Source organism: Ostrea edulis, chromosome 6, assembly GCF_947568905.1.
Source record: "Ostrea edulis chromosome 6, xbOstEdul1.1, whole genome shotgun sequence".
Classification (NCBI taxonomy): domain Eukaryota; kingdom Metazoa; phylum Mollusca; class Bivalvia; order Ostreida; family Ostreidae; genus Ostrea; species Ostrea edulis.
The window spans coordinates 63,884,446-63,956,534 of record NC_079169.1 but is presented as its reverse complement, the minus strand read 5'-3'; the positions used below and the strand labels follow the sequence as shown (position 1 = coordinate 63,956,534).

The 72,089-nt window shown below is 34.8% G+C and overlaps 3 protein-coding genes and 1 long non-coding RNA gene across 32 annotated transcripts in view; all 4 read right to left on the bottom strand.

The window, feature by feature from the left end:
• LOC125683222 (nck-associated protein 1-like) overlaps positions 1–24,916 on the bottom strand; it is a 38,794-nt gene extending 13,878 nt beyond the window's left edge. For 10 of the 28 annotated variants that reach the window (XM_056140384.1, XM_056140376.1, XM_056140389.1 and 7 more), the window contains exons 1-28: positions 24,518–24,907; positions 21,181–21,291; positions 19,371–19,457; positions 18,944–19,000; positions 18,335–18,477; positions 16,460–16,550; positions 16,080–16,217; positions 15,481–15,529; positions 14,765–14,918; positions 14,525–14,587; positions 13,542–13,638; positions 13,282–13,447; positions 12,593–12,684; positions 12,165–12,182; positions 10,975–11,056; positions 10,610–10,668; positions 10,201–10,346; positions 9,750–9,882; positions 8,765–8,884; positions 8,134–8,276; positions 6,410–6,541; positions 6,194–6,309; positions 5,893–5,998; positions 4,746–4,894; positions 3,816–3,913; positions 2,950–3,043; positions 1,582–1,602; positions 635–655 (exon numbers count right to left, since the gene is read on the bottom strand). In XM_056140384.1, coding sequence (XP_055996359.1) covers positions 635–655; positions 1,582–1,602; positions 2,950–3,043; positions 3,816–3,913; positions 4,746–4,894; positions 5,893–5,998; positions 6,194–6,309; positions 6,410–6,541; positions 8,134–8,276; positions 8,765–8,884; positions 9,750–9,882; positions 10,201–10,346; positions 10,610–10,668; positions 10,975–11,056; positions 12,165–12,182; positions 12,593–12,684; positions 13,282–13,447; positions 13,542–13,638; positions 14,525–14,587; positions 14,765–14,918; positions 15,481–15,529; positions 16,080–16,217; positions 16,460–16,550; positions 18,335–18,477; positions 18,944–19,000; positions 19,371–19,457; positions 21,181–21,291; positions 24,518–24,622 — 2,791 coding nt within the window. In that variant the 5' untranslated portion in view covers positions 24,623–24,907. Of the gene's footprint in view, positions 1–634; positions 656–1,581; positions 1,603–2,949; positions 3,044–3,815; positions 3,914–4,745; positions 4,895–5,892; positions 5,999–6,193; positions 6,310–6,409; positions 6,542–8,133; positions 8,277–8,764; positions 8,885–9,749; positions 9,883–10,200; positions 10,347–10,609; positions 10,669–10,974; positions 11,057–12,164; positions 12,183–12,592; positions 12,685–13,281; positions 13,448–13,541; positions 13,639–14,524; positions 14,588–14,764; positions 14,919–15,480; positions 15,530–16,079; positions 16,218–16,459; positions 16,551–18,334; positions 18,478–18,943; positions 19,001–19,370; positions 19,458–21,180; positions 21,292–21,355; positions 21,467–24,517 lie in introns of all 28 variants that reach the window. The other 18 variants (XM_056140391.1, XM_056140382.1, XM_056140386.1 and 15 more) reach the window with 6 other exon arrangements.
• Positions 24,917–31,744: 6,828 nt separating this feature from the next.
• LOC125646714 (dnaJ homolog subfamily C member 25 homolog) lies at positions 31,745–51,361 on the bottom strand. 2 transcript variants are annotated; one of them, XM_048873222.2, is made up of 12 exons: positions 51,200–51,361; positions 50,106–50,134; positions 49,827–49,898; positions 48,281–48,334; positions 47,429–47,483; positions 46,680–46,783; positions 45,443–45,583; positions 44,801–44,865; positions 43,740–43,935; positions 42,156–42,176; positions 40,350–40,415; positions 31,745–37,078 (listed from the first exon to the last, which is right to left on the bottom strand). In XM_048873222.2, exons 1-12 carry the CDS (start codon positions 51,306–51,308, stop codon positions 36,956–36,958), a joined length of 1,035 nt encoding a protein of 344 aa, XP_048729179.2. In that variant the 5' UTR covers positions 51,309–51,361; the 3' UTR covers positions 31,745–36,955. The 2 variants fall into 2 exon arrangements, with proteins under 2 accessions (XP_048729179.2, XP_048729180.2); XM_048873223.2 differs by lacking the exon at positions 42,156–42,176.
• A 6,203-nt stretch (positions 51,362–57,564) lies between these two features.
• On the bottom strand, positions 57,565–66,515 carry LOC125646601 (uncharacterized). The gene is made up of 4 exons (XM_056140374.1): positions 66,317–66,515; positions 65,762–66,110; positions 60,983–61,214; positions 57,565–58,626 (listed from the first exon to the last, which is right to left on the bottom strand). The coding sequence occupies exons 2-4, from the start codon at positions 66,017–66,019 to the stop codon at positions 58,349–58,351; spliced, it is 768 nt and encodes a 255-aa protein (XP_055996349.1). The 5' UTR covers positions 66,020–66,110; positions 66,317–66,515; the 3' UTR covers positions 57,565–58,348.
• Positions 66,516–67,621: 1,106 nt separating this feature from the next.
• LOC130046893 (uncharacterized) lies at positions 67,622–71,288 on the bottom strand. Its single transcript, XR_008795943.1, has 3 exons — positions 70,918–71,288; positions 70,468–70,647; positions 67,622–67,647 (listed from the first exon to the last, which is right to left on the bottom strand). It is a non-coding gene; the product is annotated as an uncharacterized LOC130046893 (long non-coding RNA).
• Positions 71,289–72,089: the final 801 nt, after the last annotated feature.

The following is a 72,089-nucleotide window of genomic DNA, read 5'->3' as shown; positions in this document are numbered from 1 at the left end:
GATTGTAGTTCTAAAAATAATGCTTTTAATATCCATTCAAATCAAATTCAACTCGCATGTAACCAAAGTATATTTTACTGTGAGATGTCACATTCATAACTACGCGTCTGCTATGAATGGTGCATCACTTTGATGACCTTTTCTCATTTGTTTTATGCTCCATAAAAATGGCAAAATTCCCCTTCTTTACTTAAAAGTTTTGATGATAAGAATAAATACATTTAACTAAGAGAATAGTTCTAATCCTGAAATTTTTTTTTTGCAATTAATAGTTTTTACAAAAACAGTCCGTGCACATTTATGAAGTACAAAATAGTAGAGGATAATCTATAAAAACCAGGATTAAAAAGTTATTAATAAGTAGATTTCTTATGTATTTTGATTTCCATGATCTGATTAAATCTTACAATTTTCTTGATTCAAAGCGATCATATTTTCCAGCAATGTTATAAAGCCACCCCACAGTGTAACAGATAACTCCAAGCTGTTTAGATTTCAATAGCAATTCACTACAGCATATATAGTTATAGCTATGTTTTCAACTTCTAGAAGAGTAGAGATGTACAATAGAGTATACAAAGGGGGAGGGGTGTTACCGGTGTAATACAAGGGGGATAACTGTGTGAAGGCTTACCTGACACCTGGTTTTTAGTATCTACAGATATATGTAATGACACATTAAAACATTTCTTTCCAGAGCTTTAACACACTGTGATCACATTTTAACATATATTTTTTTAAAAACCATACAATTGTTTGCATGAATTCTGAGCTGCACCAGGAGATTTATAACTTTCACCTATTGGTGCACAAAAGGGCTGATACAATACATCTTCATAGTTAATGGTACACTTCAAACTCATGTTACTCTACACAAAACATCTTACTAAAAAGTTCAAAGATAAATGATATTTACGTATTTATCATAATAGTTATATGACTGTATATCTTGAATTTTGCTAAAACATAACAGCAGAGTATTGTCATATTTCAGAAATAAATGATTGGCGACTGAAAATGACGGAAAGTCAGATCATGCACAAAATAAACATAATAATTACAAGAAATACAAACAGAAATGAAATCATGCATAAAATTGATGTAAATAAATAAATTTGTGATGAGAAAAAGTGTTCCCCCTCAATAAAACTAAATGAAATAAAACAAAGACATCACATTGATCTTGTAAACCCACTGTCAGATATTAGATTGATAAGTGAATCCAAGCCCCAATTCCCTGGCAATGACCTTTGTCAGCAACCTTTACATTTTACCTTTCTTGAACTGATCATAAGCTCCTGATTATAATAATTAAGAGAAAACAAAAACGATCAGAACAACAGACATGTATACTGACAAGCTCTATAAACTAAAACAGAAAGGAGAGACATAAATCAAGGAAGAAGAAAAAATAGCCTCCCCCCCCTTCCCCTTTCTCATGATGGAAAAGTGCTGTGATTGTGAATGGATGATAAATTATATAAGCTTTCCAATGATCAATAATACTACTAAATATTGACAGACGATGTACAAATAAAATGCAGACAGCACATAAATACACAGAGAGACTGATGGTCTTACTTCCTGGCTGCTTAACGGGTCCTATATAACAGCAATAACATTATACAACATTAATGGGTGAACCTGCAGGTGCTTGCTCTATTTATATCTTTCTTCTCTCTTAAATTGTGGAATCATTACATATCAGAGAGGTTCACGTGTGTCATGGAATTCATGGGTATTCATTACTAAAAGATATACAAAATCAATGAAAATTTGTGTGTAGACATACATTTAGGGTTATTTCCCATAAATTTTTCTAACTTCTGAACAAATACCCACAAAATTACTTTCCATAGAAATTGAAAATTTTGTTAATAGTAATGGATGAATTTAAATAATTCCACAGAAATGAAGTATAGGACAATGCAGAAAATGTGCTCCCTGATTTCCTTCTAGAATATGTTAGTAAAAGAAGCATACACATCAGAGCATCCGTTTTTGACATTAAATGTAAAAGAATATTTAAAAAATAAATTCAGTTTGACTACATGTATAATTCAAATTTAGTGACATGAAGCCATCCTTTGGCAAATCATCATGCTTACTGAATACTCTATATTAAACAAAAAATACTCTAGAAAACTTAGTGAGGGCAAACACCCCTCTCTCTCTCTCTCTTTCTCTCTACCTTAACAGTTGTACTACACATATCATTTCAATGAAAGCTACACATAACATGCACAATAAAGTACAATTAAGCTTCAATTTACAACATTTCAAAATCTATTTTTTCTTTTAAGTAAACCTCTAAAATGGCACTAAATATTTCCACTGTTTATACTTTGTAGTGAGTGTGGAGATGATGTCTAGACATAATAATAGTAACATTTCTGAAATATTCTGAAATTCTATTTTCTGTACTTGTTTTAGCTTCACACAAGAACTGCATTTGATTGTTTTGTTACGTATATATGTGACTACAGTGAAGACATAGTGACAGTTTAGTGATCCTCCGATATGTTCAATGACTTAAGGTCTTCAAAAAAGTGAAGACAAATTCACTTATTCCCTATAAAATTCCTATTAGTTAGGTAATATGTACCATTGATTATTACGTAGGTCAGTGCCCTTTATCTTTTTTTTTAGAAAAATATGTAAAGAATCAAAGAGAAACAAACCTACTCCATCTGAATTAAATAAGTATTTGTGGAGAGAGAAAAAGAAAGGAATGTGAAACCAGAGTATGAGTTGTCTTCCCTTGTTGGAGAGCATTCCTTATTGAACACATCTGAGAAATAATCACCTTAAATCACTCCAAAAAAAATGATTTTTTTTGGGTAGAATCTGTGAGAAAGGTTAACACTCCAAACATTATTTATATGGATTTCCACATCATCATCCTACATGGAATCTAATAAACTACAGAGTTTTGGGTGGTTGACTTACTTCCTAACCGACGGAACAGCTCCCTCATGGCATCTGGTTTGTCAAAACTAGTCCTCATGTTAAATAGCACCTCTTTATTCTGGATCACCAGTTTCTTTAAAAATTTAAAGAGAGATGAAAATTCACAGAACTGCAATATTATTTAAGGTAGCTCTACCCTCATGTGACATCATAGGTTTTTGCAAAATCTTTTTCTAATTAAACTTTGTGCATGATAGAAATATATCTTTTGGAGGAATTTAACACACTAGGTATAATAAAAAAAAAATTGGTAATTATATTGGTATATCAAAAAAATGTTCTCAAGGGCAATAACTCTGATGCTGGTATTTTTTTAAATGGTATTGTCTACTTCACCCCAATATCCACAATTAATATCTACATGTATTTATACAGTAGCAGATTTTTAAAACTGTTACAATAAAAGTTTTGACATTTTAACCAGATTTTATGTATTTTCATTATGCTGTATATTGAAAACGTGCAATTTTTCTGAAGTTCACACACACTTTTGTTTATGTACGTCTGATATCTTTAATAAGGTGGTAACATACTTATTTTCTTTGGTTATTGATTAAATCAAAATACATTAAAATGAAATTAATGTAGTCTTTCTACTTTGAACCATTAATATTGATAAGTCGCATGAGAGTGGAGCTATCTTAAACAAACTGGCATATTTTACTTGGCTTTCAGAGAGTGGCATATGACAACCAGAAGATGTAAACTAGTATCACCAAGAAAGTAAATCTGTCTTTGAGATATATCTTCACAGAGTTCCATCCATAACAAAATTAATTTGATTTCAACATTTTCAAGGTTATCTCAATGGGAAATGCCCCCTCGCTGCCAAACTCAGAACCTACCTTGAGCTCATCCACCTGACTTGCAACGTGGCCCATAAGTCGTTCCCCCAAGTATCTCATCCCATATGGTCCAATCAATTCAGCCAAAGCTCTCAGTTCTACAACAGCAAACCAACAGTGAACAACAAAATAAACTCAATCCTTGTAGAGCTGTTCTTTATACAATCTAAGAATCTCAATCCTTGTATAGCTGTTCTTTATACAATCTAAGAATCTAGGTACATATGGTCATATCTGCTTCACTTCAAAGAAAATTATATTAGTTACATGATTGAAAACTCAACCATGTATGAGATACAGTATATCACGTAACCTTTAGTCATGCGTATTCACACTAAATCCTCTGTCACTTAGTTGATTGCCGTAATACACTCTGATAGAACGTAAACTGTTCATAAGAACACCTACAATGAGTGGCTCTGCAAATCATTAGTCATTGTCCACCTTTGATATAATTTGATGCCACCATTATCTCATTGTTCAATATATATCATGTAATAGATATTTTCAATAGAAGCGCTGGTGTTCTGTCAGCTATGTAGATACTCAATTAATTAACACAGCCACACTAGTCACAGGCATTCCCTGTTTTCCAGGTAAGATCGAAGCAAAAATAATTATGTTCTTGACTGATGGTGTGTATACACTACCATCACTTTAAGATGTCAAGAATGAAAAACAATGAAATATATGGGATCCACATTTCACAAGTTTGAGTGATGAAGAGTAAATCTGCTTAGTTATAGAGAGAGAAAATTGGGACCATAATTTCACTTCAAAAGATGAAAAACTTCGAGAGATCAATTTCAAGCCATCAAGAGTCACCTATATCAACTGCTAAATATCAAAAGAAAAACACGGCATCACTGGACAACTAATTGGACATTATAACAGTAATTCATGATAAATGTTTGTAATCCTGACACTCACCAGTGAGATCAGCATACTCCTCTGCTGCCAAGTAGAGGTTCTCTTTGCTATTGTTGTCTGCTGCCACGGTAACAAATGCCTTGCGGTTTGGAGAGTACACAATCTGACCTATATTTACAGTCACTCTTCTAAGCAGCACCTCCAAATACCTGTTCATGAAGTCAAAAATTATTGATTCATTTCATCAAGCAATATGTTTATTCTCATAAAAATTGATCTTTGCTACCAAACTAGAATCTGTTCACTTGAATAGAAACATTCAACAGAAACTCAAATATTTTTTTCAAATTTTCCCCTTACACTAGTATTACACATTGTGTATGTATGACATTGTATCCAATTGTGAGAATATAATACAATGAATCTTTTCATAGCAATATTTCAGTCGTGAAACAGTTTTTCTATTAGTGAAAATAGCATGAGCATGGTGTCCAATCAAAACCCTCTGTGGTGCACATCCAAAACATGGCATGTATAAAAAAAACTGCATAATGGAACACCACATTCTTCTAAAAGATCTTTGCTTCAACTCTGCAAATCTACAATGCATGTGTCTGCATTGCAAACTTAAAGCTTGTAGTATCAAAATTTTATAGTCTCAATCTTTATGACCTTGATCTATTCTAAATGATCTTGATGCCAGAAATGTTCATGTAGGTCAGATGCACCATGTGAGCCAATAGTTACAAGAAGCACTAAGAAGTTCCATGTGAGCATATTTGGTTTGTACATCATGTGGAATAAGGTGAGAACAGAAGTTAATGCTTTGTGTCTACAAATACATGCATGCAGCATAATGGATGAAAAAAATAACACACAAGGAGGGTTGGGGGTTATAAAATTCTTGATGTATGCCGCTATAGAAATTCCTCATGATTGATTAACTTGCACATTATGTAATAAGAAATCTACACCAAGCTGCATTACAGAAGTACTGTACATGAATTAACTGGAATATTCAGATTTTGTCCATTTTTGCCTTCATCAACTTTGGGCATACATGTGTATGTATATACAGGTACAAGTACACGTAGCCCTAAAATAGCAAAACTGCACAGAACAAAGTTAAAACAAAATGGTGTTTTGATAAGGAAAGGCTAAATTTGACTTCCTAATTAACATTACCAGAAATCCCAGCCTCCCTTACCAGTTAGTATAGTTGGCCGTGATGGTCTTTTCGCCATTAAAGCTATCAGTGGCCTGTGTCTGCTGAGGTAGCACGCTGTTAAACACCCGGGCAATGTCAATCTGAACTGTAAATGGAAAAACGACAGTGTGAAGTTGTCTTGAATGGCTGAGAAATTTTACAGCTTCATCATCTCTGATACATGGAAGCTTTTAGAGTTTGTGTAATGACAACACACGAATATACAGAGATCTGTTATTGGAGGGAGTAGATGTAATTTACGATTCGTTGATAATAAAAAAAAAAACAGGCTAAAAATTACCATAATTTTCAAGTCCTTGTAAAACACTCATAATGGCCTTGACGCTGCTTAGTAACTCCGATGGCTTGGCAATTTCACTCGTATCAGGGTTGTACATCATCATGCCCACTAAAGCTCTGGAGGAAAAAAAATGCACACGCATGAAAACATCACTGACAAAACTCTTTTGAAATTAAAAGAAATGTTTCTTCTTCATCTAAGATAATGAAGACATACTTGTTAAATCTGGTTTCCAGGTGCTGAATGAAGAACTCCCTTGGTACAAAACCATGTTCCCAAACTTGGATCACATTACAGTAGTTTACAGCATAACACAGTTCTGTCAAGGCCATGTGTAACTTATCCATCCTGTAAACACAAGCAATGTTATACTAATGCTAATGGCATTCACTGGACCATTTCAAATCTGTCTCAAAATTTACATAACATTTGTGCCACAAAGAAACCTCAACTTCTTTATTCTTTAATCTAATACATGTAATAAGATGTTAACATGTATAAACTGGAAAAAAAACTTGATACTCAAAGCACAGACCATGAACCATTGAGCCAAGAAATCAAAGAATGCTACTTTTGCCAGATACATGTACTTATTAAAGTTGATGTTGCCACCACCAAACTTGGAAAGCGCCATTTTTCAATCTGTTTTGAGACTATAATGTCTGTTATGACTGAAACGATAGTTGTCCAATATACCGTAGATAATATTTATTGCCACATGTTACAAATTTCAACAGTCCACGATCTTACTGTGAACTTATTAAAGTTTTGGTCAGTGCAAAGCTGCATTGAATTAGAAGCAACCTCAGTTCCCTTAGCTGTTCATTATTCATCATAGTAAATGAATAGAAATAGAGCTGTCTTAACAGGACTAATACCTGCACGTTAGATGGTGGGAAATAATGAATTAGTGCTCTGTGAAGAATATATGTTTTTTTTAAAAGATATACTATGAGCAATGACAACATAACCCCCGACCCCCCACCAATGGAAAAAAATATCCATAACTTCCTTGAATGTTGAAAAATCTCCATCAAAATAGCAGGTGCACAACTTCATTATTCAAATAAGATATACACAAAGTCTTAACCAAATCTGTTCATCAGTGTTAAAGATAATACTCTAGACAAACTACATTTACAGATGTAAGGACAGATGGACAAGGTGATTCCAGTATAACCTCCTATAAACTTTGTTTGCGGGAGTATATGTTTTGAAGTCCTACACTGATGGAGATTCTTACGTACTCTGACGGCCTACAATAGACATGTACAGCACATGCTTCTTTAAAACAAACAGTATCATGTTTATCCTGTGTCCCCGTTCCTACATGTGCACCTGACAAACAATTTGTACCTAAAACCTAAAGTGATCAAAAGCCACGATGCAGAGAGGTATAAATAAAACATTAGTGGGTGTGATGTAGTAAAGGCCAACATTAAAATTGATAAATATTCCGATTGGTTGCTACTGCCTAGATGAACATAATCTTTGCAGAGAAAAATGTGCTAATGTAAATACATGTATATGTAAACATGTATAAATTTGAACATAAAACTTCTTAATTCATATATCATCACATATATACATATGTACTTGAATCTTATCATTGGTACTTTAAAACCCATTATGTCAAATAATATTTCAAACTTTAGCATATGTACTGCAATGAATGGAAGCCCCCCCCCCCCCCCCCCTTCCTTGCAACAGGACATGAAAGGAGTTATTGATGGCAGTGCACACCTATAAACAAATGCATGCACGCTGTCACTTTAGTGTATGCTCCTCTTTTGCTGTGCAGGGACAAAGCCCCAGGGTATTTATATGTACGTATGTCCACTTGGTGAGACTTCCTGTTTGGAGTGCTGTGCAGGGACAAAGCCCCGGGATATTTATATGTGAGATGTTCATTTGATGAGACTTCCTGTTTGGGGGAGTACCTTGTAAAGTTTTCCCTGTTTTTACGAGCACTCTCAACTCCTGGCTTTTCTTCTTCAGGGCCCACATGTTTCTTCTTGTCCTGTTTTTTCTTGTGTTTGTTGGAACTCTGGAGAATGCTGGCTGCACTGTGCTTGGGTAGAAGCTTCAAAACAAAGTACACCATACATGTCACCTCAGATTACAAGTACTCACATTTAGCTATGTCAGTCTCACGGACCAATTCCAATACACATCAGCTTTATCACCTTGGATTATTACATGTACATACAATTCGTTTTACATAATCGATGTTGTAGATATAATTGTTTGGACTAGGGATTACTTAATATTATTATGTAGAAGTATTAATTAAAATCATAAAAATTAGTCAGGGCCAATGTTTGTGATTTACCAACATTTTACAACTGCAAGGGAATATTAAATCATAACTATATTTCAATTTCAAGCTAAAAGTCAATATTTGTACATATCATAAATCTGTTGTATCATCAATATGGGGTACCAATAACTCCATAAAATATAAGCCTCTATGATGTGCAATGAATCTACAATCTTATTTCCTCTGCTTTCTCCCTATTCACACAATCTTTTACACAATTAGAATACAGAATTAGAATGGCCATGTGTCACCTTGTAGTTGAGCATGCACTGCTCCTCACAGATGGCGGTGATGACCTGGTTGACTTCATCGGACATTTCCTTCAGGAACCAGTGAGCGTACTGTACACTGGTGGTGCCAATGGAGTGGCGCTATTGAATAGGAGATACACAATTAAATCTTGTCAAATACAGTATGCTGGTGGTGCTAGTGAAGTGGGGCTATATAAAAAAAAAATTAAATTAAAACCTACTCCCTTTTCATGTGAAAGACATCAAATAAACAAGAAATGTTTGTAAAACATACACTGTATATACCCCCAATGGTGCATGATTTAAAAATGGTTATACACATGCATTATATAATTGATAGAAGTGCCAAAACAATTCAAGATATAGTGAGAAGCCAGTATCTTCTTGTGTCCAGAGTGGATTGACCCTTGGCTTTTGACCATGTGACCTAAAAATCAATAGGGTTCATCTACCCCTTAGGATGTACCATTTTAGCAAGTTCCATGTCTGCTTAGCAAAGGGTTCTCAAGACATTGAGCAGAGAGTATATTCCTATGTCCAGTTTGACCTTTGACTATGTGACCTCAAAATCAATAGGGTTCATCTAATCCTTATGATGTACCAGTGTACCAAGTTTGATATCTATCTAGCAAAAGGTTCTCAAGATATTGCAAGGACAGTATATTTCTATGATCAGTTTGACCCTTGACCATGTGACCTCAAAATCAATAGGGGTCACCTACTCCTTAGGATGTACCACTGTACTAAGTTTGATGTCTGATAAGGAAAGGGTTCTCAAGATATTGAGTGGACAGTAATTTCCTTTGTCCAGAGTGGATTGACCCTTGACCTTTTGAACTGAAAAACAATAGGGGTCCTCTTCTAACCATAACTAACTACACATGAAATATCATTACAATGAATTGAATGGTTCTCAAGATATTGAGTGGACAAAGTGTGGTCTACAGATCGACGGACAGACAGGTGCAAAGCAATTAACACTTACTTCCTCTGGGCAGAGTTCGTGTGTGGCATTCATGAAATGGCCACATATAATGGGAAACACTATACTGTATCGATGCTGGGCTGGGAACTCCATACACTGCTTAAACTGATGCTCAAATATCTGAGTGTAGAAGCTACAAAAAACAGATAATGCAAGCTCTAGTTGTTCTACTGCATATACCCATACATCAGAAAATGGAAAACTTAAGATGTGATTTGAACTGGCAATCATCATCAATGTACATGTATAGTTAGCACAAGCATCAATTTACATGTCTCCCTGAATTTTTCAGTAGAGAGAGGCTATATAATTATCAAAGTATAAAATATACCAGATACACTAACACATGTAAGAAGTACAATGTGATATTATTTTAATTGTACAAAGGTTTTCAAAATTCCTTTACACAAAAGAATAAAAATGTGCAAACACGAAAAATGTCAAGGCTCACCAATATATTGAAAGATCTCCGGCTTCATTCAGGAGTTCATCCAGGTAGTCCACCATCTTGGTGTGGAAGACAATCATATTGAGGTGTTTACCTAGATCCGAGTGGTCCCTCAGAACCAGGCCTGCACGACTCACACTTGTGTATGCCTGTGTACCAAAAACAATAAAAAAGAAATTTTCAACAAAAGGGCATCTGCATATATCTTTTCTTCAATATTGACTTTGTTTATTGTATCAAGCAAATTCAATCTTCCAAACTAACCTGCAGTCTGAACCAGTCCAATCTGATTCCACGGAAGTCAAACATGTCATTAGCTTCAACTAAAATAAACTAACCTGCAATCTGAACCAGTCCAATCTGATTCCACGGAAGTCAAACATGTCATTAGCTTCAACTAAAATAAACTAACCTGCAGTCTGAACCAGTCCAATCTGATTCCACGGAAGTCAAACATGTCATTAGCTTCAACTAAAATAAACTAACCTGCAATCTGAACCAGTCCAATCTGATTCCACGGAAGTCAAACATGTCATTAGCTTCAACTAAAATAAACTAACCTGCAATCTGAACCAGTCCAATCTGATTCCACGGAAGTCAAACATGTCATTAGCTTCAACTAAAATAAATTGAATATTCTATGTAATTATTAGCATTCTATTAAATTTTTTTCAAGTACCGATACATGTGCACAATCAAAATTTACAAAATCTACCTATTGATGAAAAAGAGATGCCTATTTACGTGACTTTAAAATCATAAAAAGGGAATTCCCACCTTGCTTGACAGACACTGCTGCTATGGAGTTGTACAGTGATGACAAAATAACAGACTCGTCCTCTGGGCAGTGAGCCAAGTTCTGCAAAAATATGTATGTACACCAGTGTCATTCATCACAGTGAAAGATGACCAAACTATCAATGTACAAAACAGACAAGCATTCAACATATACATACTACCGTAGCCTATCATCATGTAGGCGACTTGAGAAATTGTAATAAATACTATGTGTATCAGAAACACACAAAAACTAGACATCTCCTAATGGGACTAGAACCCTGAACCCCCCCCCCCCCCAACCATGAGCTGGAATAAACACAGTACAGCTTTTTGGTCACAAAGTAGAATGAACACTTTACAATAGGACCCATGGGGCACACTGTGTGTTATGTTGCTCTCTGGAGCTTTGGATATATGGCCAGTTCACTGAATATCTTTGAACATGAATAAACGGAAAGCAGACATACACATAAATTAGGTTGAAACCAATTAATTCTCCCCATAACGGATGGATGAAAAGACAGATGGGGCATGATGCAATCAATACATTCCCAAAAGTTGTTGGTGTGGTGGTACTGACAGAATGTACAGAAATGTCATGATAAAATAACTGCAAATGGTCATAACTTTCTAAACATTGAAGTGATCAGTCTGCATACATCAAGTGTACAGACTTTATTTGTAGGATTGGGTGGGGTAGAGGGTGTACAAGGTATAATAATGAAAAGATCAGAAAAAGAGATCATTAAAAATAAGCTAAGATATATTCAGTAGAATATGATTGAAATAAATTATTATTTATACAATGTGCCTATAAATACAATAGTATATACAGTACAAGAATTTTGTTCCATGGCCAATCTGTATAAATCATACACTTTTAAAAAAAAAAAAGCATCAAATTATTATTGGAATAACAATAGGCTTTTTCTAGAATACTTAATATACATTGTACTATAGGCAAAATTTTAAAGCATATACATGTAGATCTTGAATTCTAAGAGTATGATGTATAATAAATTTCCATAAAATACACAATGCTAAAGCACAAGAATAAACATAGAGTACATGCTCACTGTATGCATAGCAAATATTTTGTATTTCATCATTAAAATTGGAATAACAAATGTATGATAATCATTAGTAGAATAGTAAAATCTCTGTAAATGCAGTGTTTCGAATCTTACTGGCTCTTTATTTAGATCCTGTCACAAAAACACAGTCAAAAAAAAATTATTATTTCAGAGTAAAATTTGATTTACAACTTATTTCAATCTAGGTCTGAGAAACACAATTTTTCTAAAATAAAAACACCATAATTATGATTTTCACAATGTCATAGTTGCCAACTCATCTTCTTCTGGAAGGTGACGGACAACCCCCCCCCCCCCCCTAATTTTTTTTCCATTCTAATTATTGCATGCTCTCCACCCTCTTCTGAAGGTCGAGGTTCTCATACATGTATGGCACATTCATTTATAAAATTCAATATCATCCACTGATACATACAGATGTATGTACATATACATGTAGCAAATGCATTATTTACTTGGAAATTAACCAAAATTGGCAACTAGGCATAAAGATTAAGGACAACATAAAAAGCACACAGTACCTGTATCAGTTGATTGAGCAGCACTGAGTCATAACCAGCCAAATACTGCACATAATACCGCTGTACCACTTGGTTGTACTTCCGAACCAGAGCTTTTAAAATGGTAAAATTAAAGGAGCATTAGCTGTCATTTTGTCACCAAAAATCAAATTCAATGAAAATTGATCTATCATTTATTTCAGTAACAACACCAGTATGTAATTATTTCAAACACTTTTTAACATCAAATCAGGCACATGAATGTGTAATTTTGGTGATTAAATAATTATTGTCTTGCAAAACAATAATTCTTCCTTATATATTTCTTTAAACTAAAAGCAGTTATCTAACATAGTTTCATTAGGTTTCTCTTGCTTTTGTACAAAATAAATATTTTTATCAGTCATTAATATATATCCTTATGCCATTGAGGGATTTTGAGAAAAAATGATAGTCATCACTTTCACAGTGCCCCTTTAATGACTGTTTTGCATCCCAATACCAAACATAAAATGAAGGAACTATTAGCATTCAATCACTAAATATTTTTTTTCAAAATGATACTGATCATGAGTTCATATCAAATATATGAATAAATGCACCCACAAGTACACATATAGAAATTTAATATGTACATTTATTTCTCACAATAGTAAATTCTAAAAAGAGGTGGGTATCATTGATTTGTACACAACTTTAAAAAGGCTCACATTTAAGTTCCTCCATGTTGAACAGTAACTCTGGCAACTGTCGATCTACAAAGTCCTCCTGTGAAAGCTTCACATTGTGTCTCTTAGAGGGAGGATTATCAAAGTGTCTTAGCAGCCAGTGAATTTCATCTCGAGCCACTGCCAAGGCTTGGAAGATATACAGTCCCTATGTTTTAAAAGGGGGAAAAAAAGGCAAAATGATATGTGTTTAAAAATATGGGAACATATACATTTGACACTAGAAGGGTTTGTAATTTTACCTTTGGTCCCAATAATCCTGGTTGGTCTGTATAAATCAAGGCCAGCTCCTTCAGAGCCGATCTCAGAAACTTTCTCCTCTCTCTGTGTATGCCTGGACTGAAGCAATAAACCAATTCATTATACATGTATGCTCTGTCTGCATTTATTGCATCATCAAGATGTGTGCACAACAACTGGCTCTATCAAGGCATTCTACTCTGTTTTCCTCTTGAATGTTTATTTTGAACTGAATATAATATTTACATCCCAACTGATCAGCTTCGTGTTAAGTGTCTTGTTATGTTTATTAAGTGCAAACTATGCACACATATTTGTTATTAAGAAAGTGAGCCATCTTTTAATATTTACGTTCCCAATGATTTGCCTTTGATATCTCTACAAATTGAAATGATAGCCATTTCCTCATGAATGCATTGCAGTTGTGAACAAAGCACATAATTATATCAATCTTGATAAACATGTTACGTCAATTTTAACGGCTTGAAATTTTGACAGAAATGAATATGAAATTAAATTTCAGTTTTTAAAATACATGAGGATATGAACCACAACACTTCATGCCGGCCATCGTCGGTTACCCATGGGTGGTTTGCGACGATGCATGCCGGCATACTTTTCATGAAACGCTAATGCACTTCATAAGTATGCCCACGTGAAGTCTCGCAGTTCAAACCATCATGTATTTTAAAAAATGAAATTTTTTTCTTAAATAAAGTTGTATAACTGTATACAAGAAACCTATAATTCACGAGAACCTTATTTTTGTGTTGGGAAAATCTCAAGTAATTATGTATAAAGTTCTCGCAAATAAAATGTTATTTTAAAAAACCAATTCTGAAGCCTTTATAGATTTTTGAGTTTTCATGACTTAAAATTTTGCCATCTTCCAGTTATACAGGCAAATTGATATATACAAATACATGTATGGGAATTAAAGGTCCCTCCCTCATCTGACGGTTATCATAAGCACGGAAACACTCACGCTGACAGCAGAGCTTGGTGCTGGAGGTCCTTCACTTCAGTTATCCTCTTGGACATGTTATGTCTGAAACATACATGTACATTAACAACACATCACAAACATAATAATACAAGCTGTACTACAACAAACTTCCTGCACTTAATGTATTGTCAACAAAGCCAATTGTAACAAGTACTTCATATCAGTCTTTGTAAAATGAAGTACTTGCAATTCCAATAAACGAACAGACACACTATTTACCCCTTGAGACTTTCAAAGAAGGTGTTGATGTAGCTGTGTATGTGCAAGACTTCATCCCGACACAGCTGGATTATGTACCCTGACTGAAGCGCTGTTTTCCACAGGTCCCACAACTGGGCCTCCTGTAAATACTGGTGACACAGCATCATAGAAACTGGTAAAGACAAAAAACAAGTCGTGTAAATCTGAGAGTATGCACAGTGTCATAGAGACTGGTGAAAAAAAAAGTGTCGTGTAAATCTGAAGAGTATGCACTGCGTCAAAGAGACTGGTAAACAAAAATGTAAATCTGAGAGTATGCACAGCATGATAGAAACTGGTAAAAAAAATAATTTGTAAATCTGAGAGTACGCACAGCATCATAGAAACTGGTAAAAAAAACAACCCAAAACAAGTGTTGTGTAAATTTGAGAGTATGCACAGCATTATAGAAACTGGTAAAAAACAAAAAACCAAAACAAGTGTTGTGTAAATCTGAGAGTATGCACAGCATTATAGAAACTGGTAAAAAAACCAAACCAAAACAAGTGTCGTGTAAATCTGAGAGTATGTACAGCATGATAGAAAATGGTAAAAAAAAAACACCAAAAAACAAGTGTTGTATAAATCTGAGCATACGCGCTGCAGATTTTATTTATTTTTTAATATTGCTTCCATCTGGTGCATTTTCTTAAAAATAAACTTTTATCAAAAGTAAAGATTCTATGTGTACTTACAAATAATCCACCTCTCCATGGAATCCAGTGAAAGGTATTCACACTGCACCTAGATAACAAATGAGGTTCTCAATCACTTTCCAAGCAAACCAGAACAAGCTTTCTCACACTAAATACTGGAGGAAATCAACAATACTACTGAAATAATTTCACTTAAGACATAGTTAGTTCCATCAAGCAAGGTGTAACACACTAAACACTGGGCAGCACCAAAGGAACCCTCCAATTCAGATGTCATGGAAAAGGAATTCAATGAGAAACATGGAAATAGTGCTTCTGATTGGTATACTAAATTTCATTGACATCTAATTTTCGTGTTGCAGGCATATCCACGAATATCTTCCATGTACACATAAACAAAAGACTGAACAACAGCAAAGAGCAACATTCTTCCCTTAGGAATCTGAGACCTTCAGAATATGCTATTTTTTCTCTAACCATGAAAAATTGACCCTACAAAAATAAGTGATACTATACCCTAATGTACAATTTATCTCAGCTGGTAAAGATGCCATGCACTGAACTGGTTGTTGTCTATATCTCAATGTTTACTTCAATAATAAACATTCATAGGTTTAATACAACGCGTTTACAAGTACCATGTCCGTGTTGGGAACATTCATGATTTTCAGTGGCTCGGCCAGTAGACTGAGCATGCCGGTGGCTCTCATCTGGTCAGCTGGGAGGTTCCTCTTAGGGTAAATCTTGTGAAGAGACATAATGGCAGGAACCACCACCTGCAGATACAACACCAAGAAATACTTTATTCAAACACACACAATCATCCCTTAAATTTATAACCTACATTTCAACAAAAAAATTCATTCCAACACTGTGCATCAAACTTTCATCGATTTATTTACTTAAAATCAAAATTTGTGAAACTCCAGATTTCTATCCTTAAAACTTTAAGAACTTTATAGATGTTCCAGTGATAAACAATGAATACTTTGTGAGGAAGTTTTCAGCAGACTCTTACCCTAGAGTGAGGAACAAACTCCTCTGACAGCTTCCTCAGAGGACTGTCATAGTCAATCACCAACTGCCCCAGCCGAGGGAAAGACGGATCACTACAAACACACAAATCAGTATCAATCTGTGAGGAACAACTCACTACAAACACACAAATCAGTATCAATCTGTGAGGCACAACTCACTACAAACACACAAATCAGTATCAATCTGTGAGGCACAACTCACTACAAACACACAAATCAGTATCAATCTGTGAGGCACAACTCACTACAAACACACAAATCAGTATCAATCTGTGAGGAACAACTCACTACAAACACACAAATCAGTATCAATCTGTGAGGAACAACTCCATTTTCTTAAAAATGCAAGACTGCTCTTTTGTGTTATGGATGAAAAGCCTCATACATTAGTCATGATGATGTACACACACGGTTACATTAGACATACAGTAGTCACATTGACATACACACACGGTTACATTAGACATACAGTAGTCACATTGACATACACACACTGTTACATTAGACATACAGTAGTCACATTGACATACACACACTGTTACATTAGATATACAGTAGTCACACTGACGTACACACACTGTTACATTAGACATACAGTAGTCACATTGACATACACACACGGTTACATTAGACATACATTAGTCACACTGACATACACACACTGTTACATTAGACATACAGTAGTCACACTGACATACACACACTGTTACATTAGACATACATTAGTCATATTGACATACACACACTGTTACATTAGACATACAGTAGTCATATTGACATACACTGTTACATTAGACATACAGTAGTCACATTGACATACACACACGGTTACATTAAACATACATTAGTCATATTGACATACACACACTGTTACATTAGACATACAGTAGTCATATTGACATACACAGTTACATTAGACATACAGTAGTCACATTGACATACACTGTTACATTAGACATACAGTAGTCACATTGACATACACACACTGTTACATTAGACATACAGTAGTCACATTGACATACACACATGGTTACATTAGACATACAGAAGTCATATTGACATACACACTGTTACATTAGACATACAGTAGTCACATTGACATACACACATCATACAGTAGTCACATTGACGTAAACATAAATTTTGACAAAGTCATAAAAATCATTTCTGCCAAACTGTTCTTCTCTAGAATACAGCAGTCAAATTAAGGAATGGGGAGACTGTTGACATACTTATTACTTACAGACCTACTGGCATGGGACTGTTGACATACCTATTACTTACAGACCTATTGGCATGGGACTGTTGACATACATGTACTTGTAGGTCTTGATTTGGAGACAATGAGATTTTCAAAATGTCTCTTTAAGCTGTATTACAGTGCAATATAAGCCCCATTTGAAATTCACCAAAGTACATGATGACAAAAAAAACAACAGTGATAAATATTTCCCAGTATACAGTAGAAACAGTTTGCTCCCTTGCTTACCTTGAGACATGAAAATATTCAGAGTTTGCACCTTTGATTACCTTGAGACATGAAGATGTTCAGAGTTTGCTCCCTTGCTTACCTTGAGACATGAAGATATTCAGAGTTTGCTCCCTTGCTTACCTTGAGACATGAAGATATTCAGAGTTTGCTCCCCTGCTTACCTTGAGACATGAAGATATTCAGAGTTTGCACCCTTGCTTACCATGAGGCATGAAGATATTCAGAGTTTGCTCCCTTGCTTACCTTGAGACATGAAGATATTCAGTTTGCTCCCTTGCTTACCATGAGGCATGATGATATTCAGAGTGTGCTCCCTTGCTTACCATGAGGCATGATGATATTCAGAGTGTGCTCCCTTGCTTACCATGAGGCATGAAGATATTCGTATGCCACGCTGTACAGAGATAACACCACTCTCCGGTCCTCCACCCGAGACAGCAGGATCATTATGGAAACATAGGTTGAAATCAGGTTCAGATAGTTCACTGTCAGGTCATAGTTCAAGGTCTATCAAAAAATCAAAAGAACATATAATTCTTTCACATCTTAAAATATATTACACTAAAAAGTAAAAAAAAAAAATTAATTAAATGACCTCATCCCTTTCCAAATTGCTTCTTTAAAGGGGCATAAACACAACTTGAGCTGAAAATTTTCAAATTTCATTTTTCCATTTTTAATGTTTACAATGTCTTGTTTATATAACAAGGAATTGTGAGCTCTGAATCTCTCTTGTAACTCAACAACTGACATTCAAAAATGTTGCTGACCATTAGAAATACCTTAATTAAGCATTTTCAGATCAAATCGTGTCCATGCCCCTTTAAGCTTTATTAAAGTGTGATATAAGTCCCATTTTAAATTCACCCAGGTACATGATGCAAGTACAATGTGAATGCATATAGCAATTAAACTCTCAACAGAGATCATATACGTTCATATACATGTACATGGCAAAATCATATTCACTTACAACGTCCATGTGAACTTGACATGCATCAATTGTCGTCAGCAAGTCCACAACATGATCCTGGAAAATAACATTACTGGGAGTTAAATTTGAAATTTTCTCACTACTGAAAATACAGGATAAAGTTTACACATTAAATATACTGGATTCCTATTAAGCATGAGAGGTTAACTTAAAATTTCAATTACAAAATAAGATATTGATGTAATATTTAAACAAATATATGTATGTACATACATGTTGTACATATATGTATATTTAAGTAATTTTTTACATATATGTATATTTAAGTAATTTTTTACATATATGTATATTTAAGTAATTTTTTACATATATGTAAATTTAGGTAATTTTACAGACCAAAACAAAAAGCATATATATGTACATTATACAATGACCCCTTTTCCTTGCAGTGCCACAACTGACTCACCTTGAAATCCATGATGTCCACAAAGGTAAAGTAGTACAGAGATAGGGACTTGACCACATCCTGTTTAATGTTGTTGATCACTTGCAGCTTCAATCAAAAGTTTCATGAGAATCAAATGCAAAATTAGCAAGGTACATATAAATATGCTACGATCATTCTGTATAATGCATACACCCCTAAACTCGCTAAATGTACCTTCTACATGTTCATTTGAATATTCACCAACAATCCAATCGCTGTAGCAACACCTTACAAATTAACATCACAGTGTATTACACTTGTTTATGGATAATGTAGATCACAAGAATATTGGCTGTCATTGTTTATCATCGAATTAAGTAAGGATGAATATATTTCATGCAGAAATATGAAAAGGTGCTCATTACATGTGCATTCATCATGATGGAATATTAAAAATTAAATAATCTAACATTCAAGTGTGCGAGAAAATACATGTACTGCATCTCACGATGAATTCATAATCTTACTAACCACAGGTACTTCAATTCAATTGAATTCAATTACTGTTTTTAGTCTTTTAGAATACTTGCATAACACAAAGAACACATTACAATCTAAAAGAAAATTGAAGATGGCATGACCAAATCGCAAAGCAGAAGCAGTTTAACATCTGACAACAGTTTACTTGTACAATCTTGTTCATGCCTATGTATGAGAATACAATTCCAGAATTTGATTGAGGAATAAGCATTAATCCACTCATCATTATAGCAGGCAGAGCATTACAAACAATTCGTGTAACCTATATATAATGAGCACGGCACCAAAGCAGCCCAGAATCGAGTTCGTTGGAGGACTGTCGTCGATGGCCTATGTTTCTCATGGAACAACAGGACTAAGTAAGTAAGTAATATATAATGAGGATGTTTCAAGGTTGAAAAGCAGATACAATGCAATATTTTATCATGAAACTTTACAATCTGATCAAGTGGTCATATGGATGGGAAAGGCTTCAATGAGGTTTGTTTGCAGATTGTGTCTGAAAACTGTAGGGTTAAATACTCTCAGAAAAACTGATCTAGATCCAAGTTGTTGATAGACACATACTAGCTGATTTATAGATGGGAACTACGTAGCCGGGTTCAATTGTTGGTGGCCAGTTAGCTCAGTTGGTAGAGCTCCTGACTAAAGATTCAGGGGGCCCGGGTTTGGATTGCATTTTCTCCCTTCCTAATGCACATGTTAACATTTTCTGTATTTTATGAGATCTAAATCAACAATGCGATCAACCTGAATCTTGTTCATGCCTATGTATGAGAGTACAATTCCAGAACCTGCTTAAGCCCAGGAATGAAAAATCAAAACTACTTTTAAACAGGCCATATCTATCTACTAAAACACTAAGGGCAAATTAATTTTATATGCACGCCATAAAAAAACAACATTAAAATCATCATGGCCACTGTATATGCATCCATCCAACTGGAGGTAATACGAAAATTTAAGAATTTCATGCAAAAACTATTCAAATATCCTGGGTTATTCAACATTCATGACTTTCATCATGCAAACTCTAAAACATCATAAGTTTTCATGTACCAAGACTGAAAGGACTTATCTGCACATACAGTATAGTACAATGCATTCATTACATATTACCAGCATGTCACTTGGAGTTGGTTTGCTGACATATTACATGGGCATTGAAACTAGTGAAGGATACTTGTAAATGTGAAGAAGCAAATAAAGAGAATCAAGATGTCTCGTGTTCATCTAAGTGTACATATGATGCAGAATAAATATAAAAGATCTACGGAATGGGACATGCAGTAGGCGATTAGCCACTTACGGCCCCCGCATGGTTGTCTATGTTGGGAAATTTCTTGTGTAGGTACTTGAAGACCGAGTCCAAATTTTTATCGGACAGAAATGCTGGTTTGCTGTCTGTGTTCGTGAGCATCTTTAAATCAAAAGAAAAGTAAAACCAGTGTTAAATCACATTTTCAAAACCCTTGTTCACTTACTGTGCTCGACTTGCTGTCCACGTTTGGAAATCGCCTTAACAAATATCTGTAAACCGGTTCATAAGATTTATCTGTAAGAAAACCTGGCTTGTTGTCAGGGTTCCCAAGCATCTTAAAAAGACAGAAATGTGGTATGATGAAATGAAAATATCCAATTGCTTTAATATTTTTCATTTGAGTAGTTACACATGAAAAGTGTTAAAATACAGCACGAGTCATTCTCATGAAATTTTTAAACGCGCATAAATATGCATCTGATTTATTACATATAGAATTACATGGATATTCTGCAAGTAATATATGTTGACAAAGCCTTATATAGCATACACAGCATTTTAAATGTATTTTCAAATGGAAAGAAAAGGCAACTTTAAAAAAAATAGCAGAATAAAGAACTTTAACCATCTGGGAAGGACAAACCGGTACATAATGTATCATCTTGTGTAATAAACCGCAAAATAAGAAATAAAACACAAACACTTTGATATGATACTGGAATTTGGAATTTGGAGGCATCATTCTTAAATATTCAGCAAAAGGAAAAATTCAAACAATGCAACAAAATCAATTTCTCAAGCTTGGTCTATATAATGGATTATCATTTGAAGGAAAAGGGCCATAATGTAAAAATAAAACAGGTTACCACTCTCTCAGACAAAATGAAAAAGAGTTTCATAATTATTTTTTTCAATTCTTCACATTATATGTATTTCTAGGTTCAAACAAAACATTTTCTTCCTTTTTTTTCATAACATTTGACTTCTGAAATTGTTAAATTAAAATATCAAAAAAAGATCTATCTAATCAATGTTAATTTCATCACGTCTGTATGTGAAATCAATCAACTCATGCTCCAGTGACTTAAATTCTGCAGCTTGTGCAAAAATTCTGTGTCAACATATTTGCTTCTCTTAATTAATTCAAATCTGCAATGTAATAATTAAAATCTTTCCCAAAAAATCAAATTAATACATGCAAGAAAACCAAAAATTAGAAAAGGAACCTTCTTTTTGTGGGGACAGTAAATCTGAAATCAGAACATCACGCACAGAGTAGAGAAAATGGTCATCTACAACTTTGAACATGGCATATAAATTTTCAAAACAAATGTTTCAGTTTCATTTACAAAAACATATGAAGCTTCACAGTACTGAGATTAAACCAAAAGACATAAATGATTGTTTGATCACATGACAGCGATACAAAAGTTTGTATGAAAATGCAACAGTTTCTCTTTTAAAAAAAACACATGAAAAAGAGAAGAAAAAAACCCAGCAGAAGTGAAATGATAAAGATACATAAACATAAAACTTAACATAAAATGAAACTTCAGAAAATAATTGTTGACTAAACATTGGAAGGACTTTGATGCTAGTGATTGCATGGCCACCAGGGAAACAACAGGACAATTACTAGTATATACTTACTGACATCTGCAATAGCAGGCGAGATAAGTAATATTAATTTCTAAGATTAATTAATTTTTCTCAGTAGAACAAGTTTATACAACAAAAAAAACATGAATTTCATCTCCCCTCTGTTCTTAATCTCTTCAGAGCTTTGATATGAAAAAAAAAATAATTGACCTGGATCTAAAATAATTGTATTGCATCTCATATACATAATTATATGCTTTATTATAAATTTGCCGTTTTCCTATATAATATATAATATAAATAATTTTATCATTGATAGTGAGTGCAGCAAGCTCTAATGGTAACACATGTATAAGAAAAAATTAGTTCAAAATTCAAAGCTTGGGCTACATCATTTACCCACTTTTTTTTCAAGTCACATGATTAATGCAAAATGCCGCTGTAACACACCTGCACAACTCGTACCAAGATTTTTCCACTGACTAACATTCAGGAATGGGGCATTTAGACTTTTCCAACACATAGATAACATTATGGAATTACACATCATTAAATAAATCTAAAATATCCAGGTGACTTAATGCTGCTACAGACTGTGATGATTAAATGCTAAATATTTCTGTATCAACTTAATTTATTGTAAAAACATAAGCAATATGAGAAACAATATCCCAAATGTTTCATCATTCAATGGCGGTACTTTTTTTAACCATACATGATCATGACATCAATTTAAAATATTCCAATCGGATTTAAGTGAATTTTCTTCAACCAACACATTTGGAAAACCCCAAACTATTCATTTGTGTTAAAAACAATTATATCTGACATAACAGTATTAACAACCATATTTCTGAATTTTATTCAGTTCAAAATCAGTCATATTGAGCACACTTAGATTGAGAATTTGATATAGATATTGTTTTACACCTTATACATTTTGTTGATCACAGCAAAGCTGAATATGACATCACAATGTATAGTACCGTTTGTACATCAAATGCATCATATTTCCAAAATATTTGAAAAGGTAGATCAAATGTTTGAAGTTGTCTTAAGATGTTTTGACGGATGTCCATACACGTCCAAATAACCTTCTGTTATGGATAAATCTCTACATAAAGGATACACAGGCTGCGCTCACCTCAATGATAGCACCGTAAACATTAACAAATACAGATTATAATCACTTGTCCATCCGTCAACAGGGCAGACAATTTGAAGTACAATACTTAAACTTTACTTTTTTTTTTAATTTCAAAAACTCAACAACAAAAACAAAAATGGGACAAAAAATGTCCAGTCCTCAGATCTTTAGAGATATTATAAGACACATTTAAACCAGGAACCTATCTTACAAATGGACTTCTGACTTAAATATGGCTTACAATTTATTTTAAGTCAAGTACATTTTACCTACAAATTGAAAATTTATGGCAAATCTAATTTAGGAAATGAAGAAGATAAGTATACTCAATCACATTTTATAAACATATGGAAATATTTTAAACCAATTGAAAATATTGGTCTTAACCATGACCCCTTTTCGAATCTTAGTCTCTGACTTCCATGGATTTCCCTTTCAAGTGGAAATTGATGAAATAATTTGATAATGCTATCTAATTAAATTTTACTGTACAGTTCAATAATCCGCATTCTTAACAAGAATCACTGATTTATACTAAAATATCATTACACATTAACTTTTTAAGATAATTCTATTTCAAAAGTTAAAAATAAAATAAAAAAGAAACAATATCGAGGAAATTCGAGTATATGGCCACACCTTTTTAATGTTGTATATTCGTGTTAGCATCCCCCTTCCTCTATCGTTTAGGATCGTCAACTTCTCCGCCAACTTTTGTTGGCTAGGCACCATCGCACGAGACATTTTGGCTTTAGTTTGAATGTGTATAAATCAAAATATTACTTCAGTTTGTTTTCATCCTCATCATTCATTGTATACTTCCTGTATTAAAATCCACTTCCGCTTGTGGACGACCGGGTTGGTCTAAAGACTAAATCGTTGGAAGGATGCCGATATGGTAAGATATATATACGACCAGCAAATTCAGTTGAATAAATTCTTCTTTAAACATTTGAAACAAACCAAGTTTTCATTTCTATATTTTTTTGAAAAATTATTCTGAAGAAAATGACTTTTTTTTAATTTCGTTAAACATCGAACCCGACCAAATTTTTTTTTTATTTTTGTAGATCTAGACGTTTTTAGCCCACCTGAGCTAAAGGGGAACTTTTCTGATCGCCTATTGTCCTTCATCTGTCTGTCTGTCTGTGAACTTTTTTTTCTTCAACTTTTTCTCTGGAACCATGCACTGGGCCAAACTTGGGAAAAGGCATTCTTGGGTGAAGGGCTTTCAAGTTTGTTCAAATGAAGGGCCATGTCCCCTTTAAAGGGGGGGGGGGGGGTCCAAAAATGTAAAAATAGGGTGGGGTCATTTTAAAATCTTCTTCTCAAGACCCACTGGGCCAAAAAAAGTACAAATTAATTTACATGCAAGGTTCCTGACATAGTGCAGATTTAAGTTTTTAAAATCATGGCCCCCAGGGGACCTGGGTAGGATGGGCCACAATAGGGGATTATAGTTTTGTATACAAATATATAGGGAAAATCTTCGTAAGAACCACTGGACCAGAGAAGTTTATATTTACACGAAAGTTTCCTGACAGTGCAGATAAAGTTAAAATTGTTATTAAAATCATATGGCCCCCAGGGGAATAGGGGATTAAAGTTTTACATACAAATATATAGAGAAAATCTTCTTCTCAAGAACCATTTGGGCAGTAGAAGTTTACGTTACATTTACATGTCAAAAGTTTCCTGCCACAGTGCAGATTCAAGTTTGTAATTTAAATCATAGCCCCTACGGGTAAGTTGGGGCCACAATAGAGATCAAAATTTTAGACGCAAACATAGATTAGGGAAAATCTTTAGATATGGGCCAAGGTGACTCAGGTGAGCAATGTGGCCCATGGGCCTCTTGTTTAGGTGATACTTCCCATGGTAGTACATGCTCAGTATATTCTCTTTAGTAGAAAAGTTTCATGAAGGGTATAAATGGTCACTATAAAGAAATGTGCCATGGGAAATCGAGAGCATGACTGAGGAGTCTCAAGTATATGCAGCATTTTAACTGCATTATAAGATTGAAGATGGAAATTTTGGCTGTTTCCTGTTGAGGTCAGGTGTAGAGGATTCCCAGCATAATCAGTATTGAAGCTGTTGGGATACCTGGTATGTGGAATAGTGATCGAGTGCTGGTTTTGGCACTGTCGAGACAATATGTTCTGGAAGCAACAAATAGTGGATTGGCCTCCACTGCTGACTTACCAACTGTAGAATATCATGGTCCAGGGTAATCTGAGATTCCTCAAACTCTTACCACCACTGCACATGCCACGATGTAAAAGCAAGGATATTAAGAGCTGTCGGATAAATCTCGTATTAGGTCCATGGTCAAAGCATCCAAGGAAGGCTGAAAACCATCTGGTCAGATGATGGTTGGAACAGGCAGATCATGAAATGTGCACTAGGAATGGAGCATAGAGTGATAGGCATACAGATTTTTATCTTCTATTAAGAACATATTAGGCATGCAACCAGTGACTGCAGAAAAGACTGGATGGCAAAGACCAGTGACAATGGAATGATAGGTGGCTGCCCAATGTGACGACCCAAACACAATGCACAGAACCCAAGGCCAAGGAACTTGGATCTATGTGTCCGAGTCATCCCATGACAGCAAAAGCCAATTGATAAAGAAACTTTGGGCAAGCCAGACTTAGCAGAACAACCAAAGAGAATTAGAATATTATGGCCTAAAGGACATTAAGACAAGGCAATGTGGAGCAGTTTTGATGAAGGTTTCTGCATAATCCCCCACGACAACAGTAAAATGGAAGGTTGAAAGGAGAGCTGAGATACTGATCAACATTGTGTACAACATAGGAAAGGAGCAGTTTGGGACGGAGGTAAGAAAGATCAAGGTGGTCATAGAACAGAATAGAAAGAAGATCAGGGAATGCCAGCAAGGAAATTTAAACAGTTCAGAAGACCAATTTAATTATTGGGAGAAAGTAGGAATAATTCTTTTGACAGATGATATCAGATCAGGGCTTTCAAGGCTATATGGAGAACCAAAGAAGTGAAGGAAGAAGAACAGGCAAATTTTGTTAAGGACCCATTCAATTTTATGAGAGGGCTCCTAGGGGAAGAAAGGTCAGGGAGACTTCACTGTCCCAAGGAAAAAGTTGAGACATATATCTTTGCATGCAGTGTACTCTGATCCATATATTGAAGAACCACTTAGCCTTGCCCACAATCCTGTGGGGAACCAGGTTAGAGTCAGTCATCAGTACCCCCTTACTTGTCGTAAGAGGCAACTAAATGGGGCGGTCCTTCAGATGAGACTGCAAAAACCGAGGTCCCATGTCACAGCACGAGTGGCATTATAAAGATCCCTCCCTGCTCAAAGGCCATAAGCGCTGAGCACGGGCCTAAATTTTGCAGCCCTTTACCACCAATGGTTACGTCTCCATATGAGTGAAATATTCTTGAGAAGGACGTTTAACAATTAATTAATCAACCTATGCCCACATGAGGCAGAAGTGGATTCATGCAAGCCAGTGATGGACATGAAGGACCCAACATAAAAGGAGTGAAGGAGGTAGTCCAGAAAGCAAAATTAGGTTTCTAGGGCCCAATGGGATGTGATACATTGTGTACAAGAAGTGCCCAGTTACCAAGGAAACTACCGTATGACAAATGTTTTGAATGACCTGAAGGAGAGGGATCTTATCATGTTGGAAAGGGATGGAGAAATACTTTGTCCCAAAGGAGGAGGACACTGAGATGATCAACCAGTTTAGGACAGTATCTTTGCTCAACGTAAAAGGGGAAATATTTCCATCAGGATTGGCAAAGCAAACAACGGAGAAAAAAGGCATATCAGGGTTCTCCAGGACAGGTGAATTGACCACACAAGCATTACTAACCAGTTTATTAAGGAGGTCAACAAATGCAAGAAAAACCTTGCTGTAGTATGGCTGGACCTGGTCAATGCCAATGGATCTGTCCCACACAAAGTGATTGAGGCTTGCAATGGAGTTATACCATGTACCAAAGAATTGTCTAGCATTAGTTTCAAGGGATAAAGATCTGATTTATCATGGATGATCACCCAACATTCTGGCAGATGGTGGAGAAGGGTTAGATACAGGATGTGCTATCTCTGCAATCTTGTTCATTATGGTTAAATTATAGTGACCAGAACAGCAGAGAGGGAGAATAGAGGGCCAACTGCCATTGAGAAGCTTCAAGGATAGCCCCTTAGTGACAACAGTCCATAAATAGGCTAGGCAATTCTTACATATGTATTTACATGTATATTAGAAAACAGTGTTTCCTGGGCTTGCATGAAGTTGAAGTTGTGAAAGTCTAGATGTCTTGTGCTGAGGAAGGTCAAGATTAATGTTGGAAAATTGGAAAAATTTCATAATCGATAATCGGTCATAATCAGAAGAACTGTATCGATCAATGATTAATATAATCGGTATTTACATGTAGTTAATAAATGTTTAATATTATTTTTGGGGTTATTTCTATTTAGTTTTATGGATATGTGCAGTATACACACTAGCTGGTGTCACTGAATTCCCACTTTTCATTGTGGAGTCCACTCTGACTCTCTCCTGCACATGTCTCGATACAAAAGTGAAATTAACAGTCAGATGAATCTCAGATTAGATATTAATTAGTGCAGGCGGCATTCAATTATGAAAAATAAAATCGATAATCGGAATCGAAGAGCCAAAAATAATCGACAATCGATTGTCGGCAACAATCGTTTCATCACAAGTCAAGATGTACATCCAAGAGGAGATCTCATCCTTCGATAGGAAATTCGATGAAATGTTTGGGGGAAATGGTTTAATGAATCCCTCACAGACAAAGGCAGCATCAAGGACACCAGTATGAAAGTACAGACTTAAGAAAGATGATGGTAGTGGAGTATCTGGGAAGTACAAAGCCTAGATCTACCAGCACAGGATCCTACCTAATGTGATTGCTCAAGCCATGAAACAAGAAGTGAATGGTTACCTGTGGAGATGGTTTGGAGTTGCACCATGGTTTATATAGTTGGACTTTATAGCAAGTAATTTCAATTACCGGTGCGTGCCTTTGTTTTCTGAGGTGGAGGAATTCAATATAGATAAGTTCCACCTTGTAAATACCTTGACTCAGCAGATGACAGAGTTGCAAACCGAGAGCATGCTTCATTTATGGGATATTATCCGAAACACATGAATTGAAAGACAAGGTGTGGGTATGACACAGCTATGGTCAAAAGCATTGACTTGACACCAAGAGAGGCACAACATGGTTCATGCAGAAGTGATGTGCAAAGAGGAAAACCAGAGAAGAGCAACTGAGCTTGGAAAGCAGGGGGCCTGGATGAAGTGGGATTTACCAGTTGACATGAGCAGAATTGTAGAGGAGAGAGGTCAGAGTTTCGTATTAAAGATGGTGTATTACATGCTCCCATCTCCTGTAACTTGCAACAGTGAGGACTAAGTGAAGACCCAATCTGCAAACTTGTGGAAAGAGAGGGACGATGACACATTGTATTAAGATGTCAGGTATGTGAGTAACCCATGGGAGATATAGATAGCAGCAAGATAGAGTCCTGCTGGAGTTAGCCAAGCAGAGGCAGATTCAGTTTGTGGGACAGGATGAAGTAACAGCTAGCAAAAGACCAATAATACAGACATCATAACTGGACAGAGGGTGAGACTGGAAGCTTAGGGTAGACTTATGCAGGAAGTTGATTTTTTCATAACATTGAGAAATCAACACTCCAGCCAGATGCAGCATTGTGAGGAGGCACATCGTGAGAGAAAGAGTTTCAAGTATGCAGTCCTGATGGCATGTTTGAAGCCTTTGGCTGTTTTCTGTGAAGTTGGGTGAAGAAGGTTCCCAGCACAATCAGAATGAGAAGCAGTTCAGAAAACCAGAGATTTATGGAAAAGCAAGCTAAATCATGAAAGGACCGAGAGAGGCAGCAGACAGAACAACATGGTGGTTATAACACCGTAGAAAAATTCTGTGCTGGAAGCCATGGTCCATCAAGTGGTGGATTGGCCACCACTGCTTAACTACCAACTGGAGGATGTCATGGTCCAGGGTTGAAACATCCAAGAAAATTTGGAGACCATCTGATGAGGATTGGAACCCGCAGCTGAGAACCAGGAATGGAGCATAAAGAGCAACGGGCAACAGAAGAGTACTGAAGCTGACAGAAGAGTTCCATCTTCTACAAGTCCATATACAGAAGAAATCTTATCAATAGAATTAATTAAAAATTACTCCTCAGTTCTATATTAAATTGAGACTTACTTGGCTGTTTTATCAATATATCATGCAACTAACATACCAACCTATAAATGCATGTTAAATTCTTGATTGAACAGAAAGAGAAATAGTGTGCTGTATTCCAAATATTTCATGAAATATTTGATGAATTGCCTCAGAACTCTACAGCTTTTGATTGCTTGATGTCATAATTTTCATTACCTGGTCTATCAAAACAGGTGGTGAATACAATTCTTTAAATAGAATTGCTGATATTTGTGATCTACATTTGTGGCATGATGAATGCAGTTTGACACAAATAAAGTTTAATTGCAAAATATGAAATTAAAGAATAAATGTCCAAGTTGTTTATATTTTGGGGGATATAAAACCAATTGTTTTTGCAAACAACCTTGAAACTATTTCCTTTTGAAATTAGTGTCATATTTGGTCTCCTTGTTTTACGTAGGTATTATATAGAGTTTTGTATTTTCAATAGATTATTCTGTAGATTTCAAGAGGCATAGCATCCAAAACATGACCATTTTGTATGCCTACATTTTGCTACACAGTCTATTGTGTAGTCTCCCGTGGGGATCCAAGTTAGAATAGGTCCTCAGTTTTTGTTGCTTAATTGTTGCAAGAAGCGACTAAATGGGTGGTCCTTTGGATGAGACTGCAAAAACCAAGGTCCTGTGTCACAGGTGTGGCACAATATAGATCCCTCCCTGCTCAAAGGCCATAAGCGCTGAGCATAGGCCTAAATTTTGCAGCCCTTCACCAGCAATGGTGACATCTTTATGCGAGTGAAAAATTCTCAAGCAGGAAGTTTAACAATATACAATCACCAACAATTCCGTACGTAGACAGATAAAGTATTTGCGCATTGATAATCCAAACATTCAATTTTATATTAAAGGGGCATGGACATGATTTGAGCTGAAAATTCTCTTTTTTCATTTTTAATGTTAAAATGCTTAACTAAGGTATTTCTAACAGTCAGCAAAAATTTAATGTCACTTGTCGAGGTACATGGGAGATGCAGAGCTCACAATTCTTTGTTATGTAAACAAGGCTCATGCTATGTTTTTATTTACATATAGGCTAAATATACTAGTAATAGTTCGTTTAAAGCAGATTTTTCAATTTACAAATTCAATAGTTTCTAGTGTTTGTCACATTTCATTTTTTTGTAACATGCCATTTTCTATTAAGCAATCTATATGCAAACAAAAACATGGCATGAGCCTTGTTTACATATAACAAAGAATTGCGAGTGCTGTAATCTCACTTATAACTCAAAAACTGATATTCAAATTTTGGTTTACCATTAGAAATACCTTTAGTTAAGCATTGTAAACAAAAGTGGAAAAATAAAATTTTCAGCTCAATCATGTCCATGCATGCCCTTTTAAAGTCGTGTGCTTGAGATAATATTTTGTTGTGTGAACAAGATAATATGTCAAACACTCATTATGTCAAGAGAACAAGATGATATATGAATTATATCCAGCCCATGACATAATACATGTCGAGCACTCAAAAAGCCCTCTCATGAACAGTGGCTCCAATTGATCATTGTATGTCTCAACATTAAGCTTTACGATATATTGATGATTAAAGTAATTAAAACACAATGGAAACAACATAAAATGAAACTTTATTTCATTTAATCACATTTTTAGTACTTACATTCTATCTAGCACAAATTTTCCATTCAATATTTTACATTTTCATATATAAAGTAGAGAGATCAAAATGACATATTTCAAATCTATACTTTCTCAATTTACATTAAAAAATTTTCCTTCATTTTTTCACCAAACTTCCAAATAAATTTTCTCAGTGGTATATCCATTTTTCACACTTTCCTTTATTGCCCATTATGTTCACTTTGAGGGGAAAGGTGTTAAATTTTCCAACATTAGAGCTATGTATCAACTCATCCAGACTGACAAATATGAGAATAGATAAAGAAAAATAATAAATTAATGATTGCAACCACATAACCAGATGAAAAAATAAGAGGAAAATTGAAAACATACATTTATACTATTTTATAGAAAGATATACCTCACCAACTCCATTTAAAATTCATCAGTAAATGCACATGATATCATCAACATGAAGAACATTCACTGCTACTATAAACCATACCAAGCCACATCTTCTCATTTAGAAAGAAACAATTGTATTTTGTGCAATAACTGAACACAGTTCTACTTGATAGTGCAGTAATATACAAAAACGAACACATTTCTCCCAGTCTAACAAATATAAAGCATAAATAACTTCTCACTATATCATCTGATCATATATAACATAACATTGATATTCAAAACTTCATAGCAGAACAATATCTGACCTATACATTACTTTAGAATATTTTTTTTTTTTTTTTGGCTGGGGAAGGGGCGGACACTTCCACTCGATAATTAATCAATTCTATCCCATCAGCTAAATCATTCTCAATATTTCGGGGATCTTTTTTTGTCAAATTTATCAGTGAAACATAATATCCATCAACGTTCCATTGCTTCATATCACTATATCTATATCATTATATAAAAATAAGAATTATTTGAACCTTGTCTTTCATGTTAAGACAACCTTGCAAATATAAAGATCTCCCCAATAATATATTAATAAATAACACTAAACAAGTTTCGCAGTGGCAGTTAAATACATCAATGTAACCATCAATGAATTCTGGTTTATACCATGATATTGTGTGGTTATTTTCGTGGCTGTATCCTATCATTAGACCAAATATTACAGCAATGCAAGGCTTCCATTCAGTGTTAAGGTCATACGCAACTTTTCTCAATAACATAATTTTTCATGACATTTCAGATACAATTCACTTGCATCCCATCTTGTTTCTACAAAAAAAAAACTTTGGGGTATAATTACCAGGTTTGTTTTTGAGTTAGCATATTTTTATAGTTCCTGCATGGTTGTGGCAAGTAAAAATGTAACTTTAACTTCTACATATTACAGAAGGTTGTATTATATGGACATTACTTTCTCACATTATCACCAATGTGGGATTGACTTTACCCATGTGAGATTTTTCTGTCTCACACTGCTGCGACGTCTGTCATTTGATTGTGACGTCATATATTTTCTATGAATTACATTACACAGTGAAGTAAAATATTTTGGATTGTTTTCTTTATATTTCAATTTGATATACCTACCCAGTGGACAACCTTTTAGTTTAAATTTACAGTGTAAAATTTACAGTGTAAACCATTTTTGGGTATGCTCTTTCTGGATATCTACAATTAGTTTTTGCACTGAAGTTCAAATGAGAATTTTGATCATTTTGAATTTTCTCGAAGCTCTTGAATTTATTCACAAAACTGTGGATAAAATATGAGAAAAATAATCCTTCATTATTTACTCATGTGGGATAGGGAAATTCCACCTCTTGAACAAGATTTGCTGTCTAGGACTCGGCAAAGCCTCGCCCTAGACCGCAAATCTTGTCCCCTTGGTGGAATTTCCCAATACCACACTCGTACTAATGAAGGATTCTATTGGTAACAAAGTAGGGAAGAAAAATATTTGGATCGATTTGAGATTCAACCTGGGACCCTTGAATTTCTAAATAGGTGAACTAACCACTGACCAAATTTGAAAACAGTCCAATATACAAACCAATAAACAAATTACAGCAATATCAATACAATATAAACAGTAAACCTATTTTGGAAACCATACAAGAACTTCATATTGAGGAGGTGAAAAACAGTTTTGGAAACAAATGGCAGAGATGTTGCGTATGACTATAAGTACTAGAATACAAAGGTTCAACAAATGATATGTCATATTACATCTTCTATTTTTTCCATAAGCTACATGTACCGGTAGCTGAGTTCATAAGACTATTTTTAAAAACTCTGACAAAATCCTATTGATTATAAATTTCACTCACAAGTAATGAAACAGAACACATTAACAATTAATAGGTGTCATTGAGTAATATACTTGCAAAACAGAGTTTAAAAAGTACTATTTAAAAAATGCCCATACTCCACAATACACAAATGTTTACATACATTTCTAAAAAGCTAAAGGCTGCAACCATCGACTTTGTCACATCGCTTATAGATGCAATTGTACTGCCACTCCAAGGCCATGGTGTTAACAAACTTAACCCTCTATGTGGATAGTATTACTTGCATATCAATTTGAGAAATTTTAGACCTGTGGCAAAAGATTTTCATACATTTTCCTATATATTCCTCTACAAAACAAATTCCCATTTTAGACCCTGCTGGTCATAGTTTGAACAAACTTAATACTACATTACTGTATGAAAATACATGTGACTCTTAATAACTCAACTTCAGGGGATCTTTATAAAACGTTAGAGAGATCAAAAGTTTACTTAAATCCAAAAATTTAAGTTTATACATGTATATCTATCTGGGTTTTTTTTTAAAAAATTCATTGGTATGTCTCCATATCATTTTCAAAATTACTCTCATTTTCATGTGAAAGCAAACTATAACCAAATACATGTATAAGAAAGATTTCATGCAATTTTAGCTTTTCTAGCCGAGTGGTTCTTTAAAAAGACACCATTTTTAAAAACCTTACTTTAAATTAACTATTTCCTAATTATCTCCCCTTTGATCTCCTCCTATACGAGGATAATCTGTGTCAAGTTTTGTTAAAAAGACCACGTGGTTCTGGAGAAGAAGTCAGAATTGTGAAAAGTTTATATACGATGGAACAACAGATGATGAATAAAATTTTGATCAGGTGAGCTAAAAATTGGTGTCTAACAATTCTTTAATGGATACAAAGAATAAGATAAAATAGTTTGTGAAAATGTGATTGAAAATAGCCCTTCCACCTCTGAAATCCATACATACAATGTTCTTCAATACAAAAGTATCAGAAATCATATATTGTACACTTATTATACAATGTGCACAGATAAAAAAAAATCATACCTGAAAGAAAGAGTTAATAGACATGTACATGTATTGCACAATGATTATCATAAAAATATAACTCAACAATTTTTTGTCTTTTTTTTTTTTGGTTATTTTTGGAATCGTACTTTCTTGTGTGGTATAGCTACACACAAAAAGGTGGATGCACACCCATAACATTTTCCTAACAAGCAGAAATCAGAAAAGGGGAAGAGAGGAGGGGAATTGTCTCAGCTTTTGTAACTATACTGCTCAGTTATTAATTAAATTAAAGTAGCACTATATCTTTAGTATTTCATCCTCTTTGAAACACTAGTCCCCCCCCCCCCCCCCCCCCCACACACACACAAAGATGATACACTGTTCTACTGCATGTGTAACAAATTGTATACAGATAATTCTAGCATTTTCCCTGCAAATGAAAATATACAGTCCAATGTAATGAAGCCCTTGTATTATCTAAAGGTTATTAAAGCCAATGTACAAGTGCTATGCAAAATTCATTTTCAACTTTGGTCAAACAATACATTGTATTTTTGTACACTTCTTTCTAATTATATTGTAAGAGAATCGTTCAGGAAGCACATGTTACAAATAATGTACAGATATATAAAACAAAACAAAAAATCCTCTAAATATGTGTATGGTTAGGAAACATACTCTTAATTGGCACAATTTTTTAAATCTCTGACGTAACACATAACGTATGTCTACACACATAATTACACTCATTGTTTACTCCGAACACATCTGCACTCATCGTTTACACAAAACATACCTTAGGTTTGTTCATATGTCAAGACGACTATGGCCACAACACTCACCAAAGTTGCACGTATTATATAATTAGCTTGTAGTTTAGAGATTTCTAATGTTTAATGATATTACTGTTGACGAATTTATTCATAATTTCGCGGATTATCATTTTTGGTTTGGTCTGTGGGTACGAAATTCCGCTGTGTTGCATATGGCTTACATGAAAATAGCTTACATCCTTTAAGTACGCTAGTATAAAAATCCGTGGATTTTACACGACCATGGACATAGCGGAAATAAGTACCGCATGTAATAAGGTACGTTTACAGTATTCCACTTGCTGCAGTATCTCGTGTAATAATAAAACTTCACATCTTCTTCAGATCTGACTTTTCAAATCTACAGTTAAGAAAGGCATATTGGTGTTGAAAAGTTTTGTATTTACGAATGGTTTTATATCCATTAATTTAAATTTTGAGTTTAAGTTGCTTCCACGGATTGCAAGATTAATTCTTGTGACGAATTTGAGAAACTAAGCTTGCAGCTCTTCTGTCGAAGTCAGACACGTTTTGGGTAATTAGAATCAACAGTGGCCTGCTTTGTTGGAATTCTCATCTCCCCACCCATGGACAGAGCATGTGCACCATGTTTGATCACTAGGAATGTATCTTTAATGAGTAGACAATGAAAATGTGAAAAGTGTGAACAGACAGAGGTAGAAGACAGACAAACTTCAAACAGAACCTTTGATTTAGGTGAGCTAAGAATGGCAACTTTTGTGATGTGATATTGCAGATGGTATTGACTGTACTATGCAAAAATTGATATGTTTTTCAACTTATTTAAATTTTCATACTCAATTGAAAACTTGGGCTATGTTGAATTTACACACATGAAAACATCAACAACCTTCATTAAATTTCCTTAGAGATTCTTTTAAAATATTTGGAAGATAGTTCTTAACATGATCTGGTACTCTGGTGACTTCAAGCACAAAATTTAAAAATACAGGATAACACTAATTAAGAACGATTCCCAAAGAATTAAATCTGTATAATCTGTAAATAGATTAGCTACATATATCACAAAGCAACCACTGCCTCAATTAGCTGGCTCCCTGATACTCTGACTATGACACACTCTTTGTTTATTCAGGTCCAAAGGTCATTTGACCTGGTCCACCTTTCTTCATGTAACGTCTAAAACTCTTGTATCTGGCACTCTCTGCTAGTTTAGCTTTCATTTCTTCCTCCCTTTCTGTCTTCCATGTCTAAAATTTATAAAATCAAGCATGCAATATTTTGTGCACAACAATACTCGTTTACACCTAGCAAAGACAAGATGACGGAATAGATGTAAACAGAGTAACACAGGTTTCTACAAATAACATAGGAAATTTTAAATGAAAATAAAACAGCCCATGAGCCACAATGCTCATCCGAGTCACCTTGGCCCTGCTGTGTTCAGCTATTGTGATTTAATTTTTTTGTAATCTTTATTTCCAAGAAAAAATATGACCCCATATTGTGGCCCCAAAGGATCATGCTATAACCAAACTTGAATTCATACAACATGGCGATGCCTTTATACCAATATGACTATCATGACCTTGCTATTTTGGAGAAGGTCAAGGTCACAAAGTAATAGATCACGATATGAAATGAAAGGTCTTGCCATAAGAAATCTATATAAAAATGTTAAAGCTCTACTTTGAATGGTTCAGGAGATATTGAATAGGTTAAGTTTTCTTAAAAGTAGGTCAAACTCCAAGGTCAAGTTCACAAGGTCAAACAACATAAAATCTAATGAAAGGTCTTGTCATAAAGGATCTATATACATAATGTGAAAACACTACCTGAAATATTTCAGAAGATATTTAATAGGCTAGGTTTTCTTGAAATAGGTCAAACTTCCAAGTTCACAATTTTGGAACATTGATACATCCTTTTCGTAAATATGCATTTAGTTTTTAAACAGTATCAGCAAAATTATAAAAGTCTTTCAAATGATAAAGACAATAATCATTATAATGATGTTGGCCCCACCCGGTACCAAAACCCCTACCCCTGGGATCATGAAATTTACGATTCTTTATAATGGGCTACCTGCTCCTTCTACATGTAAACACCCATTTACTTTGAATTTAGTATCAATGGCTTTAAAGAAGATGTTATTTATTAATAAATGTTTACTCTTAAACACTATATACCAAGTTTGGTCCCACCCTAGAGTCAAAACCTCTACCCCAGGGATCATGAAATTTACAATTTTGGTAGATGTCTTCTTGTTCTACATGACATTGCATTTAGTTTGGAAAAGTTTTCCTTACAGATGTACAGTTGTAAAGCAGAAGATTTTTTGCCCTGCTTATAAGGCCCAGGGGCTGCAGGAGTCCTGAAATTTACAATATATGTCCCTCTTGTCCCAAAGATGATTGATTGATTTTATATTGTTTAACGTCCCTCTCGAGAATTTTTCACTCATATGGAGACGTCACCATTGCCGGTGAAGGGCTGCAAAATTTAGGCTAAAGCTCAGCGCTTACAACCTTTGAACAGGGAGGGATCTTTACTATGTCACACCTGCTGTTACACAGGGCCTCAGGTTTTGTGGTCTCTTCCGAAAGACTGCCCCATTTAGTCACCTTACAACAAGCAAGGGGTACTGAGGACCTATTCTAACCCGGATTCCCACAGGAAGTCCTAAAGAGGCTTCATAACAAACTCAAAAAGAATTGGAAATGTAGTTATCAAGAAGTTAAAATTGTTCACACACATATTTAACTGCTATGACGATTTTGGCCCCACCCTGATACCAAAAAAGATGCTTCAGACTAAATTTAAAAAGAGTTAATATCAAGAAGAAGTTAAAAATGTTCATAATGGACGACAAAGGACATAGAATAATATGCAATTTCCAAGTTTTCCAATAGTTATTTCCCTTTGTTGAACTCTTACACATGGTGAGACGCAAAATATGATGTCATATTCATGCAATGGGTACAAATGCTTATCGCTGCATTCATATATTGCCTAAAGGATGATTACCAGACATCATGTAACCACCCAAACTGCAAGGACACATAAATTTAGAAAGTTTATGAGTATTTGATAATAAGATACCGTATATACTCGCCTATAAGTCGGTCCGTCTATAAGTCGGTTGTATTTTTGAAGGTTATTTTGTAGGAATTTGCCATTGACCCGCTTATAAGTCGGTACAAATTTTTGTCAGATTCGATTGACAATTTCAAGTCAATGCTTTAGTGTTTTACCTATGTTTCAACAAATATTTCGAGAAATTAATAATTATGATCTGCTCAATATCCAAGCCATATCTATTGGGGTTTAAACGCAACCCTTGTTCTATTATGGGCAATGATCCTTGTTACCTAAGCAATTATGGTCTCCTAATTACCAGTACCTGACACCGTGTTTACTTAGTGGCACGCGCCTCGCGCAAACTGTTATTGTGGGATTCCGGTATAATTCATTGTATCAACAATAAAGTTTTCAAGAGTCAAGAATGATGATCTAAATTATCTGTTAACAATATTCAGTCTGTTATGAAATATATTTCAGCCGGTATACATATGAATATTTCAATATTAAATCGGGTTCGTAATTCAATTTTACCGATAAACGATAGATTAGTTGAAGTTATCGTTATGTAAATAATTTTTAACTAGATAAAAATATGTAAATACTTGTACTTTATACATGATTTTAAAATACACAAACAATACAATATGTCTAGATATTTGTGAACAATAATCATTTGTGCGCTAGTCCATGATAATCGTCAGAGTTGTTTAAAAAACACTACATTTCGCCGCCCAGAAAAATACCAATCTTCTTAGGACGCGCCTATAAGTCGGACATAGAGTTTTGGACCAAAAATTGACTCCCAAAAATCCGACTTATAGGCGAGTATATACGGTAGCTTAAACAACAATCAATAATCACCATCTTTCTTTGATTAAAATATCACTCGTGTAGAAGAGTAAATAAATAATAATTTCATATTTAATTTAATGGTCTAATTAAATCAAATATTTTATAGCCTAATTCAAACAAATATTATTCTTGATAAGGTCAGTTTAATGTATACCAGTGGCTGATATAAACAAAATTTATGCTTTCATAACTTTTATCCTTATTTACATAGCTAGTCTATAACATTTGTATACATCTTGTACCCATCCAAGCATTCAACAGAATACTGAACATACCTCCATCACAAAAGAGCTGATATCTCAGAGATTGCGTATTTCAATGGATCACCTGAGTGACTCGGGCGATCAATAAATTTCATTTCTGAAAATGCATGCACATGAGGATATGAACTACCATTCTTCATGCTGGCATACTTTTCATGAAGCACTACGTCGTGAAGTATGCTGGCATAAAGCATCGCAGTTCATGCCCTCATGTATATCTAAAAATGAAATTTATTTCTTAAATGTACTTGAGATTTTTCTTCTGATGCCAACATCTACATACTTGGGTTTAGAATGGATACATATGATGTTTTTTACTTACATCAAATTTTGTTTTTATCCATAATTGTTTCCTCATATACTCGTCTATATCATCCTCCTTTGCTAACTGAAAAATATAACCAAACGTGTTCACAACACTTGAATTCTGATGAAAAGCATTTGATGATCTTCAGATAGATGTTCTTAAACACAGTATGAAAAAGCCTGCGTAAAAATCACGCATTTATACGGGACAAAAAATTTATGAAGAGTTTGCACAAGTTGAGGATGAAAAGAATACATGTATACATTGAACAATTCTTATATACGCGTATAAATTCACTTTCTTTTTCATAAACTCAGAAGCACAGTAGAGTTGAAGTTACAGATGTTAATCAGTGCTGGACAATTATATATCAATAAGCTGCACTATATTATTACAAAAAGGTTGTATTCCAATTAACATTGTGCAGTTTATATTGTACAGTATCCTTAATGCGCTTCATACTTTCCAACTTTCAAAACAATAATACTCTAATCAAGTATACATGTCAAAAACTTTTATATTTCATTCAATCTTTGTCGGACGGAAAAAAATATAATATCAGATTCTATATGTGCACCCGAAACTCTACAACATTATAGCTATTATTCTTAAATATTGATCTTTTATACATGTATACCTACATATATACCTACAGGAATATTTTTTTATTAACTAATTATTAAAGACAGTGTTGCGATCGCTAAAATTGGATATCGCTAACAATTTACTCCATATTGGAGGTAATAGCTAACTTTCTTGAAATTATAAAGTCGCTAAAATTAGCTCTTGCTAAATATATATACCCATAACTTATGGACAAATAGGTAAATTTGCATCTCACTAAAAATACCACTTATATGGTAAATGTTTTTGGCAATACCCAGCCTGACACTACTTTCTACATATCATGCGTTTACTCAACTAATCTACAGTAACCATCAAAAGTTAAAAACTGATAAAATTATACATCAATTGAATTGATAGGTAGAATATTTTGTTTTGCCATGCATACTAAGTTGAACTTGTGTAAAGAAAATGCTTGTAGTTGAGTACAAAAAATGAAATTGAAATTGCATGTAATTTCATGAGCCTAACATGTATATTCAGCAATAATCATGTTAATCCCAAACAATTTCAGTGAACTATTTCCTCTGAAGTGGAACAAAAAAAAATTCAAATTCCTTAAAATATCTTGCATTGCGGATATATGCCTATACAGGTTCACGCATAAATTAAATACATTAATTTTATAAGTGACGATATACATGTATATGTATGCAACATTTAAACTAAGTAAATAGTATACTGTAATTTTTACCATCTTTAATTTTTTTTTTCAGGGTGGAAGAAAAAAAATATGATCTTCAACTTCAATGTTATCATTTAAAAAAATTCTTCATAATAACACAGAATTTTGCAAAGACTCAAACGACTGTACACCAGCAACATACATACGTTAGAAGTCATTTTTAGTGCAAACATAATAAACACCAAGATTATCAATACATGTAATTCTATTTTAAAAAATCAACAAAAAGTCATGCAAGATAAAAATAAAGAAGTTAGTAGGAGCCCATTAAAAGTAGTAAAGCACAAAACTGAAATCCAGCAACATGCTTTGTTAGTAATTAGAATTGGAGAATTGCAGGCTACAGTGATTTATTTTGGCATTGTAAGCACACATGTTTATCATTGACTAGGTTACCAACTACTGGAGAAAAAAGAAAGAATGTTAGAACATTGATACATCCCTCATCACATCAACCTTAAATCAAGAAACCAGGACTTTGGACTGACATGCTGATATATTGACATACTTACTGGGAACAGAACAGGGCTGGCCTACATGGTCGTAAGGACAAAAGATGTCTTTATTATAAACGTCTGCTACAGTTTGGCTTTGCCTACTTAAGCTGGTATTTCTAAATGCTACATTTGTCATTTTCATGCATTTGCGGAATAAGTGACAGCATTTTCTAGGTCATCATTGTTCCATGATATTATTAAAATGATAATGCAGCTGTACCTAGGGTTTGTCACAAGAGTTTGAAATGAACACCATAACACAACCTTACAGAGGGACCAACTAGAAGTGATTTCTTATTTATCATCAAGTCTCTTAAGTCTATGGGAATAAAAATAATGAACTTATTATTTTTATATATCTAATATTACTTTTGTATGTTTTTCTGAATCTATCAATATGAATTATCTTCATTCTGGGTGCTTTACTTATGTTAATGATGAGATTGTCATAGGTTTGGGTTTATTCCACGCTAGGTCAACAAGTGCAGACGCTCAAAATTTTAAAAAGTTGCAAGGAAATACAGTGTCAACATTCGCTTGCATGCCCATACAGTTTAACTGTTTATTATATAGCTAATAACATGTTTGTAATGAAATGTTCTTAAATTCTAGAGAATTTACCAAGCAATACCCTGGCCATTTTTGAATGCCAACTTTTCATGAAATAATAGGATCCATACTGCAATGTTCTGGGTACAAGTTAACATTACTGCACGCTAGAATGTAAACAAAGATGGCAGACCAGCTATTGTTTGGTAAGTTCTGGAAGTCACTATTATTAATCAATATCAAATAATTCTTGTAAAATTTCAATCATGATATACAGTTAAGAACCAGCAAATGTCATTATATACAATTTGAAACATTTCACTAGCACTGGTTGAAGCATTTGGACGACTGTTGAAAAGTTGCATAACTGTGATATTGCACTCATTCCTGTCAATGCTTTATAATAATGCTTCAGTTTCTCGATGGGAAAATGAATAAATCAACATAACACAACTGAAATTTAGTTTAGCTATATAATAAAGGAGTTGTTGAACTTATATTGAAAAATAATGGCACTCATTGGTTTTAAAAATTTGCTCACAAGTTTGTAATTTTTCAAACCTGACTTGGCCAATATTCACCAATATAAAAGCTCAATAACTTAAGTATAAAGCATGCATAAACCTCTTAAAAGACTTTATTTGAATATATCTCTGGTTTCAATATATTTCATTTCACAATATTCAATTACATGCTAGATCACTTTGAAAATTTAAAATTAACAGTATACTGGTTGTACATGTAAGAATTCATTGACTGTAAAATCATTTACCACATATTTTCACCAGGGTCATTTTTTTGTGATTTAAGAAATAATGCTAGTGTGTTTAATAATAGCTTGGTTTCAAGTTTGACAAATTGTCACTTTTTATCGTAGTTTTCTCTTGTATTCATTGAGCATAAAAATTCAAAGGTATCCTGATTTCTAATCCCCACAATTGAAATGTGATTTTACAATCAGTATTTTTAAATTACAATGGAGAGAACATGTTAGTTTAAAGAAATTCAGAATACAAGATATTTATAGATCCATTCAATGTTTAAACCTACCTCCCACTGGGACCTACTGGCTTTCAAGTATTTCCTGATCAGATATAACTTTTCCTCCTCTCCGTATTCCTCCCGACAAATCCAGAATTTCCACACCCAGCGACACCACCATATCATGTACTGGACTAGGTAGTAAGGACTCAGGATCAGCTGAATCCACAATACATCCTTAATATTGGGCTTGCTATAGCCTCCTCTGTAGATAAAAATGTTCACAAAATCCAGTCATATTTATCTACAGCAAAATGCTTGACATCTCGAAAGAGTCACTTTGTACAATTGAAAATCTTTTTGGATGCCAAAAAATGTGTTTCACTATCCAAAATATCTTTTTATCCCGCTTCAGACAAATTTGTAGATTATTGAACGGATAAAAGCTAATCACATGACGCCCTGAAATTTTTTATATTAGGTCTCCGTCAGGAGTTTGACAACTGTGATGTAACTAACAAATCACATGACACCCCAAAATTTTCATTATACCGTCTCTGTTCAGAGAGTTTGGCAACTGTGACGTCACTTACGAACCTTATGACACCCCTAAATTTCAATGCACAGTCTCCGTGCAAGCGTATATTGGTCTGACAGCTACTGTAGCTTTCAATGTATGTCTGTGTTCAGTATAAACATACATGATTTATTTAGTTAATATTATTGTTCATACTTTTAACTGTGATGTTTTGTTTCATCTAAATTTGTAATTGTATGATTTTCAATGTGAAACATATATATGAAATTCAATTTAAAAACTGAATAATATTTATCAAATAGGTTACCGAAATTTTAACAAATTTTCTAAAGGTCTTCAGTGGGATAAATTTGTTACACAGTCAGTTTGGGACATAATACGGAGTCATCCAGGGTGTGAAATGGAAATCTGTACTGGGCGAAGCAAAGCTGAGTCCCAATACGGATTTCCATTTCACATCTTGGATGACTTCGTATTACGTCCCAAACTGACTGTGTAACTAATAATATAAAACCTTTATCAATTTGAAAATCAATTTTGAACATGAGACAGAATTTTTTTTCCAATCAGCATAGATGTAACTAATTTCAACCTGATATCCATTTTCTCTTCAATCACTTTTTTTATTATTTCCTCCTCATCATTCCTTATTTCCTCCTGAAAAATCAATGAAATCTATTATTATCAGTAGTCAACATGTAAGTAATATTCCTTACAATGAAATCCAAACTGCTAAGTATATATATGATAATATTTAGTTCATATTTACATTTATCATGTTTACGCACGTTCCAATGTTCTAAAAAAAAAAGTCCTAAAACACTTTATAGCACTGTTCATGTTTACATCAATCTTGATATATGTATGCATAAATGAATCTTGATACACATATATATACATGAATCTTGATACACACATATATATATACATGAATCTTGATACACACACATATATATATACATGAACCTTGATACACATATATATATACATGAATCTTGATACACACATATATATATACATGAACCTTGATACACACATATATATACATGAACCTTGATACACACATATATATACATGAATCTTGAAACTCATATATATACATGAATCTTGACGTACGTATACATGAATCTTGACGTACGTATACATGAATCTTGAAGTACGTACACATGAATCTTGATACACGAATAGAAGTGTACAATAGTCTTAACATACAGCTGTCATTGTCAGTACTTGCCTTGGTTCGCTTGTCTTTGCGATCCTTCTTTCCACTGATGAGCCCTTCTGCCTTGGCTATACCAATAGCCTGGATTCTATACTTGGGTTCTTTACAAAGGTAATTAATAGCTGTCTGATAATTGTTCCAAGAACCCCAGTACTGTAACACAATCATGTGATATTCTCAGAGTCTAAGCAGGTTGACTAATTTTAAACTGGGCAAAAAATGCAGAAATCTTTAAATCTTTCATCAGTTTTGCCGAAATTGAATGAATACAAAGTTTGACCTAAAAATGAATGGTATACATTTGTAGGCATTATCAAAGTAGACCAAAAACTTGTAAACTCCCTTTCAGATAAATGTGCAGAAAAAATGTTTACAATTATTATCCCACGGGCAACCTGTCATTCAGAAATACTAGATACAGCTATTACTATCTGATAACGAAAGGCTGCTTTACTATCTAATGTAGTAGATATACATGTTTGAATACTGTATACACGGTTATTTTCGCCTGTTTTATTTTTGCCTTTTTACACTTGCAGACAGTTTTGCCCTAGCTGTTTTAAATTTGCCCTGGCAGACATAGTTGTGTTCAAAGAGAGATATGAGAGAAAACAGTTTCGCCCATTTTTAAATTCGCCAAGTGACAACGAAGAAAGAGACGAAAATAAAACGGTGGGGGGTGGGGGTGGTGGTGGTTAAAATGTCCCTGTATACAGTATTAGTAACATGAAATTAACGTATCCTTTGTGATTAAATGTGGTTTCCCTGTGTAGTGATATACAAGTACAAACTGTAAATATAAGGGACATGGCTACCAATATCCTGCTGTGGTAAATGTGGATTACCTGACAGATATAATTGTTATGGACACTGTAATCACTCTCCTATGGGTGGAGAGGTTAAGGATTCAATTTTTGCTTTCCAAATGTGGGAAAGTTTACCTGAATGACATACACAATGGTTAGGGACACAGCTATAAATATCCTGATTACTAGAGATTTACCTGGACAATAGCTATGATAGTTAGGGACACAGCTATAACTATCCTGATTACTAGAGATTTACCTGAATGACAGATATAATGGTTAGGGACAACTATAAATATCCTGATTACTAGAGTTTTACCTGAATGACACATATAATCGTTAGGGACACAGCTATAACTATCCTGATTACTAGAGTTTTACCTGAATGACAGATATAATGGTTAGGGACACAGCTATAACTATCCTGATTGCTAGAGATTTACCTGAATGACAGATATAATCGTTAGGGACACAGCTATAACTATTCTGATGTCCACTTTTGGAGCATATCGTCTGTAATATCTGTAGTAGTTAGCCAAGTGTTCATCTACAAAGTCAAACATATACTTATAAATGATGCAGAACAAGACAGTTTGATTTCATCAGCTTGATTTCATCAGTAGTGGTACCTATGAATGTATCCGTAAAATGCTATCACTGTATTGGCCAATATTTTTCATTGTTACAAATGGAATAAATAGTTTATTTTGCTCATATCATTATTCAAATTTTAAAGGGCTTAAATGACAAGGAATTTGTTTCATCAGAATTGAATGATACATGCGCAAGCTTAACAAGAAATCTATTGTGTAACAATTTATATGTGTGCCATATTAAAAACCTTCAGCCTTAAACATGGAAAAAGGTGAAGATAAAGAATGCTGACCAATCTCATAAATCCTATAAAGAATACAAAATCAAGACAAACAGAGGTGGTGTCTCATGCCTAAGAGGTGTAAGCATTCTCTGTTAACAAGTCACTCACGCTTGCTGTAAACATGGATTATCCAGAACTTTAACAAAATAAACTTGGATTATCCAGAACTTAAACAAAATAAACTTGGATTATCCAGAACTTTAAGATGATTTAAATAACTTGGATTATCCAGAACTTTTAGTATTTTACCTGGATTATCCAGATCTTTAAGATGATTTAAATAACTGGATTATCCAGAACTTTTAGGTAATTTACCTGGATTATCTAACATGTAGTTGTAATCTGTTCTTTGTTCATCATCCTTTAAAATCTACATAAAACAAAGTACAGTCAAAATTAGAAGAAGAAAAAACCCACAGAAAACTTATTGATAATTCTTCATAACAAAAACTGCTCTTCTATATAATATTATGTATATATACACAATGAACATTGACTTTCTTGAGTCTTTTTCTTCCTGGTCTACCTCACAAAAGACAATCTTATTTCTCATGATGAGATTGTTTCTTAGGTTTTAATCACATTGTACTAAAAATATCAAAGACTTTTTGAAACAATTAATGAAAATCTCCTAAAATGTATACTATTCAAGAAGTCCTTAATTATGAAATCTTAAAATGATAATGATTCTCAGCCTCACCTTCCCACAAATACTAGTACGATTATCAACGACTGAAAACTTTCTATACTCAAACTTCAAATGTGACAATGTCGATATCTTATGAAGTATGTACAGATGAACTACATTGTTATCTGAATAAAACGGCTTCATCATGTTCATTGTTGAGTACATATATAAAGTTGTGATAATTAAAGTATGCTGAATACCCAGTTTTGTGCCCTAATGAGAATGTAAGAGAGGTCTTTGATTCTTTAAATTCATCTACAAAGAGTAGACAAAGAATCACAAGAGACATGATATTTTTGTACAATTAATGATCTCATTTCACTACACCATAAAATACTTATATAGTCATTTCATATTGTTGAAACTGTCATAATATTTTTTAACTTTAGCTAGCTGAATATGATGTAAACTATAAATAGATTTATGCAACATTGTCAAATATATTTTCTCTGCTTTAAAAATTCCACAGTGACACATACCTCATATGCATTAGCAATTTTCTGAAACATCTCCGTGTGTTCTTTCTTCTTTTCCTGTAATAGAGAACAGATATATGCTGTGTATAAGAAAAATGATAACCCCCCCCAACACACTACCATTCATTTTACTCCATACTCCCCTTAAAATCACCTGTAAAAAATGAATCCCCACCATCAACCGACTTCATAGACAATTTGAAAGCTTGATTTTCAAGTGTCTTATGAATATAAAACAAGATTTATGATCATGCCGCAAAATACTTCCATGATATAATGCAGCAGTAATCAAAGAAAGGATTAACATCCAAACAAACCGTTCTTTGTTTAAAAAAAGGTTCTAACAGCGTTCTCCCAACACTGTCTCTGATATCAGAGAGACTTAGGCTTACTAAAATGATGACTTTATTAAATATCAGATTGAAGATTGATTGATTGTTTGTTTGTTTGCTGCTTTCCGCCACATGTAACAATTTTTCAGGTATCTGGTGGCGCCCAGATTTTATTGGTGGAAGAGAGAACCAAGATACAATATACCTGGGAAGAGACCATCGACCTTCCGAAAGTAAACTGGAAAACTTTCTCACTTACCGGCGTGAGCGGGATTTGAACCTACGCCAACCAGAGGTGAAAGGCCGTGTGATTTTGAGCGCGATGCTCTAACCACTCAGCCACAGAGGCCCTCGAAGAATTAAACATTTTACTGTAATAAAGTAATTCGAGAAAAACATTACTTTTCAAAATAAATTTGGCACAAACACCATGGGGAACATGTACATTCAAGTTTGATGGTCTTAGCCTTATTAGTTATACCCATGGAAGTATGACCTTAACCTTGAGAAATAACAGACATCTTCTCCTTACCATGGGGAGCATATGTACGAGGTTTGATTATGCTAGCCTTATTAGTACACTTTTCATCCTTCCCACATGTTGCTGATGGATGAACAAACAGAAACATTACATGAAACCATAATACAACCATCTACAAGTATGATGGTTGAACATGTGTATCAAGTTTGATTATCCTAGCCTTATTAGTAACGTTTTTATCTTGTTTTGTATGTAAGTTTGACTTTGAAAAACAATAGACTTCTTCATCTAATCACTGGGAACATGTGCATCCTAGTCTTGTAAGTATTGCTTTATCTGACCCACAAAGAGCTGACAGGTGCTAAGACTAACATACAGCACCACACATTATGATGGGTGTAAAAAAAATTATATATCAATAATGAAAGCATTAACCTCCGCTAGCATTGGGCCAAGGTTAGAGGGTGATTCCGATTCTTATGACAGGGCAGTGAGGGCACAAGAATATTTGTCAAAAATCTACGTATTTGACTGAAAAACAACTGTACCCTTTTACAAACAACCACTGTCAATCATCATGATTGAACTTGGGTTGCAGTTTTGAGAAGTGAGTGAGCTATCTACTCGTATCTCTACATCTTGAAAATTGAATTTTTAAAAAAACAACAATGATGATGTCAGATGATGAAGAGGAATTTTTCACTTCGTGTATATTTTAACAGAATGATGCACAAACCTCTGATGACTTGGCAGCCATATCTGGATGCCATTTCCTTGCAAGTCGCCTGTAACCTTTGGTGATCTCTCCCTGGACAAAAAAAAATTCAATGTTAGTATGTGTTATCATGTATACAGTTGTCATAGATCTACTGTCAGCTGTCTGACTTAAAATACATGTACATAATAACAAAACCATCATCACAAACATCTTACTTTGCAAGGTTTAAAGCAACATGTATTTCTACAGAAAATGTGTTAAAGGATTAATATCACTCTAATTCACAGATTTACTTACTTTTGAAGCATCTCGTGTGACACCCAAAACTAAAAAACAAGATAAATATTTGTCATTAAAAATGCATGGATACCATGTACTCTGTCCAATATAACAGCCGTATTTACTGCTTCTTTAACATATGCAAGCATCAAGGCATTTTTCTTTCGCACTTCAAATATAAATACATCTGTTCCATCATGGTGAATAAAATGACTGAATAGCAAGGGATGGAATTCTGCTTTCTTGAAGAAATACAGAAGAAAAATTGTCACACTATAATACTTAGTAGTATATATATGAGACTAATATACAATTTTTGACTTCCATGAGGTTGATACAATGTAGCTAAAGAAATGTTGCTCAGAGATCTGTCTCAATATTTTTTCAGAGAGCTACAGTTCTGCAGCTAGATACAATGAATCTTGTTTTTCACAGTTCTAATATTTTAATATATGGTAAAGTCAGTACCGGGCCACTACATGCACAGTACAAATACATTTTAAAATTCAGTACACAAGGATACACCTTTGGAAATCTACCTTTAAACTGCGAGATCATCACCACCCTTGTTGTTTTTTAATAGGAATGTGGAGAAATTCATTACTCTAAGCAACCGTGAAGATTATAGTAATTCTTTAAAAATTTTCCTCTTCAAGACATACATGTATTGCCTCCTTGAATCTTTCTCTATTCATAAAGCATACAAATTGTAACCATATCTTCATTTTTATTATGATAATCTTTTTTCATAGATATCTAAACTATTGAAATTACCTCAAGAAAATCTGTAGTTGTTTTATCATGTTTCTTAATGGCTTAGGAAGAAAAGTTTCAGTCAGACAGAATACACATAATATGTTACAATGCAAAAACCATATCATGAACCAACATGAGAAAAACACAATTCTGTAAAATTTATTCTTTAAAATAAAATTAGCTGATTTTAAATAAAACCTTTCACAAAAAATCAATGGCATAATAAAACAGATTTTTTTCACGCAAGATTTAGTACACACGTCAACGACTTTAGACAGGTGCGCGTATTGAAAATCGCCGATGAGGTTGTAATACACTAAATCTTTCAATGGATCATTTGTTTCATTCGTACTTACTTTCATAACAGTTTTCCAAACCACAGTATAACCCATCTAGAAATCCATATGAGGGAGAAACCAGCAACAGAAGAAAAATTATCATTTTACTTTCACATATGTGTGCCATGTTGTCGTTTTATTTACATTTAATTTGTACTAATGGACGAAACGAAAAATATCAATTGCCGAACCCGACTGAAATTTGCACTTTTGAACACCAATTTATTGTTAGTTTTCTCAAGCCTAACTTCATTTTCTACACCAGAGGGGTTATACTCTTTGGTAAATATATATATATACAAATTACAGCTTTCATCGCATTACGAAAAGATACATGTAATTTGGATGATTGAAAAGAGTTACAGTTATCTGGTATATCCAGGGGTCCGTGTTTTAAAATTGCCTAACTCTCTATTTTGTATTGCTTATAGGAGTTATGAGATTGGTCACTGTTCGGTTATCTTCACCTTTCATGAAAATAGTGACCAATCTCACAACTCCCACAACCAGTACAAAATAGAGAGTTGGGCAAACACGGACCCCTGGACACACCAGAAGTGGGGCCAGGTGCCCAGGAGGAGTAAGCATCCCCTGTCGACCGGTCATACCCGCCGTGAGCCCTATATCTTGATCAGCTAGGTAAACGGAGTTATCCATAGTCAAAATCAGTGTGCCAGGAACGGCCTAACAATCGGCATGAAACATGACCCTATGATACATGTAGGTTGTATTGGGAAACTAGATCGTTATATAACGACCGTAGAATTTGCGAAATGCTGACTTTAAACGGGACTGTTGAAACACCTTTAACATCAACTTGTTTGTCAGTAGCCTGCCTCGATTTAAAAACTGATCATACGCAGAACAAGCTCTTGTGTATCGAATCAGTTGAGAGATATAAACATCATATGCAGGTGTATAATGGAATATTGCAACATAGATATGGGAAGTTGATGATGGAGAAACTGAAATCATCCCGTTTGTCATAAAGTTGAGTTGTTTATTTGCCGTTAATATTTCTTATTCTTGATTTGTATGCCATTCTCCCATTGAGTGGTGATCTTCTTTGTAGAGCATATAAAAAGAAATGGCTTTGTCTGCATACCCTTTTCTGCTAGAGACTGCTCAAGAGATATGGCCTCTTCATGTTTAGCCGTGTCTTCAGAACCAATGGCACTCTGTTGCTTTGGTCCGGTAAATAAAGTTGGATGTGGTTTTTTTTTTCCCGAACGACCCTTCCCTCTTTGAATTTTAGAGTCGATTGATCTTTGGATTCTGTATTTGTTGATTCTTCAACGTCACTCTCACTGCATGAGCCTAAACATTTCTAAATTTCCGGGATCTTGCGTTTCCCAGTCACTTTGATCACCTTAACTATACGCTCGAATACCTTGGATAGATTAATAATCATTCCTTGAAATGTTTTACTTACAACTACAATATCGTCAAAGTAAATAAGGCAGATCTCCCAATTTAGACCCCAAAGTATTGTTTCCATCAATCGTTCGAAGGTAGTTCCCGCATTACATAGGCTTTAAAATGATAAGGCCCCTTACGTGTAGCAAAAGGAGTTTTTCTGCTTGTTACTTGGTTTCATCTCAACCTGCCAGTATCCCATGTGTAAGTCTAATGTTGAAAACCAGGGTGCACCACTTCGGCTGTCTAGCATGACATCGATTCGGGGTAACGGGTATGCATCTTTTAGCGTGACATTATTCAAGCGGCGGTGATCCACACAAAGCATCGTTGCTCCGTCTTTCTTCTTTACAAGCACGACACCTGAAGCCCATGGGCGAAGGTTCTATCACTCCTCTTTTCAATATATCATCTACCAGCTTTTATTGACCTCGTCCCGCCTGTGAATTGTTGCGTCTTTGAGAGCAAGAAACAATTTTGACCAAGATTGCTTGTCAATTGCCTACCTAGAACCATCTATAATCTGAGACGCTTAATTTATGAATAGTATTCGCATCTGCTGAAAGATTCATAAATCTTACTGGTACTTTCTTGTCGTTCTTAACTAGGGTCCTGTCCTCCAATCCTCCAGTCCCGTGGGGATCCAGGTTAGAATAGGTCCTCAGTACCCCTTGCTTGTCGTAAGAAGCGACTAAATGAGGCGATCCTTCGGATGAGACCGCAAAAATTGAGGTCACACAGCAGGTGTGACACGATAAAGATCCCTCCCTGCTCAAAGGCCGTAAGCGCCGAGCATAGGCCTAAATTTTGCAGCCCTTCACCGGCAATGGTGACGTCTTCATCTGACAGAAATATTCTTAAACAATATTTTTTAAAAAATCAATTCTAGGAAAGTGCTTTTGGGCTCTACAATACCAAATTTTATAGTCGGTAGACTTTCTCCTGCTGGTACGCATACATCACAGAAAACTACCATTTCGCTTCTTGGGGGAAAAATAAAGGATTTTGAAGAAATTACGCGACAACATCCTAGCTTCCTTTCGATCTTCAGACAGTGACATTTTCCGTTTATAGTCAACATTTTCTCGGATGTATTCGAAACGGTTTGGTACATGTATCCGTTCATAAAAATCTAAACCTAGAATGCCATCAACCGTGATGTCTTCAATGATCAATTTTCTTTGACATCTACTCGATCCCAATGTTACATTCAATGTAACCGTGCCATTGAGTTTGAAAGGCTTTCCCTCAGCAATCATTATATCTTGGTGTGGTTCTTCAGTTGTAAGAATGTCATGGGTTTTCTTTATTTCATCAAATACTCGTTTTGCTAGAAGCCTCACAGTTGCTCCAGTGTCTATCAACCACTTAATCTCAGCATCTTCTACTTTGCCTATTACATACATTCCAGCTTCATTTGGTCTATTGAAAGCCATCGAATGAATGTGACTTTCTGTGAATCTTTTCCCCTGACCTAGCGACTTTATCTGATCCTGCATCTTGCTTTGATCAGCGATTTTCGCTGTCTTTCACTTGAGACTTTTATCTGTTCACTTCTAAAGAAGGACATTGTCTACTTATGTGTCCTTCCTTATGACAGTTCTAACACTTTAGTTTACATGGTAGGTCCTGTTGCTTAGATGTGACATTAAGTTCGCTCTCTTCAGATCTGATCTTACAAACACTTCTAATTCAACAACCAATATGATTGCATCATTCAAATTAAAGTTTGTGGTTTAGCTTGTTTTATTCTCAAACGCATATCCACATCCACTAAAGCGTCTACAAACTGTTCTTTTGCCAGCGTGTCCCTCACGTCACTCGGTGCTGTCGGATATGCAAGGTGTGTTAACCTACGAATGGATTGGCCTAATTCCAGCAAAGTTTTCGTCGCTTTCTGTGTAACCTCCGGAATGGAGCCCTCTACTGGATCAGTGTTCATCATGCAGCCGTATTTATATACACTGACGATGTCACATGATAACTCGTCTAACCATTACGTCATTGTTGCCATTAACAACCTTGAAGAATACTTCCCGACTTATCTTTACTCCTCTAGATTTTCCCTTTGTAGTTATTTTCGTTACAATATTATTACAAAAGTCATACCATTCATTTTAATATCAGAAATGAAATATGTTCATTTTGCATTGAATACCTTAAGACGTTACGAAAACTTCACAATGCAAATACGAAAAACAGTACAGTCTCTACCAGGGGGCGCTCTTCTGGTAGAGATTGGAACCTTTGTTAAAATACATGGTTAAGCAAGGTAAATGATATACACCATCTCTATACGATTTTGAATTAGATTGTTCAATGTCGGTTTTAAAAACTGTATAAAATGTTTTTCCTTCTCTCTCTTCTCCAGTGCACCCTCCGTAAAGAGGTTTTACAAAGGAATAACGGGAAAATGTTCTGAGTGGGTTACATTATAGATGTTCACCAAGTCTGAATTTTCTATATTCCGGTTGTTAGATATGTTGCTCATGGATGCGTATCCTGCTCTGAAGTGTGGTGTCAGAGTCCCCAATGTAGCACCGTCCACATCCTCCGCACGTTATACAGTTAATCAGAAGTGCATCCTCCGCACGTTATACAGTTAATCAGAAGTGCATCCTCCGCACGTTATACAGTTAACCAGAAGCACATCCTCCGCACGTTATACAGTTAATCAGAAGCACATCCTCCGCACGTTATACAGTTAATCAGAAGCACATCAGGCCCGTATGCAGGATTTTTCAAGGGGGGGGGGGGGGGGGGGTTACATAGACTCGCAACGCGAGTCTATCACCTCGCACCGCGAGGTGCCACTACGGCAGGGGGTCTGGGGTATTTGGTGCAAAATCCTGCAATCTAGCAATTTCCTGGCACTTAATTTGAATTTTGGAATCATGCCTTTTTTACTATGAATTTTCATGATTTTCATAAAAAATCCCGACTTTAATAGTCACAATTCAAACAAAATGCCGACTTTAATAGTGCATAGTAGTTTTCAAGGGGGGTTTCGTACGAACCCCCCCCCCCCCCCCCCCCCCCCGGTTACGGGTGTGCACATCCTCCGCACGTTATACAGTTAATCAGAAGCACATCCTCCGCACGTTATACAGTTAATCAGAAGCACATCCTCCGCACGTTATACAGTTAATCAGAAGCACATCCTCCGCACGATATACAGTTAATCAGAAGCACATCCTCCGCACGTTATACAGTTAATCAGAAGCACATCCTCCGCACGTTATACAGTTAATCAGAAGTGCATGTCATCGGCGTTTATCTGAAAATCCAGGGCTCCGATTTTGAAAATACTTCCTTCTTTTATGTAACGGCACGTTCTAATCTCAGCGAGATTCATCGAGGCTGGATATTTATAGTCGTCAGTTCAAAGAATCTTGCTGAGATTAGGGCACGTTCCACATTGGCGATCTGGACATTTATGAACCGAATGTATGTTGTTTCGTTGAGAGTAGGATTTGCATAATATACGGCAGATTTTTTTTGAAATTTTTCTTTTTTCGGGTGGTAAATTGATTTATAAAGTTGGATGGTTGGTTGTATATTGTTTAACGTCCCGCTTGAGAATTTTTCACTCATTTGCAGATGTCACCATTAAGGGCCGCAAAATCTAGGCCTATGCTCGGCGCTTACAGTCTTTGAGCAGGGAGGGATCTTGATCGAGCCACACCTGCTGTGTCATGGGGCCTCGGATTTTGCGATATCATCCGAAGGACCGCCCCATTCAGTCGCCTCCGACGACAAGCAAGGGGTATCCCCACGGAGCGAATTTGTAAAGAGAGTTGAATGTGTATATACAATGTATATATATATATATATACATACAATATATATATATGTGTGTGTGTGTGTGTGTGTGTGTGTGTGTGTGTAATAGTGTGTTATATATGGGTATCCAACCTGTATTCTTTGTTTTCAAAAGTTTAACATTTTCAGGAACAATCGAACTTCGATTATGCTATACCCCACGGGAAATAATCCTATAAAACATATGATGAAGTAAAATATACTCAATACTTGTAAACGAAGTTGTGAAATAAATATGTTATGTTTCATATTTAACATCATATATGTCATGAAGTTGTCTAAAGTTACGAAAATCAGTGAGGTCATAGGAGTATGATGACGTATCGGATTTAACATTTCTGCGTTTTCTCGTTGTTCTATTGACAGTTTAATTAGAGTTCAGCAAACCCTCCTACAGAGAAGTTATAAGTGTAGATCGATTTTCAAAGGGAAGCATTCGGACTTGGTTAGGGGATCCAGGGGTACTAGTATTTGTGGGGTTGCAACCCCGACCTTAATCTGACGTTTGATTATATTCCTGTGTAGGAGAGTACAGATTACACAAAGCATTAATAGGATGGTCCAGACTATCGTGCTTCTGTCCTCCTTCGTTGGGCTCCAAAGGGAGAGATGTGTCTCTGTGCACAAATTTTTGTGAGCAAGTTTGTAAAATTTTCAGGAATGATAATTTGCATAAAGATCTCAGATCCTTTTAATTCCTATGTCGCCAACCACGCCCATTGGTCTCCGTTCACTTTTGAGGTAGGGTACTCGGTAACCGTTGCTAGCGACGATCTACAATTCCGAGCTTTCTAGATCTTGTTGGCCGAGATCCGAGAAACTATAATAGTTCACCTCCACGTGCTTTCCGGGTGAATTTCTAAATTTATACCATGATTGTTATCATTCTCTAGTCGTCCAATGAAAACTCGCATTTCTAATCACTTTCGACTAGGTCTTGCACTCTAGTTGTACACGTTGAAATCATTACACGGCATCAATAGTATGTGGTCGTCTTTCTACCCAGTGTTTATGAGAATTGTAGGCAAGCATATGCTGATAAATTACAACGTATTCACAGTGATTCGGAGAAATGGATAAACGATAATATTTTTTCAGAGATGCGGCAGACGAATATACATTGTATATATCATTGATTACTGGTTTAAGTACATGTAACACAGACAATGGCAAATTAACAGGTGTTCTTTTATTGATTTTAGTAAAGCCTTTGACACTCACTGACTGTAAATCACCAAGTATTGTTACACTAGCTTTTATCATTCGGTATTTGTCAAAATTCTGTTAATTAAATGGTTTCAATCTTGTCTTAGCGGAAAATCGCGATGTCTTTCATGGAAAAGTGTTTTTGTCTGATGAAAAAGATGTTACAATAGGAGTACCGCAGGGGTCAATATTGGGCCCATTGTTCTTCATTTTATTTGTTAATTATTATCTTAAATGTCTGAAGCACTCGAGTGTTTCGATGTATGCAGATGATACATCACAGGATATTTGACATAAATCTATTGATGTTATTGAACAAAGGTTGCACGATGATCTTTTAAACTCTATATGAAATGGTTAGAAAATAATAATCTTATGATGAGCGTAAAGAAAACACAATGTATGTTGATTGGTACTGCACAAAAACTCTCAAAGTGTAGAAAAATATGTATCAAATACATGTACGTACCAAAGTGGGTGATAATGTTTTAGATACTTTCAAAAGTGCCAAATAAAAGAATGTTGTCTTTCTGGATCTGTACACTTTGATTCTTACGAAAAGATATATATACTCCTGAAAAATTGAAGAAAATAGTCGAGTATACTCTATCGGCATTGTGATATATATATACATGTATATATATATATATATATATATATATATATATATATATATATATATATATACACACAATTAATCAATTTCGTTTGTTGTGTCTTTAATCACCAGTATATCTCTGTTTTCTCGCAAATGAACGGATATTTCATATAGCCATCTTTGAGATCTGTATAAAACGAGTAGTCCTCTTCTTTTGCCCACGACCATTGCCTTCCATAAAGAGACAGTAGGAGTTTTATATGCACATTTCCAAGATTTAACCTTGGGTAACGGAAATTGGCATACACAACTGGAGAGCCGTCGGACTTTGTCAGCTTTGCATATTGGTCTACATGAACGTGGTTAATACGAATTTGCCAAGACCCTTTAAGAATCTCGGAATCTAAAATTAAAAATAAAGAAAACGTGTCATTTATATCCCAATCAAAACATTATCTAGATCAGAAACAATGTTTTCAATTAAATGTACTGTATTCTTATTTTGAATATTTTTACATTTTATTACGTACAGTAGCATAATTGAAAATTATCAAACTATAATACAAGGTCACATAATATCATGTATTTAAACATAAGTCTCACCTACAATACATGTCTATTTTTTTCAAAGGGAAAGGCAACCCTAACCACATTGTTGCTTTTATGAATAAAGTATTAATTACTGATACCGTAAATGACAATCTTTAACCAAAAAAAATCTTGCCTTTCCCTTTAACAATAAATCAATATTAATATATCATGTATTTTAAATTACTCGCCCCTAAAAGAGCGGTCATTGATATTTAATTTATGACGTCATACCGTCTGTTCCGGTTTATTTCATCAGTAGAACTGTAAACATTATTAGTATACAGAGGTCGTAAGTTATTTACAGAAACAAGTGCCTATGACAGAAACGCTGAATATATTCCCATCAACTAACAAGAGCAACGCCAACGTAGTCCAAATTTTGACTTCATAGCTTATCATATCCAGAAAATTGTGACTTCTAAAACCTACAGATTTTGATGTTTTACCTTTACACTCTAGCAATCACTTGACTTAACAAGAGCAACGCCAACGTGGCATAATACGCCCGTAGATTTTGCTCAAGGAAAACATATTTTAGTGGGATTCATATTTTAGTGAAGTTAGCACTGTCCTCTGTGAGCTAATTCATTATTATGCTTGTAGAAATGGATATCAACATTTTATAGTACTGCAAAAAATCTTAAGGGTGCAAACTGGATTTTCTTTAAAAATATATGGTCTAAAAATGCACTAAGTTTCAAAAATTTAAACACTACTTTTGTACAGTTCTTATGAATACAGTTATTATCCAGAAGAGTCTTGCATCCTTAAGACTAAAGCAAGCATGATCTTTTAGCCAGACTCATTGCTACCACACAATGAATATGCATAGGAAGTATATGAATGGTAATAATTCTTACAAATGACTGGTATTAATGATGTGATTACATATATAAAAGTGTATGTTACAAAGCAACATCTATTAAGCTGATGAAGGAAAGGAAAAGCTATTGTCAGACAGTTCACTACAGCTACAATAGCAATGGCTGTTTCTAGTGCCACCACGGAGAGGATCCTCATTACACACTTGTAGCCATAAAATGTATAATGAAGACAGATCATGCAAAATGATACTCCATACAATTTGATTTCATGTGTTTATTTCAGTAATTAGTTTCAGTTTGAAATGGTCAAAAATATTGAACATAACTATTTTTGTAAAGGCAGATCACCATTTATTTTGCAGGAGAATCTCAAATTATATAGAAATATCTTTTCAATAAAGTATAACTTGGAAGTTCACAAGCTATACTTGGCACCAAATTATCAAGTGAAGCATGCCATCTAACAGTCTTGACCTTTTAAACTTGAAAAAGAAAAGTATTGGCATTCCTAGCCACAACAGTTTTGCTACAACTACCTTGACCTTTGACCTTGAGAAACAATAGGCTTCCTCCACTTGGAATAAGGTATATGCGTATTACACTCCTAGCCCCAACGGTTCGGTTTGTATACCTACAAGGTTTTCCTACTAAGTAAACCTATGACCTTGACCTTTGACCTTGAAAAAATATATAGACATCTTCCTCTCATCATGGTGATCAAATATACCAAGTTATAATATCCAGGAGCTTACGGTTCGGTTTGTATCCTGCCCACAAGGTTTTCCTAATAAGTGATACTAAGACGTTGACCTTTGACCTTGAAAAACAATAGGCATCTTCCTCTCATCATGGTGATCAAATGTACCAAGTTGTAAAGTCCTAGGGCTTATGGTTCAGTCTGTATCCTGCCCACAAGGTCCGGACAGACAGACGGACGACGCCATACCATAATACGTCTTCGACAGGCGTATAAAAAGGGAGTTTGGAATTAAGGTTGTATACTGCATTGCCATAATGGCCGACTTCGAATGAAAATATAAACATCAGCAAAATTTGTATGATCGTTTTAAATCGGATTGCCTAGCTGGGTAGCGCGGTCATTTAACGTATCGACTGCTGATCTGTAGATCGCGGGTTCGAGTCCAGCAGTGGTTTTAAAAATTTATTTCAGATTACTTTCTACTAAAACTGTATTTTACACTAGGCCTAAATTTGAAAGTTTTCCATTTCAAAATATTATTGTACACTTTTCACCCATATCAGATTTTCCTGGTGTTATTCCTCCTTAGTACAGACTATGCGAGCTACTTTACATCTATGATAAAATCACGAGCTTGTACGTGCCTGGGTGATTTCTTTCTGTGCCCAGCCTTCTGTCGTAACCATGTCCGTATGACACCATCAGCTCGGTGTTGGGAGCGATGTCTCTGGGAACGACATAGAACATCTTGCTTTTGCATCTAACCGGGAGAACATTCTCCTCCTCGTCTGTCCTGGGGCTGTTCACATACCGGACCCAGTTACTGTAAGAAGGGTCGGCAGCATCGACTTTGTAATCTTCTTTCTGTATGTTTATCTAAGACACCAATATAAAAATTCTGTCCATATCTTAAAGATGCTTGGTATGAGAGACAGCACTGTGTCCCTTCACACATTGTATTGCTGCAGATATATGATAAACCAGAAGTATATATACAACTAATGGCAGCCACATCTAAATTGCAAAGTTCCTTGGCGGGAAAAGATAGTGACCTTGAAGTGACTTTTAGAGGCAATATTCAAAGATATTCGGACTTCCGTGGCTGTCTTCTTAATCATAACGACCAGGAAATTAACTGGAGATGACATAATTTTGTGTGTCACCTGATTGCTGTTATCTAAACTGTTTTAAAATTCCCATGATTCAAATTGTTTAAATTTTATATATCGAAAGCAATACCAGTAAGTTTGTATTCAATAAAAATTTAGTTTGTATTATAATCTGATGTGAGTGCATGATTTTTTAACGATTTTACAAAGATTCGGGAAAAACTTCAACCGAAGGTTTTACGTCGACATGTATCAAATCAATTCTCATGAAACCGCATCGTAAAAATTCAAGACAAATATATCTAGAATCCCACTTAAAAACCTCTGAAGGAACTTAGACATGTGAAAAAGACGTGTTTGTTAAGCACAAATACCTTAAGGACATGTACTAATTATTCATGCACGTTGTACAACTGTAAGGATATACGCCCTACTACACAGCAAAACCGTCTCAACAATGGTTCAAACGTTCAAATCAATACTGAAGTATACCATAAGCAAGTCACAAGTAAATGTCAAGCTAGGTATCGTCAACAAACGAGAAGTCATCCGAAAGGCGTACAACCTCCAGAATTTCCGAAAAGGCGAGAGGGACATGTGAAAGTCTATTAGCCAAAATACTCACATTATCTTTTATTTCAATATGTTCTATGCAGGTTTTGAATGTTTTCAACCTATTATCTATATATGCCAGTAATGGCTTGTAAATGTGTGGTATAAAAGGGGAGTCCCCCTCTAAATCTGCCTCTGAATATGAAAACTCCCTTTCATGCACATTCTCAAAGCTCACGATTTTAGATAATATTAAAAAGTTTTTAATGGGTGGGTGAAAGGTACAGAGCCATTTCAAAGGTCTTCTCGCGTGGATTACTTGTAAATCAGTTAGGTAAATTTCAAATATCTCTCTCGATCTCTCTCTCTTTCTCTCTCTTATAGAGCTCAAGTTGTTGGTAAATTAAGTTTTAATTAAAAGATTATAATGCCAAAGGTCAATACAGGACTGTCAAACATGGTACAGTCCCCTCTGTTAAAGCTTTGCTGAAAAGATTGAAGTCCTCTCTCAAAAAGCTTTTAAAAATCATAAACAATGTTTAGAAAATTCTCCATACAAATTTAAGGACGGATGCACATGTTTGCAAAAGAAAAAAAATGTATGTACACATTCCTTAATATCTTCAATTCCAGATGCTTTAAACACCATGAAAATTTCACATACATTGAAAAACTAAATCATTATTGCGTGTTTAATTAAGTCCATTACCGTATGTAATACCTATACATCTAGTTAGATTTCATTCCTAGAAATACAGAAATGTATGGCAAGCCCTTTTACTATTTATTCGAAAAATAAGATATCTCTTTAAATGAAAGAGATATCTCTCTAAGTGAAAGAGATATCTCTTTAAAATGAGAGATATCTCTTAATATTAAGAGACATCTCTCTAAAAAAGAGATATCTCTTTCACTTAGAGAGATATCTCTTTCATTTAGAGAGATATCTCTTTCACTTTAAGAGATATCTCTTTCACTGAGAGATATATCTCTTATACTTTAAGAGATATCTCTTTCAATTAGAGAGATATCTCTTTCACTTAGAGATATCTCTTTTACTCTGAAAGATATCTCTTTTACTTTGAGAGATATCTCCTTCACTTAAAGAGATATCTCTCTAAGATTCCTAGAGAGATATCTCTCAAAGTATAAAAGATATCCCTTTAATCGTTGAAAAAAAGATATCTCTCAAAGATAAAGAGATAGATAATCTCTTTCCAATATTTTTATTAGTTTTAATACTTAGGAATTCTCCCTAAAACGGAAGCCTGCCAAAGCAAATCTTACCAGGATTGGCTGGGGTGTTGCTAAAACGCGGAACGGATAAACGGAACAGAAAATAGAAAATATATTATGCAATAATGTTATGAAGAGTTCAGCATTTTGCAAAATCAAAGGCTTATTTTGAACAAGGAATGCAGAAATTACAGAGAGAACAGGAAGTCATCCTCAGAATCCACCATTTCATCAATCTCTCACCAGAGGGCGTATTACGCTGCGCTACAACACTAGTGGAGCGTAGCGGGAACGATAACTCTGGGTAGAAATTGCCATTTTATATTGATACCTCATCCTAATGCATTATTACAGAGTGTATGTATTTTTACACGGTGTATTTTGTGGATGAATGTACCAATAGGCGATTGCTTAATAATTTGCATAGTAATTTTTTTTATCAAAAATATCAAGCAATCGCCTGTTGGCATCATGGCTTTGTCCCCCCCCCCCCTCCCCCAGATTTTGATAGTACGTTGTTTCACAAATGAAGAAAAAATAAATAAGATAACATACTGAAAAAGACTTGAATTATAATTGAACCCCATTTCAAATCCTAATACTTTATTCTGGCTGGTATCGTAAGAAACGATTTTAAAAGCCCATCCAATGATTAAAATGTAACCCCCCCCCCCCCCGAAAACAACATTGTAAAAGATAAAATATTTTTTTGAAGAATTTTCCCCAAACATAGCCTTTTTAAATCGAACGTGCTTTTAATCGAACTACATATGTTTAAGATAACTGAATTTGAATTTAGTTCTACACCTGGTACAATATACATTTATGCATCACATCAAATTTTAAAGCGCACGAGTCCGGAGTAGAAAAATGTTTTGCCTCATTTGGGATGAATCTATGTGAAAGTTCGCACATTTACCGATATCCTGCGGATTAGTGTTGAAACTGAAGAGATACAGCGCGAAAGAAAGATTGAAACAAAACCAATGGTAATTAGGGTGAAGTTTACGACCAATAGTAAGAAGAATTAACAGGTTTATTTCATAATATATGAAATAACTAAAATGTTAACACAGAATTTATGCTTGAATTCACAGGGGCTAAGCCCGTTTTGGGCCCGAACCTTGTGATACCATAAATATATCTATATTTATGGTATCACAAGGTTCGGGCCCAAAACGGGCTTAACCCCTGTGCTTGAATTGAATTGAATTAATCCAAACGTTAAGCTATACAAGTATTTAGTTTAAAAATTAACTGCCAGAAGTCCTCCCTATTTAGGATTGGAGTGCTGCGGTTACTAAGTCTCCTGTTAGTTAAAAAATAATAAATCAAATACAAAGTGTTTAATTTGTTGACTAAATAAGATAATGAATTATTATTGCTTTATACATATTACACCCTCTGTTGTAACTACACACATACACGGTATTATGTGTAAATACATGTACATGTGCATTAATGACGTTTTGCCACGGGGAGGGAGGTATAAACCACGTGTGTTCTTTTCATTTTCTACCCATAGGTGTCACTGCTCGCTAATACCTCTGTCAATGCCGAAATTTCAAAATCCTTGTATAATGCTTTGTAAATTCTTATACTAACGTTTAACTAAATTCGATTAATCAATTTATGATGTAAATTTTTTAGATAAAGTTGTTTGATCGCTTGTAAACAATTCCCAAATTGTTGATTTTAATCAAAATGAATCCCCCCTCCCTCCCACGATTTTTACCGTTATCTTATCTACATTAATCATTCTAATTCTTAAATTCCGTTCCGTTCCGTTTTCCGTTCCGCGTTTTAGCAACACCCTGATGGCTGCAATCCCGGGCGAAGATTTTGCTTTTACCGCATGTGAAATGTATGCAGGTAGCAAAAAAACAAACACAATAAATTGATGAAATATGCGTGGTAGACTAGATTTCGCCTCTCGGCAACTTGATAATATGTTACCCCAACCACCTCTTCAACTTTTCCCGCCATTTAAACACTAGAAGTATTTTGCTTGGTTAAAAAATAGGGTTACATCATTTTAATGACAATGCAACAGGGAGAAGTCATTCTGATCACCAGGGGAAAAATCTAAAGAGATATCTCTTTAGGTTAAAGAGATATCTCTTCTTGAAAATTTAAAGAGATATCTCTCTAACTTAAAGAGATATCTCTTTTTACATTGATAGAGAGATATCTCTTTACGCTAGAGAGATATCTCTTTCTCTTTGAGAGATATCTCTTTAGCTTTGAGAGATATCTCTCAAAGAGAAAGAGATATCTCCCAAGCGTAAAGAGATATCTCCCAAGCATAAAGATATATCTCTTTTTGTTTAAAGCGATATCTTTTGGTTAAAGAGATATCTCCCAAGCGTAAAAGATATCTCTCTAACTTACAGAGATATCTCTTTAACCAAAACAGATATCTCTCTTGTTTAAAGAAATATCTTATTTTACGAATAAATAGTAAAAGGGCTTGCCATAGAAATGTGTCTCATTCGTCAATCCAATTTTATTTATAATGTTACTTACAATCCACGCATATGAACCATCCTTAACAGTGGCTGCTGGCACTATTTTCCCGCCATAATAGCCCAGAATAGTTTTCCCGGGTATAAAGACGTCCGTCCACGCGCCAAGACCAGCATTTGGATTGGACGAGTTCCTAATAGACATCCCGGGAGGAGTGCCCGATCTTTCTGACCCATTGGTACCTGCATTGTACAAATTTCGACTGCAAAAACTTCTGACGTCTATATGTATGTACCGTTGACTCCTCATTAAACTCATTTTGTATTACGATATTAGAAACATACTTTTATGTCTGGGAGCACGTTGAAAAAGCTTGACCACACAAGTCCAAATTTTTCTAACCTGCACACTGAAAAAGTTGTGCCCTCGTGAAAATTTAAGCAGATAAAAATGATAGACTGATTTTTATTAGTATATTCTCAGGCTTTACTAAAAAAAAAATATGATTTGGGGCATCTTTATTTTAAAAAAAGGGGGGGAGGGGGTATTTGCCAATGTATCTATGATAAAAAAAAAACCCAAAACAAACAACTTTCAAGATAGCACGATACTCACGTGTGTTTTGATAATATTTCATTTCACTGTTTCGCTCTTTGGGCGTCAAAACAGCTCTTCTCTTTCTCTTTGTGTCATGAATCTGCAAGAATTCCATATACACTGTACATCCACAGACCGGTAACTGCGCAACGCAATATCAAATCCAAAGATTTTCGTTAAAAAGATGTATCTAGCACAGATGTTTTAAAAAATCTGCACGTTTATAAAAAAAAAATTCAAATGCAAACATATACTGAACATTTTATTTGTTTATCAAAAATATTTCAAAAGCTAACTGGATTTGAAATTTAGACTTAAATCTAACCTCAAATTTCCCTTGCTGTAAATGCTCTTTTTAATTTTTTAACCATTGGCCTCTTTTCTTAAGGTAGTCAATCAAGTCAATAAGTAACGACGGAATTTCATTATTAATCATTGGTGATGCAGGTCGTCCTTGGTATCAATTTGCAGGTTTTTATTAAATAAAACTGATTCATCAAGAGCTCTCACAAAAATATTGATTTGTAATCAACATTGAACTCTATGGGAAAAGCATAATTTATGCAAACATCTAAGATATTTCGAAAACATCATTTTTTGAAATGCGTGAGGATATGAACTGCAATATTTCACGCCGGCAGTTTATACCATCATGTACCGTCAAAAATAACATTTATTTCTCATAATTTACATTCTTTCTACCGGGAAAATAAACGTACTATATTTATCAAAATTCACGCGCAGATTGTTTACAACTGCAGCGTGTTCATGATGAAATGGCTATTACTTGTAACGTCATCAAAGGCAAAAATATAATCGTTCTTTATGAAAATTACTGAAGAATTGTGAAAGTCGTTGCACGAACATATGTGAATACTATTTCCGGTTTTTTAAAGTCAAGGACAGACAATTCACCAAAAAATATACACATCTAAAGAGTTTCACAGTTACCGAGTATTATAATAAACTGCATAATTTTGGTTAAATTAATTAATTTCTGTACTCTGTCAGAATAAACTTCACTATGAATTGACTACCTAACACTCACGTTCCAAAGATTCGCACCCCTCTGGAAGATCCCATTAGTATTCGTAACCACTTATAAACTAATGGTTACAGGCTTGACTTGCAAGATCTACCATATTCTATTCATTATAGTTTTAAACAGAGGGTTTGTAATGTTCAGTTTGAAAGAATTATTATAATGCAAATATGTAGCATAGGGGTTTTGCTTTTACATGTATTACAATTGCAGTAATTCCATGCCATGCATAAAAATCATAAGGCTGGGGACAGGAATAAAATATCAAAAGACTGACATACCTGTTTTTTCTGAGTCATCCCTTGATCTGCAAATATTTAGATACAGCTTAAGCTCGTCGTCGGAACCTACGGGTTTTCCCTCCGTTACTTATAATTATATAATTAGGAATGACTTTAATTCTGGGGCAAGTTATACGAGTATATTCTGGTTTGGGTCAGTTTACGCTTTATAATCCGCAAAGTGGATTATAACAAAAGGCCCAAGGGCCACATCGCTCACCTGAGTCACCTTGGCTCATATCTAAAGATTTTCCCTATATATTTGTATCCAAAACTTTGACCCCCCTCCCTTGTGACCCCATCCTACCCCTGGCGGCCATGGCTTTAACAAAATGAAATCTGAAAGATGTCAGAAAGCTTTCATGTAAATATCAGCTTTTCTAGCTCAGTGGTTCTTGAGAAGATATTTAAAGATTGTCCTTATATATTTGTATGTAAAACTTTGATCCCCTATTGTGGCCCCATCCAACCTCCGGGGGCCATGATTTGAAGAAACTTGAATCTGCATTACATGTATGTCAGGAAGCTTTCATGTAAATTTAAGCTTTTCTGGCCCAGTGGTTCTTGAGAAGATTTTTAAATGATCCCACCCTATCTTTGCATTTTTGTGATTATCTCCCCTTTGAAAGGGACATGGCCCTTCATTTGAACAAACTTGAAAGACCTTCACCCAAGGATGCTTTGTGGCAAATTTGGTTGAAATTGGCCAAGCGGTTCTTGAGAAGAAGTCGAAAATGTGAAAAGTTTACGACGACGACGATGCCGACGACGACAGACAACGGACAAATTTCGATCAGAAAAGCTCACTTGAGCCTTTGGCTCAGGTGAGCTAAAAAAGCGTAAACTGACCCAAACCAGGTTATACTCGTATAATTTGCCCCAGAATTAAAGTCATTCTTTATAATTTAATGCAAGAGACAAATATACTAGGCTAACCTTTGTTTAAACCCGGAAAAAATTCACTTAGCAACAACGACGAAGCGTCTAGCTGTGAAGGTCGCCATCTTTAATCTTAGTTCTACGGAGCCTAGTCTATTTATTAAAAATATTGTATCGAAGGTGAAGTTTCTCGTGATAGAAAATATGTGTAGACTATGCATGCAATGCGCATTTCGCTGCCCTTTAGAGAAAGAGATCGACTTTAAAGTCGCTCATCTCTGACAGATTGAGAAAATACGGGAGATTGCATTGTTTAGGCCTACCCACAATAAATCTTCAAATATCAGAAAATGCAATAGTTTTTGGCTTTTAAGGTAGTGATTGCATGGGTCATTGAAAATTAATGAATTTATGAATATGCAATCAACAGGTCAATGTGACTGACGTCAGGTGATAAATATGACGTATGATTTTTTTTGTTTACTTTCTTGAAAGGCGGATTAAGCAATGAAACACCCCCCTTTCCCCAGAGAGAAATGGATTTCAAAATGAACAGGACAATGCTTACTTAGTAAATCATTAATTCGAATACAACATCTTTGTTTTAATCTATTATTCGACGATCATACAGAGAAAGATGTTTTACAACAGTGATTTGCGTACAAGTAGATGCTAATATTGATAACGAGAAAATACATGTATCAAACAGAAGTATCTTATTGTACACGTTAACTTTCTATTCCATAGAAGGCTGAAAACAGTGCTGCGATGTAAATTTAGAGAGAGAGAAATAGTTCCGGCATCTGGTTGTCAAGGGTATGTGTCCCCATACCAAACCAGGTTATACAAAACTAACCTGCGTTCCTATGGAGGCCAAATTAACACACACTCAAACAATTGAAGATATCCTCAATTATTTGAAAATATCATCAATTCATTTGATGCGCGCAACAATTTAATTAAAGATATCTTCAAATAATTAATGATATCTTCAATTCTGAATTATTGGGCGCATTAATTGAATTGATGATAGCATTAATTCTTCAGCTGAATTGATGCACACTTTAATTGAATTAATGATTTCTTTCAATGAATTAATGATATCAACAATTGAATTGATTCGCGCTACAATTCAATTGAAGAGAGCAATAATTGATATAATGCGCGCATTCAATCAATTGATGAGAGCAATAATTGATTTAATGCGCGCATTAATTCAATTATTGCTCTCTTCCACCGAATCAATGATATCTTTAATTCATTTGAAGAGAGCAATAATTCATTTAGAGAGAGCCAACTATATAATTAAAAATATCTTCAATTCAACATATCCACAATTGAATTAAAGATATCTTTAATTGAATTTTTGCTCTCTTCAAAATAATTGATGCGCGCATTAATTCCTTATACAAAGACATTGTAAACGATTTAAAGATATCTTCAATTGAATTAAAGAGATCATCAAATTATTTACACCAAGCTCTAAATTAATTATTGCGAGCAATATTTCTACTAAATTGATGCTCTCATCAATTGAATTGAAGAGAGCAATAATTGAATTAATGCGCGCATCAAATCTATTATTGCTTTCATTAATTCAATTAATGCGCGCATCAATTGAATTGAAGAGAGCAATAATTGAATTTAATGCGCGCATTAAATCAATTATTGCTCTCATTAATGGAATTGATGCGTGCATTAATTCAATGGATGAGAGCAATACTTGAATTGAGGTGTGCATTAATTTATTTGATGAGAGCAATAATTGATTTAATGCGCGTATTAATTCAATTAAAGAGAGCAATAATTGAATTGGTGATATCTTCAAATAATTGAAGATATCTTCAATTATTTGCGTTTATGTTAATTTGGCGCGCCATACGATTGTCATGCCTTTCAGACATACACTGTACTTGGAATGTCTATCTTACAAATTGATTTGAACTCGCACACACAACATTTTATACCTTCCATGTATTTGGTGAGTGCCTGTTCCTCCTCAGCTGAGTCTATCTGCGCTAGGGTGGCCCCCATCTCACGACAGACACCTACTGATTTATTGTACGTGGTCAGCTCGGTGTGAAAATAGTAGCAACCCTCATATAGACCCACAAAGGGCTCTGGACACGTCTGACCTGCTGTAGCCACTGAAAGAGGATTCAACCATGCTTTTCCTAGTTAGTATCAGGTAGCTTTTAAAACAGTCTGACTAAAACCAGTCCCTACTATTGTACGACGTTAGTAATGTAGTATTTAGTTCAGGCTGGCTTTAACTAGTCTAACTGCTTAAAACCAGTGACACGCATGTTCCTGTTTAGATTCATGCATGTAATTTAATGTTGATCAACAACGCCCTGATAAATTATTCATGATTATGAGGAGTAAATGAAATAACGATATGGGAAGAGAAAACTTACCTATGTAAACATAAAGAAACAATACCAACATATGGCAATCTGTTTCCATTCCAAATACTGGTATGATATTTTTAGCTATTTATGTTAGACATACATGTATTAAAGTAACACCGGTCTGTGATGCCAGACCTTTAGTCGTGTTACCCACGTCCCGAGGGTGTGAAACGTAAGAGCAGGAAGTTTATATACCGACAGATTTTTCAGACATCGGTTCTTATTGCAGAAGCAGACGTACATGATTTTTTTTTTTTAGTGAAAAACAATGAAATATGTATTTTTAAAAGAAGCAAATTACATAGGGTATGAACTGCGACGCCCCACGTCGGCGCTTCTGAAGTGTTGCAGTCCCGACCCTCATGTATAACGCGCTCTATGAAGTATGTCGGTGTAACTTGAAATCGTGACCCCAGAGGTCAGTTTTCAACAGATCTTTAATCAATTTTCAACGTTGAAAATCGACTCAGACCGTTCATTAACTACCCTCCCAAGCGTGAAATTTTTACCCTGGCTGAAAATGACCCTTAAAGATCGTTTATGATGGGGTCAAATTTCAACATTGAAATGACCCTCAATGTGCAAAATGTTTTCTGTGCAGTCCACATCTCGGACAAGTGGTGGGTTCATATTTCAACATAGAACAGAGCGGGAGTTCCACGCTACGTAGAAGAGGTACCACGGTGTATCTCACTCAGGTACATGTAGTAGGGCACCTTCGCTAACCAAGGGTTTACGACCCGCTTCTAGCGAAGATGGTAGTAGGGGGTCATATCTCAATATTAAAAGAATGTCCCAAATATACAAAGGCAACATAAAAACGACCAGTTGTAATGACTTATTTGGCAAATGCGCAGTCTTACTAAAACAAATCTCTTTATTCCAATAGAAATTTGTCTACTATCGATTAGAGTTCATGTTCTATGGCCTAAATACAAATTTGCATGAACATTAACTAAATAAATTTGCTTTTCTAACATTATCAAAATTTCAAATGAAATGTTAATTAATAAGATTTTTTAAAAGTTTTGTACAATGCAGTAAATATTCTGAATGTTTAATGTCAGCGATTTCATTGGTGAATTTCAGTTGATCCCTGAAATGAACTATAAAGGGACGTCATCAGATCTACGTAATACCATTAAATACAATCATGTATTTCTAAATATCATGAAGTA

What these genes read in the sequence shown, in the direction of transcription:
- LOC125646714 (XM_048873222.2), bottom strand. Translation starts at nt 51,308, where the DNA reads ATGGCACACATATGTGAAAGTAAAATGATAATTTTTCTTCTGTTGCTG. An exon ending in AAATTGCTAATGCATATGAG is followed by an intron (nt 47,484 to 48,280) that starts GTATGTGTCACT and finishes TGTTTTATGTAG; the next exon opens with ATTTTAAAGGATGATGAACA. An exon ending in CCAGTAGGTCCCAGTGGGAG is followed by an intron (nt 42,177 to 43,739) that starts GTAGGTTTAAAC and finishes ACGACCATGTAG; the next exon opens with GCCAGCCCTGTTCTGTTCCC.
- LOC125646601 (XM_056140374.1), bottom strand. Translation starts at nt 66,019, where the DNA reads ATGAGTTTAATGAGGAGTCAACGGTACATACATATAGACGTCAGAAGT. An exon ending in ATGGTTCATATGCGTGGATT is followed by an intron (nt 61,215 to 65,761) that starts GTAAGTAACATT and finishes TTGGTGTCTTAG; the next exon opens with ATAAACATACAGAAAGAAGA. An exon ending in CACAGAAAGAAATCACCCAG is followed by an intron (nt 58,627 to 60,982) that starts GCACGTACAAGC and finishes TTTTAATTTTAG; the next exon opens with ATTCCGAGATTCTTAAAGGG.